The following is a 72,089-nucleotide window of genomic DNA, read 5'->3' on the forward strand; positions in this document are numbered from 1 at the left end:
AGGTGTTTTTGTTATGTTATTCTACTTATTCTTCAGGATTATCTACACTGCGAGGAAGATTATTTTTACCTTCATTGTATAGATGAGGAAAATGAGGCTGACAAAACTTTCCTGAGGTCCCACAACTGCAGAGCAACAGGGTTAAGATACAAATTTGTCTGCCTGACCCCAGAGTTTATGGTTCATTTACCTAGGCATGTTTTGCTCACTATTATGTTGTTCCTTTAAACACTCCCCCAAACACTGATGGCTTCCCCTTTAAAGGACTTATTGCTAAGATTCCTTAGGCAGTAATGGAAAGAATAGAAAACCATTGTCTTAGATAAAGATTTTATACATTTAAAGGAAAGAATGGTCACCAAATATCTCTAGTATTTATCTACTCTTTTTATACCATAATAGTTATTTTCACTTAAACCTGGTCAGTTTAAGATTGAGCGACCTATTAGGTAGACTTTAAAATTGGTTGTGATTCCCAAAGCCTTGACAGCTAGAGTTTCTCTTAACGAAAATCTCAGCTTTGATCACTAGACCAAGACTGAGAAAACCTGTTACCCCAGAAAATGATATTTTCATTTATGTTACCTAAGAAAAAATTAAAGGGGGGAAAATGTTAAGCAACATTCACTCATTAAATGTATTCATCATAAAATGATCACATTTATACATTTGTGTATCAAATTGTTTCCTGTTTTAAACTGATAGAAAAATGTACTAACTCTGTATCTCTCCATCTTCTTTCCTATTTCATTTCCTATTTCATCCTATTTCATTTGTAACATACTCACAAAACACATTCTAGCCTAGATTTGATTTTGTTATTAGTATTTTACAAAATTAGTATAGAACTGACCAAAATTTTGGTAAATTATAAATTAGTTCCACAAAGTTCATTCCCCTTGCTCATTGGCCTACATTCTTGCCTTTAGATTCAGTCCTCCCCCAGTTCTCTGCCAAGTATGGATTTCAGGGAGGAAGTAGTATATTTTGTGATTTAATGAATAATCTTTAGCACAATCAGATTAGGTAGGATATATTCAATCCAGGTGACTGCAATATGACTAGAGAGATTCTTTCATTTCAGACATTATTAAAAACAGTCATTAAAACTGAATGAACCCATTCAAAAGAATATAAAGAAAATGATTGTTTTATTATGTAAAATTTATATTTTATAGCATTTTATTCACAAGAATGTAAATTTATTCATGAATTCACATTTCTTTGTTATTAAGGAAATGGTGATTCTCCTTAATTTACTAGGTTAAGTCATAATCCTTGCTCTGGCTGAGACTAGATTCCATTTTTCTTGTGCTGCATCCATTGAACTGACCTTTATTTTTTCTGAGTCCTATGTAATCTGATCACTCGCCAGTTTTTGTTAGGATATTGTTTCCTCATTTCATGACCTGAATTGCAATTTCACATCTTTTATGTAGACTGTCTAAATGTTCTAAGTTCATGTTGTGTACAGCCTTCAGGGTGGTTTGGCTGATTATCCTTATTCTGTGTGCAAAGCAGGTGCTTTCTCTGCTTGCTAAGTCAGGAATGTCTTTTGCCAGTCTGCTTGACTTGGCAGCTTTCACTCTATCTGGAGCACCCTGGCCTGCTCCATCAGCATCTTCATCGTGCTGCAGCAATAGCAATTATATATTCCTCCTGGCAGAAAAAAGTTACTTTTTAACTAAAAATGGATTCTACCACAAAGGCCGCCATGACGCTTTCTGACAACACGATTTTGTGGCAATATTTTTTTATTCATAAGGTACAATTTATAAACAGTAAAATATACAAATCTTAAATTCACGGCTTGACAAAAGTTGACCTCATGATATAGAATATTTTTATCATCTAATATAGGTTCCTCATGGCCCTTTTTTAATCAATCTACCACCTATCCCAGGCAATCATTCTTCTGATTTTTATCACAGTGATTAGTGTTGCCTGGGCTTGAACTTTATATAAATGGAATCATATATCATACTTTATAAATACCTCATATATACATCTTTCATCATGAATCTTTTGCGTCTGACTTCTTTTGCTCAATATAATATTTTTAATATTTATCCATATGTTTACACTCATCTATAATTTCTATTAATTTTGCTATTGATAGATATTCGGTTATTTCCATTTGGGTCTCTTGTAAATAAAATTGGTTTAAACATTCTTGAACAGGACACAATTCTCTCAGAAATATACCTAAAAATGGAATTGTTGTGTCACAGGATATTTATTTAACTTAATTAGAAATTGTAACATTAATATCTTAAGGGCATTGTTAAAATATTTTATGGGTACTACTAGACAAACAATAAAAGTTCAGACTTGTGTAATAACAGAATCAACCATCTGGCTTTTATTTATAAATTTTTAAGATTGAGTATTTTATTCATTCATTTACTTCATAAACACTTAATAGAGTAAAGAAGGCAGGATTATCATATATGTATGATTCTAGAAGCTCAAGTTGCCTCATTATAGGTGGACAAGTAAGGACATTTTTCCTTAATGAGAGGAGCTGCCTCCAAGCTTATCTAAAGATAGGTGAAACTCCCTTCCTTTCTCTAGAACTTGCATTCTCTAAGGTAGTAATATCGTTCCCAAAGGAATGGAAATTCGTTTTTGAGAGGCAGGTGGTAAAAACATTTTTTTTTCTTTTTAAGCATAAAGCATATATACATATAGTACATAAACAGAACTACAGTATATCAATGATATTATTAATAACATTATGGGTGTTACTAGGAGCAAGATGTTTATAAAAGCCTCTTTGGGGAGGGTAAATAATGAAAAAAAAAACAGGACTAAAGAACACTGGTTTAGTAATGAAAATACAATTTCTCAGGCAACTCTTGGCATTGGCATTTGTATTTAAATTCTCTAGTGCCCAGGTGTTTTCCTTCTATACATCACTTTCAAGGCTATTCACAAACTTGCACTGTAATAAAGTATGGAACAGAGGATGGCCTCCTCTGGAGCAGCACTACATGCTGTTACTTCCATCCTCATCTAGTCTTCACTTGCTTTCTCTGTGGCATGATGAGAGAATGGTGGAGTGTGTGTCTACATTTAATAATCTTGCGCTTATAGGTTCTTTAACCCATGACATGAGATAGCGTTACTAGGCTTTACTCACCTTTGTCAGACTTGTCTAAGTTCTTACTGTATTCGTCTTGTACTCCATGTAAAACAATCTGTATTGATTTGCTTGTTTCATTTTTTAAAATATTTTTTGTTAAGAGCCTATTTAGAAATCCTTATTCTTATTCTTGTCCATTTATTTTCCTAAAACTAGTAGTCTTGCCCCTGTTCTCAAGCCCAGCACTTCTGGTCATAGTTCTTTTGAGCATACCTAAAGAGATCACCTATTTGGCTGTCTAGGCAGTCCAGCTTTCCCTGCTCTGCTGACTTAGAATATTCAAAGTCTTTGATACTTCATTTCATTCCCCATTTTCAAATAGTTATCTTAATTAAAAGCAGAGATTTCTATACCTCTTACGATAGGCTGTGCCAACCCAAATTGACTTTCCTTGACACTGAGTATATAAGTCTAGCGACATTTTCCAATGTTCCTCCAGCCTAAACTATCTTGCTGCAGATACATTGCAATATCTAGTCGTCAAATCCTCAATTATGACAATGTAACTCTATAAAAATGGGAGGAAGTTGATGTAATTCTTCTTTATCTTAGTGTCTATGGCAGATAACTTGTTTGAGAAATTTGCCGTAGTAACTTCCTATGGGCTTATTAGGAAAGAATGGCAGATATTTTTTGCTTCTTTTCCTGTAGCGACTTTTTCCCCCTTACTCTCTTGGAATAGATAAGAGACTTGGGGAGGTAAAGGCTAAAGTGTCTGAGACTGATTGAATTCTGTGTTGAAAGAAGGAGCGAGGTGACTCTTAGAACATATGATTTTCTTAAGTCTTGTAGATTGGATTCTTTAAGGTTTAAGATGGACGTGCACTTCCCTCTTCCACACTGACCCAGAGGTGGTAGGCTCATTTAGGGGAGCATTTGGATTACTGGGGGCTGAAGTGTAAGTGATAAAGCCATGGAAATCACAGCAATGAGAAAGCTGGGAGCTGGTCCACAGCATCAGCACTGCATGCCTTTGGCAGGCCCATCCAGCATTAGACAATGAATGTCTTTGTGGGGACCATGACATATAGACCTGTGTGGTCTTTCTTCAAGCTTTCCAAATTTATTAAGTATGGAGTCCTGCACAACTCTAAGGAAAGAAAAGTATTTCTTGCCAGATGACTGACTGAATTTCTCATTAAACACTAAAGGTGAGGGCAGAGATAAGAAAGTACTCAAAGACAGTCGAACTCAATTTGGAACATGGGGAAAGAGTTCATGGACTCAAGTGCTGAGAATAAAATTCGTACCTGTTTTACATTTAATAGTAACTGACTTTTAGACTTTGACCATATGTTTTTAAACAGACCATCCATCTCAACTTCGTATCACCTTACATTTTTATTTTTGTTCATGGCACTAATACTATCTGATGTAATAATGTTTCTTTATTGCTTTTATCCTCTACTAATATTAACCTCCATGGAGGAAGAGGCTTTGTCTTTCTTATTCACTGCTCTATCCCCAGTGCTTGCAATACTGTCTGGAAGATAGTAAGTGTTCAATAAATATTTGTTGATTGAGTAGATAGTATTCAGAAATTCTCATGATAAAAAAATAGGAAGAAATGGTAAGGATGCCAAGATATATAATCTTGAAATAGTGATGAGATGGAGCTCTCTCTGAGATGAAAAATACTTTCTGGATATCTTTAAAATAGTGTTACATCATTATTATTTTGTGTTTTGCTTTAATACTCTTTTCAATGTATCCAATACTTTTGCTTTTCATTTATGGCTTACCTTTGTTTAGCAGATAACCCCCCTGGGGTGTATCAGCAATTGGGAATGTGAATAATTTTGTCAGCTAACTCCATTTATTTGGCCATCTTAGACTTCCAGTCAGTCTGAAGTGACCTTATTTATGTCCCTCTTTTCATATTGCTCATATACCTTGAAATTTTTAATAAATCGGTGTTTAATTTATTTTTTAAATTTTATTTCATTAGTTTCAAGTGTACAATCTTCTCCTCATTCCTGATTTTCCAAAGTAATGATAGGTCATTTTTATATGATGGATTTTTAGTATTCTTTACTTTTATGTTCTATCTGATATATTTACATTGTAACCAGCATGTCATTTTTAATACATCTTGAAATGCAGAATTCAGGTTAAAAGGATTAAGACAACTCTCCTCTAGAGTAAGCCAAAAAGTAAATGTGAGGTGGAGGAAAAATATTGTGAGAACTTAAGAAAAACAAAGTCTAACCTATCTGAAACCAAATTTCAATGCATGCAGTCTGAAGAAAAAAGAAAATTAGTGAATTATAAGACTTTGCTTTACCATGAAGTTTATCAGGTTACATATCTCTCCAATTAAATAATTCTCCTTTTTAGTTATCTAGCACTTAGTAGCAAATCTTCCAAATATCAGTGTCTTAATCTAACCACAATAATTTGATACCTTTCACAGTTTCTCTGGGTCAGGAATTTGAAAGTGACTTGGCTGAGAAGTTTTGGCTCCAGGTTTTTCCTGAGGTTGCAGTCAGATATTGGTTGGGGCTGCAGACACCTGAAAGTTTCATTACAGCTGAAAGAACCACTTTCAGATGATGCTGTTGCAAAGCTGGCATATAGGTGCTAGATATTACCAAGTGATGTCAGTTCCTTTTAATGTGGGCCTGTCTGTAAAGTTGCTTGAATGTTCTCACATCATGATGAGTACCCCTCAGATCGAGTAATCCAAAACACTAAAGCAGAAATTGCCAATGCCTTTTATGGTCTAGCCTTAGAAATCACACTTCTATCATACCTACTGGTCACATAGACCAGTCCTGATTCAGTCTGGAAAGAAACTAGACACAAATATAAATACAAGGAGGTAATAATTATTGGAGTCCATCTTATGAGTGGACTTCCACAACTATCATATACTTAAAACTGTCTCTAGGCAGTCTATAGAGAGAGAAAGCAGAAATCTAATTCCCTAGTTTTGACTGCCTACATTATTAGCTCCTTTAGTAGTTTTTTTTTCTGCTATCTGAACTGAGAATCAACATATACAACATCCAGCCCTACAGTACCTTAGGGAGAATTCAAATGATGTTCAGATAGACATGAAAGAGACTTAAGCAGAATACACTGAAAGTATTTTTCCTTTTCTTCCTTTGTTTTTTAAATTTTCTTTTTCAAATATCAAGCTTGGTAAAGTTGACCTGTTCTCATTTAAATATTAGAAAGGAAGAAAACAAAACAAATCACAGAATAGAAAAATAGCATCACATTTCCTTAGTCCATTTTTTCTTCTACTCTCAAACTATCATTTCCTGTCTTCACTTATCAAATTCCTAAGCCTCTACTCTGTTAAATGAATGACCTTGCCTTAGTTCTTTAGCAATTAGACTCACTTCTATAAAATAGTTAATTTTCCTACATCTGTATCATATACTGTTCCTCACTTATTAGTGAAAAATTGTCTGTGCTTTTAGCTACTATCAACCTTTCCTCTCTTGTACTAGAATGTATCGTCTGTTACTCATGGATACTTCTCCAGCGGCTGTTTCCTTTCCTTGATTTTCAAGTTTGCCTTTTTTTGGGGGGTCATTTCCATTAGCCTAAGAATATGCCATTATTTTTCCATCTATTTGTTTTTCTCTTGACCTCATACTCATCTTTAAATATTGTCCATTTCTCTTTAGTCCTTTAAGAAAGGCCCTCAAAAGAATTATGTATACTTGTAGTTTCCAATTCCTCTCCTCCCATATTCCCTAGAACAGACTTATTTGAACTTTTATTCTCTGGTTCCACTGATGGAGCTCTTCTAAAGACCAGTAATAACCATCATATTGCTTTATCCAAAAGTTAGTTCTAAGTTCTCTTATTACATGACTTATCAGTAGCATTTGACACAACCAATCAAACCCTCCTCAAAATATTTTCTCCATTTGGCTTCCAGTCAAAATATACTTCCCCATTTTCTACCTTTCGTAATGGCTGCTTGTCTTCAGTTCATATTGTTCCTTCTTTCTCATCTAACTTTTCTCTTGAAAGTGTTTCCTTTATGATCGAGAACAAGACAAGGATGCCCGCTTTCATTACTTGTTGAATAAAGTATTGAAGTCCTAGCTAGAGTAATCAAGAAAGAGAAAATAATAAAAGGCATCCAAGTTGGGGTTGAAAAATTCAAATTGTCACTTTCTGAAGATGACATAATTCTTTATATAAAAAATCCTAAGGACTCCACCGAAAACTATTACAATGACATATAATAGAAATAATTATAGAATCACAAGAGTTTATAGAATTGAAGGCTGTATTAAAAAAAACCCTGCAAAATTAGTATTAATTGATAGAATCATTTTAATTGAAAAATTTAACCTGCTCTCATTTCATAACACAAAGAAAAATAGGAAATATAAAATATATGGCTAACACAATTATAAGGCTCACATATTACAGATATGTTATAAAGTGGCTAATTGTTACTCAAGAGGAACTCTCAACCTTATATACCAAGCTCTAAAACATCCATCCTTTTAACCTGTATGTGATTGTTCACATAACTTGCATGCAGTCTTACTTCTAGACTCAATATCTTGTTGATTTGTTTATATTCTTTTGTCATTATGTTTTTTTGTTAGTAGAAAATTAATAATAATAATAATAAACAATATTCCATTAGCTCTAAGGAGAGGAGCAGCCATTTCAACAGCCACTAATCTGTGAAGATTTCCCCATCTTCTTCCAACACTAGATATGTACTGTGGATGCAGAAAACTAATGGAGAAAGAAATTAACACCATATCATGATGAAGTAGGAATTTAAGTGAAAATCTAGCATTTTAAGTGGAATTACTGGACAGCTCTAGGTCAGAACAGAAAAATAAAACTTACTACCAAAGTTTCTGGTGCCAATGATTTTGGTTTTAGGTAAGACTTGTGGAAATTGAACTTTGAGGTTTTCCAGAAATTCTGATTGTCAATAAATGGTATATACACTTTAAGTAATGTTTGGAATATATTTACTTACTAATGTTAATTCTTTTAATATAATTTGGACAATGCCAGTTGCAAAGAATTGAGAAAGACTGGAAAGAATAAGAATCTCTCATGATTTTTCTATGTAAGAAATGAGAGTATAAATGTAGAACACTTGATCAAATTAAAATACAAGAGTTTTACAATGGGTAGACTACCTTAGCAAGAGTCATGTGACTGTGAGGTAGTCATACGTTTTATAGCCCTCAGTTAGGTTTCATTGTTATTTCAAAAATGAATAAGTACAAGTTTTATATTATTAGATGAAAAAGCAGAACAGTTCTATTGAAAACACTTTAGTATCTTGAATGTAGAATGTCCCTTATCTTTAGCAACACAAATCCTGACATTCACATTAACATTTGTATTATGATGTCTCTCTTGTCCCTCATTTATAATAATTCTGACCACTTTATTTAAAGTAAGATTAGGATTATTATTATTAGGGAAATGTTCTTTCCTATTTAGAGTCAGTTAATTCACTGGAGATTTTTGTCTGCATGATGATTACTTCATTAGGTACACCTGGAAAATCATAAAAGGGGAAAATACAAACATGACTCTTTTTATTTTTGCTGTTCAGACATGTATAATAAACACTGAGGATAATGGGGACACTCAAGCTATAGAAATTTATATATTTAAAGCTATGTATTTAAAATGTGGATTTATGATTGACATTTGTATTCCCACAGCAAAGACCAGAATTCTATGGCTTTTAAACTGGGCAGAAGCTGGGGCTAAAGGAATACATAAATAGTTTTACATAATAATTTAAATTGCTAATTTTGGTAATAACAAAATGTTCATATTTTCTTACCCAGTGAATGAAGAATGGTATGGGAAATTTGATATTTTTATTGTAATACTCATTGAGAATTTTCTTTGTAGTACATACAGGGAACATAATCAATTGAAATATTGTTGACATGAGGAATGGCTAGTATGTATATCTACTAATATTAGTGATTAATTAAGAGTCTAGAAAGATAGGAACTAAAAAAAATGTTTTCAAAAAGCAAATGGCTAAAATAAGGCTACTTAGCACGTTTTCATTTAATTAAACTGTGTAAATAATTTATTATGTCTCTGTGAAAGATATTTTCTAAGACATATTAAAGCATAGTGTTATGAAAAAAATGATATAGACCCTGTATCATTTTTTTGTTTAATCTTATTCTTTAATTGGTGCATTCTGTGCTTTGTTGTGCACTTTTGGTAGTTAAAGATATAATCTCTATAGGGATATTTTTTAAATGTAAATTTCATTATTAATGTTATAGTAATTTATTAGATCACCTATTGAAGATTAGTTGGGAGTACAACATTATATTACAAGTAAATTTAATGAGTTTATGGTGTGAAATGTAAATGAGTACTACTAAAAGTGGAAAAAATCCTAGAAATACATAGAATGAAAGGTAGAATCATCTATTTATTCTTTTGGTCTCATATTCTTATCAAATAACAATAATAAGTACTGGAATTAATATCACTTTAAATAATATAGAGAACAGAATAAATTTCGTCTTAGTGTATGTTTGATAAAAATGATTTGATCTAAAATAAATATTGAAATGTAGAATTTCGGTATTTCAGGCATTTTAGATATGTGAAAACTGCTAGCACTTAGTGTTATGGCACGAACGATTCTGAGACCCACGGAGCCAATTGAGATTAATTATGAGCCTTTATTAGCCGGCCGGCGACTGACTCTTTACCAAGCAAGGCTAGAGGAGATCAGCCCCGAGCTTTCAGAGGAGGCAGCTGATAAAGCTTAAGGCCATATTCTGGTGGTCTCCTGAACAAGCAAGCAGATTACAGAAGTGGAAGTTGGCTGTTGGCATATCTTTGCCCAGAACAACACCCTTAATTAACAAGTAAATGGATTACAGAAGTAGACATTGGCCATCTTCATATTTTATACAATACACCTCCTAAACCACACACAAGCAAGTAGGACAAGTTCTGGTATCTAAAGATATTTCTTCCCTGTAGCTGACTTAGCTAGTTGGCTCACTTGAAAATTTTCTACCCTTAACACTAGTATTAGTGGTGATAATCAGCTTGTACCTACTGGTAAGAGTGTCAATAGTAAGTTGAAAAACAGTTAAAAAAATAAATTTCTTTCTTTCTTTATACAGTAAATCTATTAAATAATGAGGTTTTAGGAGAGAGTTAATTCAGTTTTTATTTGTTTTGAAGCACCATATTTAAGAGAGGAAAGTAATTTTTAAAGTTGACATGTTTTGAGAATTTTGATGTACAAAAACAGACATACCCACCCTTCTTAGAAGAAATGTTTATGTTTACAGTAGTTTTCTGAAGTGAAAATATAAAACATAGTGCTTGATGGTAACATTTAGTTTTAATAAAGCATTATAATAGATAAAAAATATTCCCACTAAATATTGTCATGAGGTTATTTTATGAGATAAATTAAAACACTTTGAAGGGATATTATAAACACCAGTGAGAGTTTTATATTAACAAAAGAATTAGAGAATTATGTCATAATCCATAATCTAAGGTGTCAAAATTATTTGTCTTGCTGTTAAACTATTTAATTTTACTCTTGTGAGTCTTTTGAAAATTCATTTGTAGGCTAAGTCTGTGACTCATGGTAGTAAGAATAGCTTTGATTTAATTTTATCTATTTACTATTATTTTATTTCATTTCTATACTTTATATGTTGACATCCTGAGAAGTACAGAGTAGTGTTAGTAAGAATAAAATTTTGAGGTTAAACGTAACAATTTGATTAATACTAAGAAGTATTTTATTGTCAATTGTAGACAGTTCTAAATTTTCAAATGAAATTCATATGGACTTGATTATCCTGTATATAAGCAGTAATTGTAGTAATCAGAATGTGAAATTACTAATATAGACGCTAATAATGTTAAATAGTCTTGATACTAATAGATTAATCACTCTTCATTGGGGTTAAAGCAAAACTAACAGATTAAGAGTTATTAATTTGTATAAAAAGAATAAGACCAGTGTTAGTACATTGTTATATAAAGAAATAGATAAGAATTAAAAGGTTTAATGTTGGGGTCAGTTTTAAAATTGAAGTGCTCAGATGTGAAGCAAAATTTTATTTGGCATGTAAAACATAATAGGGGGATGCCTTATCAGTAATTACTGGTAAATTACTGTAATTCCACAAAATCTATTTTTATAAGTAATATTGAGTCATAGATGCTGTGAGAATTAGTATATGATGTTTCATAATAATTATAAATATTGAGGAAAATGTTGATAAATACTATTTGTGATATTGTGGCTTTTAAAAAAATTATTCCTTTAGAGTAGAGGCTCAGCAGATCGATGTTCCAACAGCTAGAAAGATAAAAATATTAAGAAATTATACTACTAATGAGTTTAGCAGTTTAGTAGTTTAATTCATGCTTATGATAGTCTCTGTCAAATTCTGGCATATAGGATACACTTGAGTGATTAAAAGCTCAAAAATGTCCTGTAATAAAAATATTTTTAATACACTGAAGAGGATTATTTCATATAAAAGGTTTTTTTGTACACCTGATATATGGGGACCTTTGAAAGTGCTCTCTTAGACACTAGTCCTTCATTATTAGCATACCGTTAGTGTCTTGTTTAATAGTCTAATTATGAATAGGGTTGATGATTTAAAATAGAATCTTTAATGGTACAGATAAGGCTCCCGTTAGTGGGTAGGAGCTTAACTTTATTATATGGTAAGAAAGTGTGCAGCAAGTCATTAAATATTATCCGTAAATACAGGGTTCATAAAGGGGTGAAGATATATGATTGATTTAAGACAACTGAGAGCTCTAAAACTGTAAGAAGTACTAGATTAGTAAACATGATTGAAGCTACTGATGATGCAGCTCCTCCAACTAGGTGAATCATCAAGTGACAAGCTATAATATTTGCTGTAAATCACATCACTAAGACTATTGGTTAAATGAATAATGTAGGAATTATAAGTAGGCAAAATATATAGGTGTTCCTTGAGATAGAAAATATATTAATGAGGCTTCAATTTTATGGTGAAATCAGTATTTATTCCTCCACTTAGTGAGATGGCTGTTCCTCGGTTTATTGTGAATTGAGTGGTTGAAGTAAATGTGTTGAGGTTTACAATAAGTAATGCTCCTTTTGCTGGGTGATAAAAGAGTTGAATAAAAATGATCCTGTATTTTGTTACTTAATTTTGACATTTTAATTGTTTTGGGTGAAGGTAATACTTCAAAACTATAACAGAAAATTTTCATTAAAAATATTAGTGTTAGGATTATTTATAAGATAGTAATGGTGCTATATCTGATTGTGGCATGCCATTGACGAGAGTTTTAAGTACTCAAACTTCAACGTAAAATGTTAATGATAATTTGATTATTCAATGAATTTAAGTATTGATGTAGGTCAAATTTCAAAATATGTACTGTCCTAAGCACAATGTCTATGAAATTATGATCTCAGGCATAAAATTTCAGAGCACTGTTTACCATATCTAGTAGATGTTAACATTTCTCATTTTACTTATCCTAGAATAGTAATTGTTTTTAAACCTAAAGAAAGAACAGCTCATGTATACATCACATTTTCTATGAGACTAATTTTTAGATATGCAGTTTTATCGGGATTACTACATGACTATCAATTTCTAGAAGATAAAATTCTGTTATAAGTCTGAATCAAAGTTAAGACCTTCATTGTCTATATAATCATAAATGTAATTCATCAGCACCTTATTATTTCTATAGTTAGGAATGGGCTATTGCTTTTTCCCAATAATTAAATAACACACAATAATGGAAGAACAATAAGAATTAAGTTAATTAAAGATAAGATGGCTCATACTTTTGTAATTTTTAAGCATATGTTGTGCTTTTCTGAGTTAATTGTAAAGTTATCAGATGTATAATACAGGTTTAAAGATAAACTGATGCATATTAAAAGTTTGAGTGAAAATCGATTTGAATTGGGTAGCACCAAATTGGAAATGGTTAGGAATGCTCCACTGACAGGAGCTTGGGGAGAGGCTTTTATATGGAAAAGGTGAAAGCAAAATCTTGATTGGCTGTAGCTTAAAGCCTAGTTGGCTATTTGTTATTTGTTGTCCTTAGTGTTTTGAAATTGTAACCTTGAGGCATTACAGGCTTAGATTTTGATTTGCTTACATAGGCTGTCACAACCTTAGAGCCATATTAGTATAATGGTCTCCTTGTTTAATTAATTTAACATATATAATATTAAAGAGCTAATTATAAATGCTATAATAAGACATGGAAATGGAAGCATTATTCTATAATGGAAAATATATACCTTAAAACCCTAGTCGGACAGTTAATTTTAATTTATAAATTAACTTTGATAAAGTTAGGTAAAATTTTTAGCAATATCTTATTTGCCAACACAAGCTCTTAAAGGCTATGATGTTGGCTTGAAACCAATTTCTGTAGATGGGTTTGATTCCTTCATTTCTTTGTATTTATGGTTTTAAGTTGTGGATTATCTGAAAGAATGATGTGCTGGAAAGCATCTGTAAAGTTACTTAATATTCGTAGTAAGTTTTAGTGCTGTTTTTGTTTTGAGATAAAATCCTGTCAGATTATTCATATTTTGTTATCACTGCTATTATAATAATGATTCTATAGATAATGATTCTATAGATAAAAATTTCATGTTGTGTTAGCATTTGTATAAGCTGAACTAATGATTCTATAGATAAAAATTTCATGTTGTGTTAGCATTTGTATAAGCTGAATATCATAACCGCATACTAGAAAGGCCAAGAAAATGTCAGGAAAGTTAAATTAATGCCTATAAATAATTGTTGGGCTTTGACTCATACACAGTGTAGCTTACCTTGAAAATAATGGTAATAAGTAAAAAAAGCTATTTATGATAGTGAATATTGTGTCTGTGGATAGATGTGATAGAAATGAGCAACATAAAATGTATCTTGTAGAATAATATAATCAATTACATAATTCTGTTAACCTGTCCACAGTAAGTATGAAAATAAAGCCTATTGGCTCAGAGGATAGCTGGTGATCATTTATTACTTCATTCTTGTAATATAGTCAGTCAAAGACTTTTACTTCTCTTAGGGTAGTAATAATTATAGTAATAATTAAAGTTGCAGAAATGAGATATGTTTGCACATCTACTTGAATACTTAGGGTATAATTATGATACAGTATATAATAAATCTTAAAATTCCAATTGATAGAGCTGCTCAGACTATTTTAATGCAACGAAAACATTTTTTCCTAAACAATATGTTACAATCGTAAAATTATTCCAAAGTATCTGTACTTCAGGATATCCAATTAATAAGAATGTTGATATTAGGTTTATGTCTCCACCTCCTGCTGTATCAGAAAGGTGATACTTATATTCTATTTTGTTAAATTGTCTCTTCTGCAATAATAATGTTAATAATAAAACTATAATAATATAAATCATTATGTATGTATTTTGTTATGTGTTTTGAGTGATTAGTCTAGATTTGATCATTTGATGGCTTTTCAACATTCTGAGATTACCTCAACCAAAACAATTCAGGTTATGCATACTTAGATAAGTGGTTTCCATATTCAATTAACAAATTTAACAAATTTAACAAATTTAAGTTTTATGGGTTCTTTTAGTAAATAGAAGGAAGGTTGAGTGTTTATTAGTTACTTTAACTTCTTTTAACCCTCTCATTATTTTGTCAGAGTAAAATTTTTCCATATTAACTGTTTACGAGGAGCTCATATGTTTTCTGTTTTAAGTTAAAGTTCTTGTTTATGTTCTAGTTAATTCATTATAGCAGATTTAATTTTTCCTTTTTGAACCTGTAATAAAAATATATATCGAGCTTAAGAACACTATGTAGTGTGTTATTAAGTCAATAGTTGGGGACACACAACAGAACTAGCAAACAGTATATACATTAATAAAAAAACACACGATTGGAGAATAAAAAAACTAGTGCTTGGTATGGTTATATCTCCATTTCCTCATCCCACTACAGCATGCTGGGGATCCTGCGGCTGATAGGGAATGGATGTTCAGACTCTGGGCGTTGTGGTGTGCTCTCCAACACATCCACCTCCAGCAATATGTACTGCTTCTTCCTCAGAAATTTCTCATGATGCTCATATCTATTAATGGACCCTTTGGTCACCTTGACTAGATGCAGGGTCAGCTGCCTCCAGAAACGTTACTCATTGTACCTTGGGTACCATAAGCCACACAAAGTCAGGACTGAACTGTGCAGGGTTGATGTGGACCTCCGTGGCCTGGAGTCGCAGGGGTAAGTCAAGCTGCTCTGCTACCGACAGGTGCCAGCTCAGCTGGTTGTGGGTGAGCAATTTTACCGGGTGGAACAGGAAGAAGGCCAGCATTCTGCTGTGTCACTTCTGGAGCCCTCGTCTCACTATCCCTCCGAACTGCTGGGAGGAGCTAAAGCAGTGAATTTGCTGGAACTCTTAATTCATTTTAATAGTAATTAAATTAAATTAAATTAAATTAAGTTAAATTTTAATTTTTTTGTTTGTGATACCGTTTCTTTAACTTTTAAATTAGGTTACTCTCCTCTATACTATACTTTTTAATGTCGGTTTATTTATTAGTTGTATTTGCTTTATTAACAATAATTTTTTGTTTTTAATTTTGAGCTAGGATTGGTTCAGAATAGTATCAAGTTTAGTTTACATTACTCAGCAGCATCCTTGTTCTTGGTGCTTTAAATTTAAATCGTATTTTACTTTGATATACCTAAGTGACTGTCTAGTAGACTTACCATGTTATTGTTTTACATTTTTTGGATTAATATTATTTTATGTTATTCATAGTTTAGATTTTTATTTGAGGTATGTGTGTCATATGAACACTTCAAGGCCTGATTCAATTGGGCTTTTTATTTTTAATTTTCTTTTAACCTCTTCATTTCCTAAAGGTTTTGTTAATGGACTCAGAATAGTTTTCTATACCTCATCTTTTATAACTTGATCAAACATTATGATAATTCTTGTTTTATATCATCTCTCTTTTTAAACTATGCTGAAATGGTATTATACAGGTTAAATAAGCAAGTAGTAATGAAGATTTATTGTTTATATAATGGTTCTAGAGGAATTTAAAGCATTGTAAACTAATTTTAATTTTAAGTTACTGCTATTAGTACTTTGGTGATTTTTTTTTTTTTTAAATTTACAAATAACACTGTGTCCTAATGCACTTAACCCAGCAGTTATGATTTATGGAGATGCTCTCTATATGTAGTTCTAAAATATTTTGTTTTGACATCTTTAGAGAATTTTATTTCAAAGTCAAGATTAGTTCTTTTAAAATCTTATCTATAGAGTAGCTGAATTGGGAAAATCATTTTCTTTTAAAACATGTCTCCAGAAAGACACAAGAATAAACAGAATATTGTTAAGTATATTATAAAAACTTCTGAAATCCAGATATATAACTTTTAGGTCTAATGGTTCCATATCCATCCCTAGTAAACTGAGAAAGATTTCCTATGCTCTTGGCATATTATTTTTTCAAGGTGTTAACCTTGGATAGACAACTTTATTTTCATTTTGAAACTGGGAAGAAGAATGAGGCTTGTGAATTGATTAGTGAGAGGACATTTTATTTTACTTAATTTTACATGTTTTTTGTTTTTTAAAATCAATATTAATACATTAATTTATCCTACTGTTAACACACTTCTGCATGCACAAAAGAGGAGAGAAAGAATTCTAAAGAATGAGTTGGAAGAAGTCCTGTGAAGAGTGCAGTTGAGATTTTTCAAGCTCTGAGAATCACTTCTGTCAAGACGCAAATTAGGAAGAGCACATGTCTTTCAGGGGGCTGCATCTTGTTTGATAAACCAGTAGAATTTGACAAGGGTAGTGAGAAAGTGAAAAATGACTCTAGCAGCTCACTGCTGGAAGCTGACAGCATGGCCATAGAGTTCCTAACTAAACATAAACAACTTTTTCAGAATATAATCAATACTCAGACAAGGCCACTGTGTAACCACAATAGAATGAGACAGAGAAAAAGACACTTGGCAACCACCAAAGTAACCAAAGATCCCTTTCTTCAGGAAGGCATGAGTGACAACTATTTCTTTACCAGTGACAGTTCTAGCTCTACTTTGAACCCCCTGCTCCTTAGATAAATAATATGAAAATAACCAGTGACTTGTCTCTGCTGTCTGACAAGCATCCTATCCTGAATTATCGACAGGTCTGTAAATCCTCTTTAGAATCTCTCAACATGTGCCCAAATATTATAATAAGCTTACCCTAACTCTGTTTTACACACACTTTAGTGTTCCCCTGATGTGTATTCTCCCTTACTGCAATAAACTAAATAAACTTAAATTTGTTTGATTACAGGCATGTGGTGGTTGTTGGTTTGTAGGCTTTGTAGTGGCAGCAGTTGATTCTATATAGTTAGGCTGGAATGAGATCATGGAGGCATACTATAATGTATAATGCCAAGACAATGGCCCTTTATCTTTTCTACTGTGGATGATCATTGAAAGACATAACACGGGGTGGTAGCATTTCAGAAATGTTTTGGTGTTAGTTTGGAAGATAAATTGGTATAGGGGCAAGAACAAAAGAGAATTATTTGGGAGACAGTTTTAGCAGTTTTGATGAGGTGATGAGAACTACAATTAAAGATTGCCAGTGTGAATATAAAGAAGTAGAGAGGAAAAGTACAGGGCTTGGTAACCTACTAGAAGGGCAACGTGGAAGGAACAGCTTTGGGGGAGGGTTGAATGATTAGTTGAGTAAGCATTGCTTGTGAGATTATAGTTGGATAATAATCCAGGAGGCAACTTAATTCATTGATCTGACATTTAGAAGAGATGTTCAGGTTGGAAATACAGATTTGGTTGCTACCAGCAGAAAAATGACAGTTATAGCCATTTAATTTTTATATGACATTTAGTATATCCTACACTGAATGAACCCAGAAAGCTCTGCTATTCTAGTTTTTGCTGTCTAGTTAGTTCTAGCAACTAACTGATGCATTTAAATTGTAAAATACCAAATGAAATTGAATAGGATAATTTGTACCTGCTTTAAGAAAGCAAGTAAACTAGATTCAGGCAGTTCATAAATACAGCTCAGCTGTGAGGTAAGATAATAGGCATTCTCACTTGTTCATGAATCTGGGTTGTAAAGCAGGAAGGACCTTAAGGATAGAGTTGCTCAGCTCAGGTCCAGCCAAACCCATGACAGTGGTGGGGATCAGATAAATAGATGTGTAAAAGGTGGATTTTCTTTGGAAGGGGTCTAATCTTTTCTCCTTTTCCAGGGGAGGTTTCGTATATGAATGAGTGACAGTTGATGATTCCTAAAATATAGCTATAGGAAAGAGAACTTTGGTAGTCTATTGTCAGAGGATTTTAAGTAATTATTTATTTCCATATTCATTCTACTCCAAAGAATTTTTCAAGACAGCCAAAATCTTGAAGGGAACCTGAATCCTTCCAAAATATAAAATTCTTAGGCCATGATTAGGCAATGCCTTTGTATAGCAGGTATTTGTTGTTGTTGTTTGTTTGTTTGTCCCTAGTAGTTGTATATCATGAGAACTTATTGTTTGATTTTACCCTTATTTGATTGTCACAGCTTTGGATGATATAAAAGAGTATGTCGTAAGCACAATATTGGACATTCTTACAGTAGTCACTGTTACATACTTTACACATATTGTTATTTTTAATCATCATAATCTCATGAATTAACAATTTCATCTTAATTATAGAGTTGACACAATTGAGGCATAGCACAATTGTTTGTTATAATATAGCTAATAGGTATTAGAATTGTCTCCAGAGATGGAGCTCTTAAATACTACACTTTTATTTATACAGTATAAAAATTAGTGTATAGTCTTCTGATGAGGAAAAAAAAGCCACCGACCTAATCATTATATTGTTCTTATTGATAGCAATATTTATCATAATTTGCTTCCTTATTTTTGTTTACTTACAAAATATAATTATTCTCTGACACATTTGATATTGGATATAAATTAATGTCTTACATTTTACATAGTATTGTGGTTTTCATTTCTTTCTGAATGCAAAGTCATAATCATTTCCTTTATACCTCCTCTTAAAATTGGGGAGTTCTGTTGTTTATACTTTTTCTTTTATGTCTATTCTCTGGACAACAGAAAGTTCGAATATGGATATATTGACCTTTTTATTTTCTGCTGTTTATTTGGTTTTAACCCCTATAGCGTGAGAAACATTCTTAATCTATCATCACATACTCTGCTTCCCTTAGGCCACATTTGGCATCCTGCCTGTGAATTTTGGCGTGATGATTTAAAAGGCAGTTGCCTGGACTCCACATTACATATACTAAATCAAAGGCTCTGGGGATGAGCCCTGTAAAAATGCAAATTTTACCAAAGATTCTAAGTAAGTCTTACATACACTATAGTTTGACAACCACAGCTCTAGGGAGAGATGATTAGACATAGCTTTCTAATTTTTTTTTTTTTACCCAGCTGCTAATCTTTATATGATGAAAATAATATAAAATTTGTTTTTATTTCCTCTCAAATTGCAAGTAATACATTATCATTCTACACTCCTTATAATTTTTGCAAGATATTTTTAGTATCACATAATTAGTATAGTAGCATAATCATATATATAAAACTCAAGTGTGAAAAGATGAATTTTATTTAACATATGATTCAGTGTTATAATTTGCAAAATGAATTAACAGTTAAAGAAGAAGACTCATAGCCATGAACATAGAGAATAAAAATTTTTTTTCTGAAAAGATGAAGACACTAGGCAGTTTTTACTATATCAGAAAAGTTAGAGTTTTTTTTTTTTTTTTTTTTCATAGCTAGGGCAACTGAAAGGGGGAATAAAGGTAGCACAATTACATTAACAAAAGACATCCCGATTAAATTTATCAATTTCCTTAGAAAAAGAAAAGTAAATAATTAGCCTTGCTACTTTAAAAACTAATGTAAACATAAAATTACTTAGAGTGAATAAAATGAATGTAACAGTTATATTTGTATTATATTCTGGTTAGGTAAAGAAATGGAAAGGACATGAAGGTAACAAGGCAGGAAAGGGAAGCCGTAAAGCAGAGAAGAGGTCAAAATTAGGAAGGTTTATGTATCGGAAATCATAGCAATCAAATTGGCAAGTTTTGTGTGTTTTTTAACAGTTGAAGGTGGGGAAAATGAGTACCTTTTGAAACTTCTGATTGCTGCACAATATCCATTTCTTTCTCCTTTAGTAGCAGATCCTGAACATTACTTTAGGTACTCAATATTCTCAGCTAAATTATAACACTTCTCATTCTTCTTTTTATCTAGACATAATATTGAGACACAGTTTGAGCCAATATGATATAAAGAAACCTTAAAAGGTAGCTAATGGAGTTAACCTAGTTGGGAGAAACACTCATCATCCTTTCACTCTTTTGCTATTCAGTTGTCTGGATTTGGATGTGTTGGGCAAAGCTCCAGAAACTCTCTTGTGCCATGAAGTATACTTGAACACAAGACACCAAGCTAGGGTATGACAGTAGAATGATAGATAGATCTCCATCTCCTTGATGATGTTCACACCCTGGACTGCCTACACTTGGGATTTTTATATGTGGGAGAAATTCTGTCTTGGTGAGGCCTCTGCAGCTTTTTTTATTATCTGCAGCTGAAACTAATTTGAACTGAATAAAAAATAGATACCAAGGAAGATAAATACACAACTTTCACTTATTTTTTTCCTATCTTTTCTGCAACTCACTTTAATGGAACCAAAAATCCTAGTACCAATTTAGGCTTTAAAGAGAATTGTCTGGGAATTCCTTTATTGCTAGCTATCATACAGATTCATATCCAGGGAAAACTATCCTACATTGGAGTCTAGGCAGAGATTTGAAGAAGGGTGGAACTTTAGAGTTTCTGCTTGCTAATTAGTTTTTCTATTTAATATAATTAATGATGCTGTTGGTTAATATCTTTATTTTGGCTATTGCTGATTCATATCTAGTATGACATGGCCTGAGAAAGCCTATCTAAATTCCACTGCTCCTAGATCCTGCTCTTCCTCATTACACTTTTCAAGCATCTGCTTTATAATGTACTCCATCAGTCTGACCTTTATTTCTTATGTTTGAAAGTGTTATTTCAGAAAAAAAAAGTAATGAGAAAAGACTCTCAGCTTTAATAGCTTTGATAATTACATTTGAAAATGAATTATGTGAATTTTTTATTGATAATGATGATAGATCAAGATCCATATTTGACATAAGAGAAATTGACTAAGGGTCAAAATCTTAGATGTCTCTCAGACTGTGTGGAAAGGCTACAGAATCAATTATTCATTCTTTTCTTCTGGTCTTTTCCATAATTGCGGTGTTTATTTATTTATTTATTATTTTTTTAAATAATATTGTATAGACATAAATAATTCACAGTTATATAATTATATTTTGCTTCTTATATATCTAGTATTTTTCCCAACTCTGCTAATATGATTACTAGAAGATGTAATTACAGGCAGTGATGGGCAAATATTAAAATAAGAGGTAGTCCTGTACAAAATTTACATAAATCCATGATAGCCACACTACAAATATAATATTCAAATGGAAATCAAGTACATATAGTGGCTTTCTTCATAATTAACACAAGAAAATAGGTATCCATGTGTTTACTGTAATTTTAAGAAATACAAAATAGTTTCATTACCAGTGAAATTATGTTTGAAATTTAAAAAATAGGGACTTGAATACCAGAGCATTCCATTGAGCACAAAAGATTCTATTAATGTTTTTATCTTTGCTCTCTCCAATGCTCACTAAAATTACTACAGTAAATGAATAGAAGTACAAGGGTCAGGAAAATGAGAGAAGGTATGACTATATTTATGGAAGTGAGAAAACAAATAGATGAGTATTTAGTGATTTAAAGAAACAAAAGTAGGGAAATTTGAAACAGGTAGTCAGAGAAATGCAAAGGACAGGTGATTCACATCACCTAACCATGGAAAAGCTCAGAGAGGCAACAGTGCTATAAAAGGGGATCCAGGTGGAGAGGATTTTTTTTTTAAATTTGTATAAGATATTGTTTGTTACTTGATACCTTTTTATATCCCATACAGCCAGTAGCTAACTTTGTTCAGTGCCAGCAGAAGAAAGTTCACTTTGTCAACAAACTAGAAGGAATCTAAACTCTGGGATATCAGTCACAGATGATGAAAGGGGTATTAGTGAAATTCAGTACTTTGAACTATGATATTCACTAGCTCATTTCCACAATAACCAATTACTATCAGACTTAAAATCCCTAATTAGGAGAGTGAGGGATTCATTTCTGGATAAAAGCCTGTATAAAATAATATTCTTAAAGATACTGTCATTAGGAGTTCCCCATCAGAATACGTAGGCCAGAGCTGGATCACCTCCAGTTTCCAAGCTGTACCCAAGCATTCAGAGCTTCTGATGTGCTTCCCAGGACTTCCTACTAAATAGGAATTTATAGCAAAGAATGACAAGAAATTTAGGCAAACAATTTAATATGAAAGACAGAATGAAGAGGTATAAAGAAAATTATAGAAATACATATATGTTGCAGAAAGCAGGAATAAGCATATCTGTCTATCTAAATAATATTCTCAGAGAAAATGAGAATATTCCATGACATAAGAAATAAAATGATAGAGAAAAGTTTAGATGATAAGAAAAAAAACTCTTACTGGATTTTTAAAATATAGCAGAAATTAAAAATGAAAGAATGAAATAAAATTGAGATACTCAAAGAGTTAAGAAAAAAGGCCATGTTATGGAAAGTAGAAGTGAAAAGAAATAATAATTTTAAGGAATAAATAGGTAGTCAAGGATCTAAATGATAGAAATTCTAGAGAAAGAAAACTGAAAACTAGAGGGGAGGAAATTATCAAAGAAATAATTTTTTAAACTTTTAGAAAAACTAAAAAAATGCAATTCCAGATTGAATGGGTCCATTGGTGTCTGGAAAATATATTAAAAGGCCATATCAAATGAATCTGATTAATGAGAAAATTCTAAAAAGGAAGAGGTAGACAGGGTAAAGGGAGTCAAATGTAGGGGAGTTGGGGGAGGGTAAAGTGGGTAAAGGGGATTAAATATATGGTAGCTGAAGGAAACGACTCTGGGTGGTAATCACATAATAGAATTTATAGATGTCAAAGTATAATGTACACCTGAAAATTATATAATTGTATTAACCAATGTTACCCCAATATACTTAAAAATGTATATATAAAATAAAATTTAAAAAATAAAAGTCAAATGGATAGAGATTAAGAGAGAATAGGTCATATTACAAATATTTGGAATCAAAATGATATTGTCTCCAAAAGCCATACTAGAATCTAGAAGACAATGTGTAAATTACTTTAAATAATGAAGAAAAATTGTTTTGAACCAAAAATTCTCTACTTGACCAATAAAGTAAATAGTTATAGGAATAGATTGAAGATATTTTTCAGACATGCAAGATATCTAAAATTTTCCTTGTTGTTCTCTTTCCAGGGTCTCTGCTGAAAGGGGCACTCCACAAAAAACTGAGGTAATGGATTAAAAGAGTGAAAAACATTTTAAGAAACAGAGGATTAGAACTATAACTAGGCAAGAATCTCCCTAAAACATGGAAACTGAGGAGCCAAAGATAACAGCTTTGCACTAAGTTTGGAGAACCAGCAGCTCAAATTTGAGCAGAAAGATTGAGGACACCAGAAGAATATTTTTAAAAAGGAAATACATCAAAGAGGATATTTGATGTTTTTAATATTTTAAGAGGAAATTTATAATTCTGTAGGGTAGTTTGGGAGTCAGTTACTGATCCACTGATATACAAATACCAAAGCAAACAAAATAAAAATAACTTACTTCAAGGAAAATAAATTGTTTTATATAAAAGAAAATGAAACCATAATATCCTTCAACATCTTATGTACAATATAATAATGACATCAACATCAAACATTGACTTTAGCAAACATTATCATAACTATAGGGAAGATGGAGGAATGGAAAGTGTGCTTTGGAGCTCACCTTGTCAGAGTCCAGATAAATCTACACTGGATATTTTTAAAAACTGAAAATTAAGAAACAATAGTTTAAATATGTAATTTAGAAAAATAATTTAAATATCAAATCAGCTGAAAGAGTTGAAAGAGGCGACCTCTGAGAAAGAGAAGTAGTAAATAGAAAGGATGAATGTTTTTCATAAAAATGTCTTGCAGTTTTACTTGACATATTGAACTATAATGTTTTCATTTATACTAAATAAAAATATTAAATAAAGACAAAGTCTTCTTGCATGATAACATTTTAAGGCTCATATGCCTTTGTAATTTAGAGTGCTCAGTGTTACCAGCTACTTCCTAACATAGCTTTGTACAGAGATGTAGGAGCAAAGAAACAGGAACACTGTCTCTGGAGAAAGATGAAGACACAGCATCTTCATCTTTGTACATTCTAGCTTACCCTGGTCCTATTTAGGATACTTACTCATTTATTATTTAATGACAAAGGGCCAGACATAATCCTACTAAATTAAAACAAACAAAAAAAATTTCTTTTTCCTCAGGAAAAAATTTTAAATGCCAGAAAATATAGAAACCTCTTTAAAAATTTAAATCTATGTATATATAATAATTATATTATTATGCAGTATGTTTTTCTTTCCTTTAACTATTGCATACTATACATAGTGACCCAAAGCAGAACTCTAGCTTTTCCATGACTTCAAATTATTTTGTGCTGTGTCAGAATGATTTACTTAATATAATCAAAGCTTTATTTTTAATTACGCCTGTTATTTTGGTACCATTTTTATGCCACATTTTCTTTGGTAATCAATATTAATGCAATTTAAAGCATGATAGGAAAATCAAGTCAAGAGCTATTCTTTCCAAGTGTTGCCTCCAAGGACCTGTTTACAGAGTTAAAAGTATTCTTATGGACTCTTTTTCTGATGTGATTGGAGAGATTAATGAAGTCAAAAAAAGTTGCAAAACTCTTTTAAGAAAAAATGCTGTTAAAGTCCAATTTTATGTAACAGAAAAAAACTTGATCTTTAGATAATACATGCATTTTCCTTCTCTCTCTCTCTTGTTCCTCTCCTCCCCTCTCTCTTTCCTTCTCCCCTCCCTCTCCCAACACATACACATCAATATAAATAAATGAATCTATTTATCTATTGCTCATCACTCTATATACATACATGTGCAATGGTGTATCGAATTGACATAGCAGTAGGTACTGTAAAAGATCAGATTACAGTGCTATTACCCTGCCGCTATTTTTCACATAATTCTGAGTTAAGTGTTAATGATATATGGAGTCTGCTTCCTAATGATCTTAAATTAATCACCCAAAGCAAACTAAACATTCTCTAATCCAGTGTTTCTCAAAGAAATGTTACATAAAGATCCCTTGGATATTCATTACAATTATAAATTACTGAGTCAATATTTCAGTCTGGAAATGGAGCCCAGAATATGTACTTTTAAAATGCTTGCTTCTCTATGAAAAAGTTAGGGGATCACTACCCAGTGAGTTCTTCCTTATATTTACTATACATTTCTCAGGATGAAATAGGACCCTATGGCTATTAATATAACAACCAGTATCTAAAATCTTGGCTCAAACACTTCACTGCACTGTGAAAGAATATGAAAATGTGGAAAGAAATATAAAGAAAGTCTAGTTAGATTAAATCATTGGTTTCTCAGAGTTGTTCTATGTACTTAGCTGCATTAGGATTTCCTAGAGGTTCTTATTTAAAAGAGATTAAGACTTTTTTCAAAACTATAAGATTATAACTTTTTTAGAGTATGTTCTGGTAGTGAAGAGGTAACAGTTGAGATTTTTTAAAACTACCTAATTAGGCTGAGATTATTTTTGCCTTTAACACAACTTTTACTTCTATTTAATTATAAGAAACACTGAATAATAATTGGGTGTTAGTTTCTGTTACAATGTTAAAGATGTTATTGCATAAGCCACAGATAATGGCTGAAGTAGAGCTTCCTTAGAGATAATAAATTTAAAGGATAAGAAACCACAGAAAACACAGGAAGGAAAAAATCATTGCTTATTTTTCACTGAGCTTTGAGCTCTGGACTCTTTTGTAGAAATACGAATACATTCTTTAGGCTTGCAGGTTATTTTTCTAAACCAAAATTCACTTTCAGAACCATAAATGAATATCTGAGGGAACACGTAGTTTAGAGCTTTTTCTGAAGATATTAAGTCACACATATTATGAGGGAAACAATGGAACTTCAGATACAAAGGCCTGAATTTAATTGCCAAAGAATTCCAGAATTAAAAAATTCCTATCACCAAGGATAGATTTTAAAAAAAGAAAAAAAAGACTAGAAAGACCGCAAATGTTAATAGTGATTATCTATGAGATAAAAGGACAATTTAATTATTTCTTTTTTATAGAATTCTTTAATATTTTCAGTAAAGACCATTGTATTCAGGAAAGAAAAATTAAACATAATTTTAACATGCTTTCTTTAATGAAAAGACAATTAAAATTTTCTAAAGTTTGCAAAGCTGGAAAGTGAGGTGTCAGTTATTCAAACTTGGTTAGTCTCCTCCATGTTCTGAATCTGTTTGTAAAAAAATTCCTCTATACATTAGGAAGTCCTCCTAGTTAATGATGATTTAAGTCCTCCTGGTTTTAGATATTTGGGTTTGGGTTTTGGTGTTCATTCTGTCTCTAGGAGTAAAGGGAGGTCTGGGAAATAGCTACAATATGAGAGAATATGTTTAAACTTACTTATAGTGTTACTTTAGGAGATAATGGGACTTTATTGATAGAGGCTATTAATGTAGTTAATAGAGGAGATATCAAGTAAATTTAAGATATTCCTCTTCTCTCTCCTGTGAGATTCCCAGAAAGACAAAGGATTTTCGCTAAAGTTTAATATATACTTTACCTATAGATTTAGGTGGGTATAAGCATGAGTTTAACAATCCCACATGGCAATCTGCTTGTTAGAAATTGGTGCCGCTATTAAGTCTATGTTTAGAATTATTATAAAATACTTAGTACAAATTTTAAGTGATTTTAACAGAGTGGATGTAAATATAGAAGATGAGCAACAAAATGTTTTTTATAAGGGAGCGGGATTATCATATAGTGACTAATATTTCTGGACAGGAATATTGATGAATGACTTTCTGTTTTGACAACTTGGAAGCTGTCCTATACAAAAGGACATTCGTTTAGAGTGGGTTTGCAGGCCCTTTTCTGAGAATTGTATTTCATTAAGAAGTCCGGCTCTCTTTAATTCCCCATCTGAATCACACAGGTGTGCCTAAAGTTTTTAATTTATATGTTCTGAAATTTTATGTCTCTTCTTATTCTGAGAAAAGAAACTGGAAAGCCCTTGAGGGACATGGGAGTATGAACAGATATCAGTTGCCTGGATAGCTCCAAGTCTGTGCCCTGATTGATCACTGTATCTCATGAGAGTCAATTAAAATAGCATGATCCCATATCTCAGTGGTTATAGAAACTAAGCAGACCATTCATACATCACTTCTTCATGATTTCCTAACTCTACCTCTTCTTATGCTACTTAATGTCTTATGATAAAATTCACTCAAAAGTTAAATGAGCATGACCTGCTCCCACCTCTTAATTACTGCTGTCTGGGTTATGAGTATAATGCCTGGAGCACCAGCAGTCACCCTCGTATTTGTATTATTGCAATAACTTTCTACTGGCTTTCTGCTTCTACTCTTGTACCATTACAGTCTATACTTAGTAAAGCAGCCAGATAAATTCTTTTAAAAGGTAGGGAAATCATTTCATCCTTTTGAAAACACTTCAGTAACTCCCTTGCTCAAAGTAAAATCTAAAGTCCTTTTGAATGTTCACAGGTCACCACAGTTTGGATTCCTTTAAAATTTGGGTCTCATCTTCAGTTATTGTCCTACTTTTCATTTTATTCATTCTCTTTGAACACACTAGCCTCTTTTTCTCAAAGGATTTGTACATGCTTCAGCTCTGGATTTCTTTCCTCTATCTGGAATATCTTTAAGATATCCAAAGTCTCTCCTTCCTTGTAGCTTTCAAGTTTTGCACAATTATCAACTGCTCAATAAGACCTCCTTGACCAACCTTTTTGAAATTGCTATACCCATCACCCCATATCTTTCCTTCCTTGGTTAATTTTTCTTAATGGAACTTTATATCCTCTAACATTATAAAATGTATTGGTTCTGTTTAAGGTCTTCATACCAGAAAATTAACTTTGTGTTGGTGAGGTTTTTTTTTGTCTTCTTTTTCTTTATCAATACTATATCCCCTATGCATAGAACAATGAGCAGCACCAGCACTTCATGTCAATGTGTCCCTTTCAGTTGCACAGGGCCCCAAATTCAGAAGGTCTCCCACACTTGAGATTTATGCTCCGTAATCACCATCTTGAAATGCAATTCTTGAATGTAATTCCTAATGATTTTTCTCTTTAAATTTTATTAAGTGAAGTCCATTTAGACAATGAAGTCTGTGCCTGGGGCTTAGAGCATGTGCACCAAGGGCCCACCTCTTGCCACCCTCTATCTCCTTTAGTGGTTCTCAGATACTTGCCCCCTAACCCTGAGGATCCAAGATTCTTCCTGGTTGCCCTCTATTGCCCTCAGCTCCTGGCATCTTAGGTAGGTCATGACAGTGGCACTACCTGCCTTGGACTCTCATCATCACAGTGCATTTGGTGGGTGACTCAGTGGAGTTGAACCTCTTATTCCACCCATTAGGTACTGACGGTGACTAAATATTGTAGGCTCAATTTCTAAACATCTTCATTTTATAACCATCAACATCTCCTTCCTATTTGTACTGAATTTTATTAATATATAGTAATTTTTCCCCTGGATTCTACAGTGACCTAGCTGGTTTCTGGCCAGTTCGCTTTCTTTTTTCCAATCATTCCAGGCTTTATAGTTAGGTTTTCTCCCAGCAAGCCATGTGGTGCTCTCTTTTCCTTTCAGTGTTCTTATATATCTTTGTTTTGTAGCAGCGTGTGTTATATGCTCCATTTTTTTTTAATGAAATCCATAATTTACACATTGAATTTTTAGGAAAAGTAGTTATGAATTGGAAATAAACAATGGATAGCATCTCTATTATATGCTTTCAAAGGAATGCCAGTTTTCAAAAATATATTTATACTTTTAAGAAAGTTTTTTTATTTAAATAGTATATAAATTGTAATGGCACAATAGACTTTTCTGTCATTATTGAAGAAAACATAACTTTTAAAGTTGATATATAAGTATCAGAATTTTTTAATCAAAATCCTAGTATGCTTTATTAGTTTTGTAGGACATGGAAACATTCTCCTCAGAAGTTTCATTTTAGTGGAAAAGTGTGTGCTCACAAATTGTTCGGCTAGCTTCCTCCTCCCCTACTCAACATCGCTGAATCTAAATATCTTGGAAGCAGGCCATTTTATGACACAATAAACAGATTTTACTTTCAGAATTCAAAGGCAAATTATTATGCTATTTTATTTTGATCACTTTTCTCTAGAGGTCTTTTCTGCACAGCATAGATTGTTGGTATTTTACATCTGACTTGATGTGAGGAAGTAAGTAGGCATAAAGCAAGCATAGTGAAGTAGGAAACCGAAGGGAATAAAAAGGGAAAATTGAAAAAAAGAAAAGCATTTTCATGGGAATAGTGAGAGAAAAAGGCTATAAATGACCATCAACACATCCTGTTAGTTATCAAGTTACTTAATTTTTCTTTTTTTAAAAAAAACAATTTTATTAAGTTTATCGGGGTAATTTTGGTTAATACAATTGTATAATTTTCAGATGTACATTATAATTCGACATCTGTATATTCTATTGTGTGTTTACCACCCAAAGTCCAGTTTCCTTCAGCTGCCATCTATTTGATCTCCTTTTCCGACTTCACCCTTCCCCTACGCTCCTATATTTGACCTCCTTTAACAATCTAGCTACCCCCTCCTCTCTCACCCTCTGGTAACCACTAGTCTATAGTCCATGTCTCTCTGTTTGTCCTGTTCATTCGTTGCTTTTAGGTTTATATCCCACATATAAATGATATCATGTGATTTTCAACTTTTCTGTCAGGCTTATTTCGCTTAGCATGATTATCTCAAGGTCCATCCATGTTGTCGCAAATAGCAGTATTTCATCTCTTCTTATGGCTGAATACTACTCCATTGTATATATGTACCACAGCTTCTTTAGCCAAACATCTTTCATAGGACACTTCAGTTGCTTCCATGTCCTGGCCACTGTGAATAATGCTGCTATGAACATTGGTGTGAAATTATCTTTTCGGATATGGGTTTTCAAGTCTTTGGGGTAAATATCCAGTAGAGGGAATGCTGGATCATATGGTAGATCAATTCTTAGTTTTTTGAGGAGCCTTCATACTGTTTTCTATAGTGGTTGTACCAATTTACAGTCCCACCAGCAGTATATGAGGATTCCTTTTTCTCCGCATCCTCTCCAACATTTGTTATTACTTGTCTTGTTGATGATAGTTATTCGAACAGGTGTGAGATGGTATCTCATTGTGGTTTTGATTTGCATTTCCCTAATAGCTAGCGATGTTGAGCATCTTTTCATATATTTGACTGCCATTTGTATGTCCTCTATGGAGAAGTGTCTGTTCAGGTCTTCTGCCCATTTTTTGATTGGATCGTTTGTTTTTTTGTTGTTATTGAGTCGCATGATATTGGATATTAGGCCCTTATCAGAGGTGTTGCCTCTGATAAGGGCCTAATATATTTTCCCATTCGGATGGTTGTCTCTTTACCAAATTTCTTAACCTCATCTGTGTATAGGCAAAGGTCAAATTTGGATCAAATCACAAAACTAAATTCTTTATAGAATTTCTGACGCTTATATTTTTCTTTAAATAATTACCCATTACTCAGAACCTTATATCTTAGATAACTTATTGACATAATTTACATTTTTATTTGAGCACTAACAATACATTTCTTTCAGCATTTTGATGTATGGAATGGCTCCTAGGAAATTAATCATTTGAAAAGTAAAATTACAAAATTATAAAAAATCAAATAAGATTTTTTCAGATACTCCTAGGCATTATTAAAAATGAATACTCATTTGCTAACTAGTTAGTTATACAAATTTATTTGCCATTTTTTTGTTGATTTCTTTAGAGATGGCAGAGAATTAACAAACTTTAAAGATATACCAAAGCTTAAGAAAGTTATTAACCAAAATACTAAACTATTAGCAGCTGACATATGTAAGCAGAGGTACTCAAAAGTGCCAAATAGGATAATGGAACAATTATGATTAATATGTGGTTATTGCCCACTGTGTGAACTTTTGTACCAGACACTGGAGATATAAAAGTGAATGACAAGTAGTAGCTTCTGTATTTTGGACTAAGTGAAAAGATTGGAATGAAATTAAATTAACATAGGAAACTGTATTGTGACTAATGTCTTCTATATATTCTGGGATAAATGAGAGAAAAGTGGAGAATTAAATTAATATCATTTTATTGTGCATAAAACCTTATAATTATAATAGCTAATGTTTATAGATTGTTCAACAGGTGCCTGGAGCTTAGTTAAGAGCATTCAATAAATTGCTTAGTCCACAGAAAATCACATGAAATAAAGACTATCCTTATCCTTCATTTCTCGATTTTTGTCCTGAAACTCAAAGAGTTTAACTCTCTAAATTTAAACAGCTGTTAGTGGCAGACTAATCCCAGAAGCTGTGCCCTTAGAAGAGTTTAACTCTCTAAATTTAAACAGCTGTTAGTGGCAGAATAATCCCAGAAGCTGTGTAACTACACTGTGCAATCTATGAGTTAGGTATGAGAAAATAGTGAGGGAACTCAAGCTTGTAGTAAGTAACATTCTCAGGTTCTCAAAACTTGTATGAAGAAGAAATGCTATTAAAAGTAACATCTACATGATTTCAAATTACCTGTTTTTTTCTACTAAACCAAAGCTACACCCTGATATGATTAAAATGTAAGTTTGGGGTGAAGAGCAAAAGCTAGAACTGAGCAGGAATAAAGTTGACTGGACAGTAGGGTGAGAAATCAGTTGGAGGCTGTATAATTTCTAGTTATGCAAGCTGTGTATTTTTATATTATTGTTTGACACTTTTTCCTCATTTCGATTTGCAGGAATTTTGGAAAAATTAAATTAATGAAAATCATGTAATCTTTCAGAAGAAGAAAACAATTTTTATTTTTATTTCTCCATCTTAATATCACAGACTTTACTATGGCTATAATATAGATGGATACTCTGAAATAAATAGCACTGTAAATCTTTTAAGAAATATGAATTCTTTAGATATTTAAGGCAAATAATGTGTTTTCCAGAATTGATGATGAGCAGTTACATTGCACTTGGAGAGAAGTAACTCTTTTCCTTCAAAATGCTGGATGAACTTACACTTTATGCATTTATATTTCTGATGCTGCTTTGACACATTCACTGGAGATATTTGTTATCTGTAGTGGCTATCAGAACGTGTGTGTGTTGCTGTTCTATTTAATTATATTTTGTAACCATTCTAGGTTAAGTTTTCTGAGTTATAATGCTAAATATTTTAATTATATTATTAATGGTGATAATACTATTATAATTGCTTTTTTAGTTTTATGTTTAGAAAGACATCTGAACTAAAAATCAAAGTTTAAATATTATCTTCTAATATTTAATGATAATATAAATCTCTCTATATAATAAATTTGTGGTGTTTACTGTCCACTAACAGAAAATGTTTTAAATGTCCATACAATTTCATACCCCCATACTCTAACAGGCAAGTCAGGTGGCTATTTAATATACCACTGGGCCAGAATTATTTAAAGATATATTCGGTAACATGTTATATATATATCACATATATTATATATATATATATATAATATATTATATGATATATAATATAATATAATATATAATATATATTCATTTTCATTTCATAATATATAACATGTTACTGAATATATATACACATATATATGTATATACATAATACATATATATACATATATATATACATATATATATCTTATATAGTTTTGCATTTCAGTGTTTCATTTTAGGAGAAAGCTAAATTCTTTATAGACAGGAAAAATTATGCCCTGGAATTAACTGAGTTTGCAATGTGATTTTGATCTTCTTTCTCCTCCTATTTTCCTCACCTATTACATCTCGATTTTCTTTTCTTGTGTTTTTAAGCCTTGGCAGTTTACTTCATTTTTCAACATCAGATTTATCTCTAGTCTTTTATGCAGTAAAGTCTTTTTTATATTTTTCTTTTGTTTTAGTAGCCTCATTTTACAGTAAGGCTGCTGGTTGTCTACAGCAATATTTTCATGTCTCCTAGTTTTCTTATATAGCCATTGTTTAAGCTCAGATATTTTCCTTTCACTTAGAGTTGATACTAAGAACAAAATGAGAAAATGCTTGGAGAATGCTTGTTAGGTGCACTGGGGTCCTTGTAGTTCCCTTTTGTTTACATTTTAGGAGGAACACAGACTTTCACTTCTCTTTTTGTGATAGTCCTTAGCCACTTTTAAGTACTCAGTTTGTTTTTCTTTAGTGGACCTGGCTTTCCAGCATGCCTATTATGACCTTTGTGTCTTGGTTACTTAATATCTTTTTGATCACTTTTATCTCTCCCTTCTTCTCCCCTCTCCAACATTATAGAGAATAACTCTGTAAACAGCCTAATTCTATTCCTCTTTGTAGATAACCTTAATTATTATTATTTTTTTCTTTATTGTTTATAAGATTCTTAGGTATGAAATACCAAGGAAACAACAAATTTCAAGAAAATAACAACAAACTAAAAGAAAGAAAAAATTTTTCCACATGTCATCTTATCTTCTATAAGAATTTCAAGTCTGTAATGTCTAGATTGCAGCCTTTCTTCAGCTTAAGAAAGGGTTTTATTACTACATCTTCCAATCTGCTTCCTATTTACTTTCTTTTCACACACTTTTTATCCAAATTTTGAACATGCAATGTTGAAATGTTATAACTATTCTTTAAATAAATTTACCTCTCTGTCCTTTGTTTAAAATTTTTCAAGATTTGCTTCATTACTACTTTTTACATTTTCTTTAGTATCCTCTTATAACGTTAGTGTTATTAATTACTTTATTATTTTCTTACATTCTTTCCTTAATTCTTCAGATAAATAGAAAGAGGAAGGTAGGTATAGGTATAGATATAGATGGATATGGATATGTATATGGATATGGATATAGATGTGGATAAAGGTATATCATTCTCACTTGATCTTGAATGGAGTTAAGTTTTTATTTAAAATTCATAATTGTTGGAAAGAAAACTTAAAGACTTATATCTTTCTTATAATAAATATATTTTTCAGTAATCTTTCTTTTCTCTTGCCTAAGTTTATTACTTTTCTAGTTTAATTCTGTATGTGAATATTTTCACTTAGTCCTATGTTTGGATTTTCTTATTTGAGAAGTTGATCTTTGTCCAGTGTATTCTCTAAAATATTTTGTAAGATTTTCTTAGGATAACTTGCTTTTAACAAGGAAAATTTTAGATTTTCCTCTAAGAACTTAATTTCGAGAGGTTAATGATGGAAGTTTATGTTATTTCAGCAATTGTGTCATGAGGTAGGTGGGAGGAGGCTAAGGGTGAATTCAGCAGTTAATTGCCTATTCATTTATATTCTTTTTGCTTGTTACTAATCTCTATTCCAAGGACTTACTTTAATTATCAGGGTTTTTCTGGCTTTTTAAATTTTGCCTTAGAAACACTGTTGTTGTTGTTGTTGTTGTTGTTGTTGTTGTTGTTGTTTGCAGTTGAAATCTCTTTTAGTATTGCTTAGTTGTAAATCATTTTAAAATGATTTGAACTATTTCCTGTGAATTTTCTATATTCCACAAATGAAAACTTTTAAATTGCTTAAACTAGCCTGCACCTGGGCATGTGCGAAGCTACTCGTCAATGAAGTTCCTGTCCTTACTCCATTACTCATATATATGTGTGATAAATGATATGTGTATGTAGGGAGGGGAAAGTTTTACAGAGACTGTAATACTGCCACTCTTATATTTTTTAGCAACATCATACTGCTACTATTGGAAAAGTAATGAATTAATTCAAGAAATACCTTTCAATTTGTTATTTGCACTACATATATCACAAACACTTCAAAAATATTGAATTATAAGATTAAGAAAATTTGAGCATCTCAGAAAATAAAAGCTGATTAAAATTCTTTCATTTTGAAGTCATACAAAATATATGCTCCTTTTTGTAAGTGCTCAGAAATATACTAGCTTTATATTTTTCAGGGGGAAAAACCTTGAAGACATGCTCTAGGAGAAAGAGGCATAATTGAAGGAAGGCAGGATGTAAGAGACTGTATTTGCTTGGGAATTAAATATCAGGAATCTTTTTGAATTATAAAATAAGGCTTTCACAATCTAACTCCTCACTCCACTCCTAAGTAAAAAAAAAAATAAATAAATAAATAAATAAATAAATAAATAAATAAATAGATAGATAAATAAATAAAAATCTATGTGGATATAATGTAATTGAACGGATATGAAGGGTTCGAGTGAGCAATAAAGATTTGTAGACTATTGGTATATAATTAGAATTTCCAAATAAATGTGTGGCTGATATTGACCAGGACGAGAAGAATGAAAAGAGCAAAGAACTCAGGGCTGAGCTTTGAGAAACTCCAACATTAAAAGTGGATAGGCAAATGAGTCAGCAGAGAAGCCTGAGAAGGGGTGGTCAGAAAGAAAATAATAGGAGCACATGATTCTGCAGAGGCCAAAGCAGAAAAGTGTTTCAGGGAGGATCTGGTCTGCCTATTGAAGATCACTGATAATTAATGAAGAAGGATGTGGTCAGCAGTGGTTAAGGACACTGAATGTTAATATAAGGTTATACAGAAAAATACCCATTATCTTTGTCAACATGAAACTGGTGACTTTTATGAGTGTAGTTCTGTTCTCTTAGGAAATTGGAAATAACAATGGGTTGAGGAAGAATAGGGGTAGAAGAAAATGTAAGACTTCCAGAAATGCGGTTATAAAGGGGAGAAGCAAGATAAGCTAGGACTTATTTTTTTAAAGAGGCAAGATAATTACAAATATTTAAATATGTGTAACAGCATCAAAAAAATCCAGAGGACAGAAATTTTAGACTGCTAGTAAATGAGGTATTGTAATTATGAGATTTATATTAGATAAGGAGAAAATATATAAGAAGGAATAGTGCTATTAATATAAAATATATACAAGGGCTGATATATGTGTGTGTGTGTGTGTATATATATATATATATATATATATATATATATATGAAAAATGTATGCTAAGAATACTTAATTTTAGGGTATTTCCAAATTTTCTATTGTGCACCTTTCTGCTTTTATAATTCCAATATAGTTACTGTATTTATAAATATTTGTGTGTGTATATATGTATACTATATAAAATTTGTGAATAAAAACATTTGAAAAAACTGTCAAATATAGTTGGGAAGTGGACTGTTGGTGTTTTTTTTTTTAGAGATTTTCTACAATAAATGTATACTACTTTTATACTAAAAAATACATTACTTTTAAAAGGGCACGCTGTCTTTAACAGGAATTATGGCATCTAAATTTGTGTTTTATTATGTTCCTTTACATTATGTGGTTTGTGAAACCTTTGTTCGGGGATTTCCTCCGGCATGTCAGTGTAAGAAATTCATGTATAAATTTATGAGGTCTCATAGTGGAAAAAGCTAAAAGTAGTTATATGGCATTTGATTAGTAGTTCCTGACTGAGATTCTCTCAATTACAAAATGCCTGTAAAATACAGGAAAAAAAGAAATAAAGTTTAAAATATTTTCAGAATCTGCGAGTAGGTTCCACTAACTCTAATACTGATGATTTGGAATAAGTAAAACAGCTGCTGCCCTGCCTATGATTTACCTAATAACAGATGAGCACTTGAAGACCTGAATAATAATGTTGAAGTTTGTGCTTTCCCACTTCAGCCCTTGAAATCAGACAGGCAGATTCTGTGTTCTACATCACAGTAGAATTCAGACCATAGTGAATTGAATTTTAAAAATGAGAACGTGTAGTTACAATATATGGACTTCATCCCTTCTTTTTTCTTTTATTCCTTTTTACTTGGCATTTCTGGATTAGACAAGTTTTTTTTAAGTATGGATGAAAATGAGAAAAAATAACCAGAATAAGAAAATTAAATTAAATATTGCTAAATTCAAGTAAACAAAACATATCTTTATGTCAAAAATAAATCATGAAGTCACGTTTATACACATTTGTATATATACATATATGAAATAAGCTTGTAGAATAAGTGAATGGGAACATCAGAGTGAATTCTGAAAGAGAAGATTAAGCCATTGAAAATCAATATTAGAAGAAAAATTTAGAATACTCTTGAATCTACTAATAGAATTGAATGAAGCAATGAATTTAATATCATATGATTAGGCCTCCTAGGAATAATAAAGACTCAGAAAACAGACAAATTTAACATATGAAAAGAAAAATTCTGATTAAAGGAGATATGGGTGATATGTAGGGGAAGTTTAAGGAGCTTAAATCTAATTTAAAAAAAGATATGATGTACATTTAGGTGAGTCAGAGCCTAACATTTCGAATTTGATCAACATTTGGCGACGTAGTAATATAAATCAAGAGAAATGTTTACGAGCCTCTAAAACACTTAAGAAGTGTGTTAAAAATAGTATTTTTAAAACTAGATAACCAGATAATTCAAAATTTCAAAAATACATTTTCAAGAAATAATAAAATATGAAAATTTGTGCACATTCATGACTGATTATAATATTAAATATTGGAAATACTCAAAATTTCAGAATTAAAGAAAATGCTACATAATTATGAAATAGTATTGGGAGTTTTAAACCATGTTTTCAAATAATTTTATGAGAAAATATTTATTACAACATAATATTAAAGTGAAAAAATAAATCCCTAAACTACATATTCAGATACTTCTAATTTTGCAGATGTATATAAATATGTGGTAATTGATTGAAATTTTTATATTTAGAAAATAGTTACCTGTGTGGCTAAGAGTAACCAGGGTCCTTCTTATGTAATATCTGCAAACATTATATTGAGTCAGAAATACAAAAATTCAACATCTCTTGAATAATATCGTGAGACTATTGGATGAAGATAAGGAAAATTAGGCTAACAATGGCCTGTTATAAAATTTAGGATATAATGACTATGTAGATTTTTATTATGTCTGTTTAGGTAAAATGCAAATACATTTACCAGAATTCTCTTCCTTGATAATCTGGATGAGGGTTGGTAAATTTACCCAAAATTTATAATGTGAAACTGATGCAGCAATCATGTGCTCTTACACAGGTCAATGTAAGGTTAGATGATTTTGCAGCTCACATATGTGGTCCCTAATGTACTAGCAAACATTGTTGGTGAGGGGCAGCAGCTGAATCTGCAGCTCTTATAGTTTCTGTAGATCTTTTTCTTCATTTTGTAGAATTCCAAGATAGGTTCCTGTACAGTTGATAATGGAGTGCACTAGTTTTTCTTCATGCCACTTGCAAGTTGAAGACCTATAGGCAACAAGAGACTAATTTGTGTTCCAGAAAAAGACATGTAGTTTAAGTTTATTCTCATAGGTTCATTTATCCTTATGGGTTCTATTTTGTCCTTGCTTTCTCTCACAACTGCCATTGCTGCTGATCTCAGGCATTATACCAGATTCAGATGCAACAGACACCAGCTGCTTAATGTGCTTCTACAATCATGAAAGGTTTATTCTTACAACCTGTTGGATCAGTCTTAGTAGTTCTGCCTCTCTGAATGAATCCTAGTACAGCTACCAATGTGTTATTCATGCTTGATATTTTAATTTTTAATATTAAGTACTTATGCTGGCTATATTCTTCAATTTTCATGAATGAAATAATGTATGTGTTCATTTAGCATAGATAAGTATGATTGCACTGTAGTATTAAGTCAGTGAAGAAGCCATGGTGTGGACAAGCCACTGTTACATAGGATAATAAAAATCATATTTCTAAAAAGTAATGGTGAAAGGATTAAAAAATTCTACTTCTGTTGCTTCCTCCCTACCAGTCATTTCTCTCACTTGTTTACAATCATCTGTGTACATAGGGAGAGTTTCCTGGCTTTTCTGACATACCCTAAGCGTTAGGAGTACTTATCCACAGTATTCTTTAAAAAAAAAAAAAGAAGATACCTGACATCAACTCTGTTATTTTTCCCCACTTTTTTGTTTGAGAAACTATCCCTGGAAATCATTGATGTTTTATTTTAAGACTGACCTAGATCTATTTATCTTAAATTCTAACTTTACCAATTCTTGGGGAGTAGGAAGTCTCTGCTTTTATGACTTTGGTTTTTTTTTCCCCCCCAAACAAATGCTGCCATGGAGGAAAGTAATCTCAAACATGCCTGTTTCTTCTGATGTTCAGGAGTTTCCTGAAAAATCTGAATTGCTGGAGGGCAGTTTTATTTTTCTAGCTACACATTTCTCTTTATTTTTCTCTCAGTTTGGACAATTCTTTGATTCTCTGGAAGTATGAGGAAGAAGGAAAAGGGATCTTCGTATGTATGAGATTCTTTTCTGGAGAAATCTCATGATTAATTTTTCTGGAAGACAGTATATTTAGATAAATAGCTTTAATTTAGACAGGGATTCATAAATCCTAAGAATTAGAAAATCTTGAATACAAAATGAAAAATTAATGATCAAGTGAAGGAATCGATAACAGCCAGCCCTACACAATTATTCATTTAAAAAAATCAAAATAAGCATATAAAATTATGATTGACCATCAATTTTTATAGAACTGAAACATCTAGTGTTACCTTTTAGAATATCTGAGCTATGGCAGAATTTGCCTTTCTATTCACAATTCACAAAGCCTTGCATCTTCTTTGCTTTGTTTCCAATTTTTTTGGCAGACCTTATCACAGTGCTGCATCAATCTAATTGAAAATGTTTAAGTTGTAGTAAATATCTGTGATAGTATAGTACATGTAAAGTCAGAAAAAATGCTCTGTTATTGTCAAGATCGATACCAGAAATATCTTGTTACAATACAAATGGTTTAGCTCTGAAGAATTATGCAGTTATTTATTTATTTTTTGGACAGAAGAGAATTCAATAGTAAATGTATCCCTTTATGTATAAAACATGCTTCAATTAGGATAATCCAATAGATTTAATCATGAGGAAAAATCAAGCCTTTGATTAAAGAACAGAGATCATTATATTGTAAAGTATTGCACAGATTTAGCCACAACCAAAATATGTACAGTCGATTCTTGTTATTTTTCAGGAGTTATGTTCTACAAAATCACCATGCACAATGAATTCGTGAATACCAAACTATTGCTCCAAGAGGAAATAAAAATACAGAGTTTTAAGTTCCTGCAAACCTCTGGTCACAGAATTCTTTCAACTGAAACTCCATTTGTGTTATCTTGGTTTGGTTTCCAACATGCTTGTGAAACAAGTTGGTCTGCCCTTCCACATCTCTTTTACTGTATAACATTTCACAGATATTATTAAAAAATTTCTGCAGCCTTTTGATCTGCAGAACCTTCCTCAGGTTCTGCAAGTTTAACATTTTTCATGCCATATTGCCTTTTGAAACTTGTGAGCCAGTCAGCCCTATTAGGGAGGGGTTTACTCTAACATTTTCCTAAACCCAGGGATATGACTGGGAATTTCTTTGGCTTTCAGCTTCAACAATGCTGTCCAAATATACCTTTAAAAAATCCAGTCATTATTTCACGAGTACGCAAATTTAGCCATCTTTCCATAGCTTCATCGTACGCTATAGATGTTACTTTAGCACTTTTCAGTGCTGCTTCACATACAGATTGGTGAATTTTCTCTTCCTTTTCTTGGATGTACCTTATTATTGATCTTTAGCATTGAACTTAACAGTATTAAGTTCAATGCTGTGCCTGAACAAAGCTTATCTAACACATGTTTTCTCCGTAAGGCACATCACAGCCTTCTTGCACTTAGGAACACTAGATAGCACTTCAGCTCTATGCTTGGGGGTCATTGTAAACAACAGAATCACCAACATGAGGCACAAAAAATGGCATTAAAGAGATCCCACAAGGACAGTTTCCAAAGTAAGAACTGAAACAAGAATGCAGAGAGTGTTACTTTGTCAACCTCAGCTGGTAATATCTATGTAGGATGACTCAATTTTTTAACCCCTCTGCATATACCCACAAATGACTGATAGTTCTTCAAGTACTGTTTTTGGGGCTACAGCACTAATAAATTTTAATGATTCGAAAACTTTACCGATATGGAATCTGAAGATAATGAGGATTTACTATTAATGGTAAGGATCCAATTGATGAAATATTTTTGGTGAGGATGCTTAACTGAAACAAAGTTAGGTTTTTACTGACAATCTACTTTCCTAATGGAAGGTAGAATTTTATTTTTTTGCTTAGTGCTCGTTATGAAAGGTAGTAGTTTTGTCAGTGTAGAAATGAACTAGGACATTTTATCTTGCAAAACTGAAATTTGGACCCATTGGACAACAACTCATTTCCTCCTCTCTATAACCTCTGGCAAACACCATTCCATGTTCTAATTTCAAGATTTATTTATTTATTATTATGGTGACATTGGTTAACTTCAAAGATATTGATTACTTTAGATAACTCATATAAGTACAGTCATACAGTATCGCCCTTTCTTCTGTAACTGGTTTATATGCTCTCTAGATTTTTCCATGTTTTTGCAAATGGTAGGATATTTTTAAAGGAATATTTCATTGCATATATATCCATTCATCTGTAGGTGGAAATTTGGGTTGTTTCTATATCTTGACAATTGTGAATAATGTTGCAATGACCATGGGAGTGCAGTTATCTTTTTAAGAGCCTAATTTCAATTCCTTTGGACATATCCTCAGAAGTGGAATTGTTAAATCATATGGTATTTCTATTTTTTAAAAAATTCTATTCTTCAATTAGAGTTGCCATTCAGCACTATATTAGTTTTAGGTGTACAGCATAGTGGTCAGACATTTATATAATTTATGAAGTGGTCCCCTTGATTAGTATCCACCTAGCACTACACATAGTTATTGCAGTATTATTAACTATATTCCCTATACTGTACTTCACATCCCCATGACTATTTTGTAACTACCAGTTTGTACTTAATCTTGTCACCTTTCCATTCAGTCCCTCAACCTCTCTCAATCTGGCAATCATCAATTTGTTCTCTGTATCTATGAGTCTGTTTTCATTTTCTTGTTCATTTATTTTGTTCCTTAGATTCCACATTTAAGTGAAATCATATGATATTTGTCTTTTTCTGACTTATTTCACTTAGCATAATGTTTTTAAGGTCTATCCATGTTGTTGAAATAATAAGATTTTAATCTTTTTATGGCTGAGTAATACTCCTTTGTGTATATATACCACATCTTCTTTATCCAATTGTCTATTGATGGACATATAGGTTGCTTCCATATCTTGGCTATTGTGAAAAATGCTGCAGTGTGTGAATGTAGGGGTGCATATATTCTTTCAAATTAGTGTTTCCATTTTCTCTGGATAAATACCCAGAAGTGGAATTACTGGATCATAAAGTAATTCTATTTTAAATATTTTGAGGAACCACCAAACTGTTTTCCATAGTGGCTGTCCCAAATTGCAAACCCACCAACAGTGTACTAGGGTTTCCTTTTCTCCACATCCTCTCCAACACTTGTTGTTTATTTATTGGTGATACCATTCTGTCAGATATGAGGTGATACCCTATTATGGTTTTAATTTGCATTTCTCTGATGATTAGTGACCTTGAGCATCTTTTTACATGTCTATTGGCCATCTATATGTCTTCTCTAGAGAAATGACTCCAGAGCCTCTGCTCATTTTTCAATTGGATTGTTTTTTTGGTTTGAGTTTTGGTTTTGGTTTGAGTTTTTATTTTATTTTTCAACAAATTTTGTATATTAACTCCTTATTAGATATATCATTGGATTTTTTCTTCCTTCCTTCCTTCCTTCCTTCCTTCCTTCCTTCCTTCCTTCCTTCCTTCCTTTCTTATGCTTATAGCACGTGGTATTCCTAGGTGGTCTCCCATCCGAGTACTAACCAGGCCTGATCCTGCTTAGCTTCCGAGATCAGATGAGATCAGGCACGTTCAGGGTGGCATGGCTGTAGACCATTGTGGTAGTTTTGATATGTGTTTCTCTGATGATTAATGATGCTGAGCGCCTTTTTATATATTTGGCTTTTTGTTTTGGTTTGTTTTATTTTTTTGCTATTGAGTTATAGGAATTTCTTATGTGTTTTGGATATTAACTCCCTATCAGATAAGCGGTCTGCAAATATTTTCTCCCTTTTTTTGCTTGCCTTTTCACTCTTGATTGTTTCTTTTGCTGTGCAAACATTTTTTAGTTTGATGTAGTCCCACTTGTATATTTTTGCTTTTGTTATGTTTTCAGTATCATATCCAAAAATTGATAAAACCAATGTCAAGAAACTTTTTCCATTTGTTTTCTTCTATGAGTTTTACATTTAAGTCTTTAATGAATTTTGAATTGATTTTTGTTAATGATAAAAGGCGGGTCCAATTTCATTATTTTGCATGGGAATATTCAGTTTTCCCGATACCATTTGTTGAAGGTTCTATCCTTTCCCCATCTGTATTTTTGGCTCTCTTGTTGACAACTGTGCCTGGGCAGAAGGAAGCCAGGGGAAACTCTGGTAAAGGTCCTTAATGGTCCTGATGTGCAAATTGGTCATCTGAGTTGGGTAAAGACTAATTGAACCATGTAATAGTTTTTTCTCTTTGAAGTTTCCCTTAGGATAACTGGAGCTCTGGCACATGAACCCATGCAGTTTTATCTAGTGAAGTGGATGATTAGATCTTGGGGCTAAAATGATCTCAACCTATTCTCAAACTTTAAATGAGTAAGAAGCCCAACTCTGTAGCATAATATCTCTTGGGGGAAAAATAATACAGCAGCTATAAACAATCTAACAAAGATTTAAAATAAAGGAAAAAATAAAAGACAAATGAAATATACACCTATAAGAAAGTAAACAAAACATATGCAGAAACAAACACACGGAATAGTTGTAAATTAATAGTAGGAATTTTACCTGAAATGCTCTGTTAGGCTACCTTTAGTTAATAAATTAAGACATTTTGGGAACTAAAACTGATTTTTGGTTTAATAGTGTATTTCACCATTTAATTGAAAGTCTGGATCCCTAACCTTTTCCACAATTCTGAACACACTACCTCCTCATGCATAACCTTGAAAGTTGCTTGTGTGATTTCCTAGAGCACATTAATTTTTTTGTAATAACTTCATGGTGCAGAACACTACGCATTATTAGAAATAGGTTATTTTTAATAAATCTTGGAAAATTATACTTTCTGAAAGACAAGTATCCCAAATTAGTGGAATTCAACCATGTCAACAACTTTTGATAAACATCTTTCATTTTTTTTGAAAGTTTTGTTTCTTCTTTTCTACTTGACAACACTGCATTATGTATAAACCCATAGGCCTGTAACATTTGCAAGCAGCACCTCATTTGCAAGTGTCCCAGAAATACAGCTGAACATATGGGTAAATACAGAAATTTTCCCAAGGCACAACTAATATATAGCACACAGCACAGAATGTGGAGCATGGCGAGAGCCAGAAGTCCCTGATATGACGATGCACCTTTCCCCAGTAGAGTAGTTTGATATCAGGCCCTACAGAAGTGGCAAATAAAAGATATTGTTGAAAGTGAATAGCTTTGTTTATTATACTGTAATTCTCCCTAAACATGGCTAATGATTTAATAAAAGGAAAGAGCTGATCAAATGTTATAAGACAAATGCCTATTATTCAAAAGTGGGCCAAATATATTCTTGAAAATCCAATAATCTTCATAGCAAATTTTCCTGTAGCTTTTTTTTCTTCAGTGAAATTTGAAAGATAAAATAGAATGAAATCTCATTATTAAATTATTGACTAGTTCACAGGAGAAATATTAAATTAGGCCACAATAAACTTCTTCCACTAAGAGAGTTCATGGGAATTTCTAGAAATCTGTGCATTTTTAATGTAGATAGTAGTGAGAAGGAGGGTCCTATTGTCTTTGGTATACAACATGAATTTTCCTTATGGGCAGATTTTTTTTAGAAAATATTATATTTCCTAGTTTTATTACAATCACAGTACTGTGTACTTCAACGAACAAGTAGAAGTAATTCAAATATCTTATTTTAGAGATTAGTAAATCCAAGCACAAAAAATTTGTGTGGTTAATTTGTTAATACAAAGGCCAGAAAAAAGATAGAAATGCTTTGACTTTAGTGGTTTTTACACTTTACCAGAAGGTCTCTTTGGTAAGTCTCAAGACTAAATAAATCACAAAGGTGACTTCTTTGCCTTCTGGTATTGCCAGGTTAATTATATTTTTGAGACTTTTTTAGATTTTCCTAGAAGTTTTCATCAAAATTCTCCATATGTTATTCTTTGGAAATCTGAATATTGAGCATATGCTCTAGTATTAGATTTTTTGATGATTTTATATAATTAATATGAATTATTTTTTCACCTATAAAATGTTATAAATTATTGTTAAAGTCCTCAAAGTGATACTCCAGTTAATAATGTGTGATTATGTATTTGACCCCTCCTCATCTCCTGATCTCTTAAGAATTAAAGCAGTTCAGTAATACAAGGACAGTTATCAACAGATCACAATAGTAGAATGAATATCTTTTGTTTGCTTCATTATACAGTAAACCCCTCATCATTCATCACTTTTTTCATGCATTTTAACAAAACTCAAATGAATATTTCATCCTTCTATATATGTTCTACTTTTACAAACAAAATACAGTGATATCTATCATCATGAAATAATTTAAATTCTTTTAAATTGCTTTTTTGGGCCCATTTCTGAATTTAACCTGGAAGTCATAACTTTCTTATCAATAGGTGTCATCATTTGGCTAACCCTGGAAAAAGCTTTATTTACTTGAAGCTTATTAGAAGTAATGAGATATTACTAAAGTCTTCTTTTAAGTGTGTCGATATGGTCCAAAGGAAGGCTAAATTCAAATAAATTAAATTTCTCTTGTATGTGACATCTTTCATCACTGTCAAAGTGATCAAGACATCATTGTTTTGTGATTCCTTAAAAAAAGATAGCCCTCAGTATATATGTGTATAAATCAATATTTATAATAGAGTGTTGTCTAAATGTCCATTATAAAGGTTGCTTTAGAATTACATGTTTTTATATTATAGTGACCCATTACTCTTAGAGTATGCAACAAATTCAACTTTGCAATCAATTCAGCTATCTGAGGCTGGCAGTTAAATATTGCAGAAATATATTTAAAAGATATGCAAAATGGAAGTAGGTGTAAAACAAAAGCAATGCAGAGGTGTCCCGACCTGCAGGACCTAGTTATTGCGTAGAACCCGAGGAGGACCGTACCTTGAAGAAAACATGGGCGGGAGAAAAGAATGGAGGCAAGACAGTGTTCTGATCAAGCCTCAAAATTTTATTGTCGAGCGGTTATATTTATACACTCAAGTGGAGAGGGCAGGGGCGGGACTGATCAGGGAAGAGAGTATTTGTTACAAGCTCATTGGCGTCCACCAGATGAGGTGACTTCTACTTGGCTAGTCAGAAACAGGTGGGCTGTGCCAGCAGTTGCAGGCTTAAGGCTCCCGACATCTCCTCCCTTTCTTTTTTAGAAAGGTGGGCTTTGACCGAGAGAGGGAACAGAGGCCCGACTCCTCCCGTGAGCTTTTAATGAGCCCACCAGCTATGGCTCTTGGTATCTTTTGGGGAGGAGAGGCAGAGCCGGTTTGTGTAATATTAATATGATACCAACCTCTATGCAAGTCAGGCATGCTCTCAGGAAGGACTAGAGAAGGCACAGAAGGGCCCTTCCTTGCGGTGCTTTGCCCGTCACTCTGCTCGGTGCCCATACCTCGAGACCCTCATCCAAGGGTGAGGTAGGCATGTCTCTAGTTTCATGCCGCCCCATGTGTGGGGGGGAGCTAGGCCTTAAAGAAGTCGATGCAGGCGCAGGGGTGTATTAGAGGGGTTAAGATTTCTAGGGTGCCGGGGATCTTGTTCCACATCGTCATCATCCTGAGTTGTCAAATGGTGGTAGTGGACGGCAACAGCTGGTTTAGTTAGTTGATTAACCTGTGCTTTAATAAAAGCAGTTAGTTTTTGCACTGCCCAGGGGCCAATCGACAGTAAAAGGAGGAACCCTGTTAGAGGTCCGAGAATAGTAGGAAGTAGGGTGGACAGCCAGGGGGTTTTTGAGGCCCAACTTTTATACCAGGCTTCGTCCTTTTCTCTTTGTTTTTGCCGGGTCTCCAGATTTTTCTTTATTTTTTCAATACTGTTTTGGACTAACCCAGTTTTATCTTTGTAAAAACAACATTCTTCTTTAAGGGCAGCGCACAGACCGCCTTCTTTAAGAAATAGAAGGTCAAGACCACGGCGATTTTGAAGAACTACCTCAGAAAGTGAAACAACAGATTCTTTAAGGTTATCAAGGCCTTCTTGCAGATTTTGAATGTCTTTATCTATGGCCAAGCTAAGGGTATGGAATTGTTGATTTGTAGTAATTATAGAGGCAATGCCGGTCCCGGCTCCGGTGGCCCCCAACCCCAAGAGGACTGCCAGAGTGATGGCAGTTACAGGTTCCATTTTGACACGCGGGGTGCTATGATAAAAGGGAATCAAATCTTCAGGAGGATGTATTGAGACCTTAGGTATTAGCACAACTAGGACACAATATTCATGATTTTCTACCAATAACTGGGGGACAATAGAAGGGGTTATTCCAAAAGAGCAAGCAAAATACATTCCTTGGGGAGCAACCAGGAAATGGTGTTGTGTTAGAGGCGTATGGGAGGTATTGCAAATAGGCAACAATTCAGGGGGAAGAAGCAATGAGGTACTATGAATGCAGAGGCCAATGCCTGACAACTGGGCCAATGTGAGCCCGGGAGAGGACTCAGAAAAAGGAGAGTCCACCCAGCGTGTCTGCCGTGAATCATTGGTATAGGTCATGTCTGGCGAGACAGTTGCAATGCCTTCATAAAAAGGGGGAACAGGGGAAAAACACATCCAGCAATCCTCATAGGTCGAGGTGTTAAGGGATTGTGCAGTGGCATTAGCTAGGGCCTTTAAGGCCTCACCTGTGGAAGGCCTAACGGGGGGCAAACGGGCTTGATAGGCAGTGCTCTGGGGAGGAAGAGGAGTATTCTCTTGGAGGGGTGTTTGGGGGCTTTGCGGCCGAGACAGGGCTCTATTTGGGCCTAAAACAATTTTTGGTTCAGTATTAGGTGTGGAACGAATTAATTTCACCTTGAATGTGAACTCTGGATCCATTCCAATTGCATCAAGTCTCAGGCCCCATTCATGTCCCCTTGTCCATGCCACAAGGGGTGCTCTTTTTCCTTTATCGGTAAAGGAAATAAGAAGGGGAATACACCACCCTTGGGTTCTATGAGTATTTTTGCATTCGGGGGTAGCGGTCACATTAGGCTGGGAATTATGCCAGCCCTTTTTAACTATTATATAATCCCAAGTAGAGACAGGGTGCCAGTAGGCATCACCCGTGGTTTCACACCCCCAGGAGGCACAATAGAAAGAATCTCTAAATCCACATTGGTGATTAAGGGTCCGGCTTCTGTGCCCACCTGGGCAAACATAGAAATCAGGCTCTCTGAGGGTGGATCTCCCTCGGGCCGATCCACACCCTCCCCTCCAGCGACCAGCTTGGCTACCCTCGGGGAGCCGGGAGAGGGGGAGCTAAGATCTGCCCGGTATGGGGAAGTAAGCATAGTCGGGCAACATGTCCAGGTTGTCCGCAGCGGAAGCAACACCGAGCGGCAACGGGGGTATTTTGGGGAACAGGAGTGTTACTATTAGCATGTTGCATTACAGCCCCGATGGCCAACTTTATTTGATGGGCAGTGGAATCGACATCATTGCACAAGCGAATCATCCCATGAATATCGAGATTTCGGAGGTGCCCCTTTAAAGCCGCTTTACAGGCAGCATTAGCATTTTCATAAGCAAGCTGTTTTACAAGTTTCCCTTCCCCGTCCTCTGGCCCTAGGACGCGCTCCGCAGTTTCCTGTAAACGTGCAACGAACTGGGAGAAAGGTTCATGGGGCCCCTGAACTATTTTGCTTAAGGGCGTGGTGACCGAACCTTTTAGAGGAATGGCTCTCCAGGCCCCGATAGCAGCGGCCGCTGTTTGACTAAGGATCCCAGCGGACAAACTGCGTTGTTTACGCTCAGAGGCAAAGTCTCCCCTCCCACATATCTTATCAGCAGTCCAGGTGGCCATGGGACACCGGGGATTTTTCTGTTTGCACATTGCCTGAGTTTCCCCCCTGTCAAAAAATTCTGCTTTCCAAGTTAAAAACTCTCCCCTACTCAGCATAGATTGGGCCACTCTTGTCCATTCTCCTGGCAACAGAAAGCCATCGCCAGGCAAACTTTCAAGTATGGACAAGGTAAAGGGAGCTGTGAGGCCATAGCTCTTTATAGCACTGTGTAAATCTTTGACAGTTTTAAATTTTATCCGTTTTACAGTAGGCAAAAGGTTCTGATAGTCTCCCTCATTTTCAGAATCGTTATGTGGGTCTTTCCCTTCTTCCTCAGATTGTGCCACATCGTCATAAGCTGGGTCATCAGGTGTGCTGGCTCTAGGGGCCTCTTGGGCGTCAGTAGACGCCTCCTGAGTTGTATCCGGGTCCTGTGAGGGTTTGGTACCGGATCGAGTCATGATGGGGAAAACAAAGGGTTTGGCCCGGGGTCCCTTAGGGGGCTTAGATTGAGGCCCCGAAAAAATAGAATTTTGTAGAGCGGAGACTTCTAATTGTAAATTAGCCAATTCACTCTGTAAAGTAAAGATGCTTTTGAGGCTTTGAATTTGTTGTTGCAGTTGTTTCTTTGTCTCCAAAAAGGGGTCAAGAACCGCCTGAGGGATATGGAGGGGGTTGTAAGGAGGGGGGCACGTGGCAGGCCTCCCTGCAGCAAAAAAGGTATGAGATGAAGGCCAAACAGGCTCATGATATTTGGCGGCCTCGTCCTCCAGAACAGTTGCATCTCCGGGATCAAGGGGTTCAGGGCCGGGTTTTGGGATTATGGGGTATATTTGGGGAAGAGGGTCTCCGAACGGAGGCGAGGGCTCTACGTCCACGACTACAGAAGGACAGGGGGAAGAGGTAGCTCCACCTTTAACGGATGGGGGGCGAGAGAGCTGTTTGAGCGTTTCAGTGGCTACCGATAGCAGCTGTCTCTTATTACTATCAGTTTCGGCCCCTTCAATGAAATCTCGAATGAGTCCCCAATAACTGAGACAACTAACGGGGACAGCATTTGGTCCCTCTTTTTCTAGTAATCTATTTAAATCTTTTCCTACTTTTTGCCAACTCAAGGGATGAATATCTGGACCACTAAGAATGAACCATGGACATTTTTCATCGACAAAACAAAAGAAACTAACTAAATCCTTTTTCTTAACCCGAATTCCTCTCTCCCTTAACGACTTCTTTATCTCTTTGATAAAGGTCTCCTCTCTGGAGATTGAATGGCCCATGTTAAGAATGGGACAGCAATGACTTACCCGCCGTTCCGACGTCTGGGGGTCGCAGTCGCCGGGAAGGCACTCCTAGGTGCGTGCACGCCTTTCACGAATTACGCTGTCCGGTAAAGGTCCGTGCCTCGAGCCCCACGTTGGGCGCCACTTGTCCCGACCTGCAGGACCTAGTTATTGCGTAGAACCCGAGGAGGACCGTACCTTGAAGAAAACATGGGCGGGAGAAAAGAATGGAGGCAAGACAGTGTTCTGATCAAGCCTCAAAATTTTATTGTCGAGCGGTTATATTTATACACTCAAGTGGAGAGGGCAGGGGCGGGACTGATCAGGGAAGAGAGTATTTGTTACAAGCTCATTGGCGTCCACCAGATGAGGTGACTTCTACTTGGCTAGTCAGAAACAAGTGGGCTGTGCCAGCAGTTGCAGGCTTAAGGCTCCCGACACAGAGGTAATTTAAAAACTGATTTGGGCTCTTAAAGATTTTGAGACTGAGACCAATTAAAAGAAAATCAACACCTATTACTTTTTAGATTTGTTTGAGAACTAGTTAAATGTTTGTGAAATGGCTAATGCTAAACCCTTGTCAGAGCAAATTTATTTAAATTAAAAATATTGATTAAATTTATCACCTGTAGCATTAATGGAAGTGAACTTTTACTGTAAAGAGAACTGCTTGTTGCTTTGCTTTCTGTGCAAATCTGACATCAGTGACTATTAGATTACCCTAATAGATCTGATCATAGTAGAACTGTACTGAAAATTGCAATTTCACCCTTAAAAGAAAGTAATGTATAGTATTTTAACCTTAAAAGTAACAACAATAAGTAACTGGAATGAACTTTGTATAGCTTATTACACTTTCAATTTGGGTGGCTACTTTTAACCCTGATGCCTTAGTAATAATTCACACTTCTTTTCTATTTTATTTTTTTAAATTTTATCACTATTACATCAAAGTTAGGAATTAGAACCATTGATAATTTGGTAACAATATCTCTGAGAAAGCATATAATGCAGACAATATTTTCACACATTAAAAAATTTACAGAGGTAAGATAAATTTCAGTTATTAAAGCAACTGGAGGTTTACAATATAGTATAGGTATGAATAGCTAAGATTCCAACAGCTAAGACTAGAAGCTTTGTTTCTCATGGGTTAACTATGTAGGTTGTATTTTACTTTTGGATCAACTGTCGGAAACCAGCCGACCCAGTCAAACCAGGTCCCTGAATGGGAGAACGGGGACTGAGAAAAAAGAGAAGACAGACAGGGTGCAGGAGAGAGAACAGATCTCACAACTGTCTCTCCGAGTTTATTTCTTAGGCTCCTTTTTATATGTATTCTGTTCCTTTGTGTATCCCAAGATAACATAGTTAAAGTAACATCTTGAAGATCAAGGTACGATCGAAACTCCCTTCGTACTTCTTGTTTCTAATCTTAATCTTCTTCCTCCTGGAATTCCTCAGAACCAGCTTTTCCCCTTTTATATGCAAGCAGGCCTCCTGAGATAATCCATGCACTTCTTTGAATTTTGGGAGCTTTAGCTCCCTACAATCAACTTTACTGGTTTGAATAGATATATTTTGCATATTTACTACTTGTAAATGTACAGAGTTTCTACCATGAATCTCTCACATGACTTAGTACTGGGCATAGTGCTAAAAAAAACCTAGACAGTACCTTGAAGGGAGATTATCCACAAAAGATAAAAAAGATATAAATGGTTTTATTTTGTTTATCTTAATAAAGACTTTACTTTTGCTACCTTACCAATCATTCTCTTTTCCAAGATAGAACATAGAAAAGAGATCCTTGCATTACAAATAAATAGATATAAGAAATCAACAATTTTTGTCAATCTGACCAAACAGTTGATAGAGTACCTATATAACATCTTTAAGTTTAACACATGCTTAGCACATACTGTATCTTAAAGCTAAATTATTATAAATTAGTTGCATATCACACACTTCTATGCAAAATTGAGCAAGGAAATAAAATTTAGAAAGTTGCAGCTGTTTCCACAAATAGTTTATATTTTAGTAGCTAAGATGAAGGAAAAAGACAAGTCTTATGTAAGATGGAATAAAATAATTATCAGGAGACAGATATGTGGTGTATAGACATTCAAAGAAGGAAGAAAATATAGAAATTTATAAGTTGGAAAATAAAAATCAAAAGTTTAAACAAAATTATAAGGGAAAAATATGAGCTGTAAAAATGGTGAGTCATAATATCCATAGTAAATATAGCCGAAATGAAGAAATATGAAGGTTTACATATATCGAGACTCAGTAATGAAAGAATGATTAGATGGCTAATTAATTCAATAAACATATGTTGAGCTGCTGGGTTTAAGATAAATAAGATTAACACAGCCACTAGTTTCTAATTACTCATACTTAAGGGAGAAACAAATAAGTAAACAGCTGCTTATAATAAGTTGGATAAATTTAAAGAGGAATCCCATAAATACAGATATATCTAATTTAGATTTTGTGGATTATGGAACATTTTCTGGAAAACAAACAGACAAACAAAAAAATGTAGATTTTATATTGGGTCCTGAAAATGAGTAGGAATTATCCAGTTGAAGTGAGGGCTGATAAAGTGTCAATGTATTCCTATGAAAATATATCAATTTATCTGTAAAGGTACTGTGGAACTGTGTTGTAAATGTTTGTGTAACTATTTTCTTGCTCCTTCACATGACATTTGTAACAATATTGTGCATTTTTATCTCTCTGCTACATGCTTGGCTATCATGATGAATGCTATCACGTTTATTGTTTCTTTTTTGACACTACTTTTTACTTTGTGACTTAAAAAGTTCAGATTTCCTTACAGTTTAAGATAATGATAACACTGCGGTTTTGAATTACTCTGACCTCCAAACTGCTTATGAAAAGCAAGCAGGTTTAGAAATATAAATAAATATTACATGGATAATGTTGTTAATAAAGCTATGTGATAAATGATCTTCATGATCCACAAAACAAATGGGCAAGGTAAAACCACATGGAACATAGACCCCACGAAAAAACAACCCAGTTTTACTAGCAGTGCATAGGTGGTGGAGAGAAGAAAAAGCAGAGCTTCAACAATCCGAAGAGCACAGGAACACAAAATTATCAATGGATATTCACTTGTAAATTGAGAAGGACTCTTCTCAGGAAGTAACTCTTATAATATAACCAGTTAAATAGGGAGAGGCCTCCACAAACTTCAGCTTTTTTTTTAACAGTTTTATTCAAATATAATTTATATCTCATAAAATTTACCTGCTTGAATGTACAATTAAATTTTTAGGGTCATGCAACCATCACGACAAATGAATTTTAGATTATTTTCAGTAGTCCAAAATAATTCCTAGTATCTTTCCTAGATGCCCCATATTCCTACCCCTAGGCAATTACTAATCTACTTTCTATTTTTCTTATAGATAATTCATATAAATGGAATCATAAAATATGTGGAATTTTTTTTTGTGCCTGGATTATTTTTCATACTTTAACGTTGAGAACTATACATCTGACAGATATCAGTATTTTCCTCATTTTTATTGTTCAATAGTATTCTACTGAATGGATATACTACATTTGCTATTCACTCACTGGTTGATAGAGATTTGGTTATTCTTAGTTTTGGAGTATGATTGTGCTGCTATAAACCTGATATATAAATCTTTGTGTGGCATGTGTTTTCATTTCTCTTGGTTAGATTCCCATATTTTTCTTTTATGGATGGCACTTTTAGGATGCTAATAAAATATTTCTATTGAATTAATTGCCTTTAAACCATTGCTAAAAATTCATTGGCATAATTAAAATTTGTATATTAATGAACATTAGTTGACATAAATGTAAGAGTTATTTCTGGACTCTCAGTTCTGTTCTATTGATCGATATAGCTGTCATTTTCTCAGTACCACACGCTTTATTGCTGTAGTTTTGTAGGAAGTCCGAAATTGGGAAGTGTGAGTCTTCCAACTGTTTTTTAAGATTGTTTTTGCTGTTTTGTGGCCTTTGACTTTCCATATAAATTTTAAGATCAACTTGTAAATTTCTGAAGGGGAAAAAAGCCTGTTGGGATTTCAGTAGGGGTACATCTAATGCCTATACACTCAATTTGGGAAGAATTGCAATCTTAATGATCTTAAAGCTCCCAATCCATGAACATTAAAGTTATTTTTCTCAGCGATGTTTTTTAATTTTCATTTTATAGGCTTTATAATTAATTCTTTTCATATTTTTTTCCTTTTTTTGATGTTAATGTATTGTGAAATTGTTAATTTTATTTTTGGATTGTTCATTGTTAGTATACAGAAATAATTTGACTTTTATATTAATTTTTATTCTACATTGAGGTGCATATATCCTTGTGGATAAATGTTTCCAAGTTTTTTTGGATAAATACTCAGAAGAGGGATTGCTGAGTCGTATGGTAATTCTATTCTTAGTTTTTTGAGAAACGTCCATACTGTTTTCCATAGTGGTTGTATCAATTTACGTTCCCACCAGCAATGTATGAGAGTTTCTTTGCCCCCACAAACTCTCCAACACTTGTTATTACTTGTCCTATTGATGATAGCCATTCTGACAGGTGCGAAGTGGTATCTCATTGGGTTTTGATTTGCATTTCCCTAATAGCTAGTGAAGTAGAGCATCTTTTCATATATCCATTGGCCATTGTATGTCTTCTTGGAAGAAATGTCTGTTAAGGTCCTCTGCCTATTTTTTAATTGGATTGTTTGTTTTTAGGTTGTTGAGTTGTACGAGTTCTTTATGTATTTGGATATTAGACCCTTATAAGAGGCATCATTTACAAATATACTCTCCCATTCGGATAGTTGCCTCTTTGTCCTGTTGATGATTTCTTTTGCTGTGTAGAAGCTTTTTAGTTTGAAATAGAACCATTCATTTATTTTTGCTTTTATTTTCTTTGCCTTTGAGGTCAAATTCATAAAATACAGGTACTAAATTCAAGGTCTATGACTTTAGTACCTGTATTTTCTTCTATCCAATTTGTTGTTTCAGGTCTTATAGTCAGGTCCTTGATCCATTTTGAGTTAATTTTATTGTATGGTGACAGATAGCAGTCTAGTTTCATTTTTTGCATATGGCTTTCTAGTTTTCCCAGCATCATTTATTGAAGAGGGGTTCCTTTCTCCATTGTATTTTTCCAGTTTCTTTGTCAAAAATTACTTGCCCATATATATGGGGGTTTATTTCTGGACTCTCAATTTTGTTCCATTAGTCTGTGTGTCTATTTTTCTGCCGATACCATGATGTTTTGATTATTACTGCTTTGTAGTATAATTTGAAGTCAGGCAGAGTGACACCTCTCGCCTTATTCTTTTTTCTCAGGGTTGCTTTGACTAGTCAGGGTCTTTTGTGCTTTCATACAAATCTGATAATTTTTTGTTCTATTTCTTTAAAAAATTTTGAGATTTTGATGAAGGTCAAATCTGTATAGTGCTTTAGGTAATAAGGTCATTTTAACTATGCTTTGATTTTTCCAGTCCATGAACATAGAATGTGGACTTTTAACTTTTTACACACAAATTGAGGATACAGAATGAGCTATATTCAGTGTGTATGCTCTAGGTATGCTAGTTTCATCATACTCTAAAATTTGTCAGAGATGCAAAATAGTTAAGAAATAGTAGTTTACATAGTAGAAGACCAGTTAAGAGGCTTTTTTGCATTCACTCATTCATGAAAGAAGGACCTGAACAGCCACAGTAGATGCCAAGTTGTAAAGAAAAGAAGTGGTGCAGGATACAGTGTGAAAAATAATTCAGGCAAAGGAGTTTTGGAAAATGATCAAATTAGAGCATTTTGAGCTACATTTCACCTCTACTTCTGGATGTAAGCAGAAATAATATAAGCCTCTGCATCACAACATTTTAAATCCTACTCAAAGTCTGATAATCCATTGGATATTATACCTATATTTACATCTATCTACTTCTCTACAAATCACAGTGAAATAATATTTTTAGAACATTAATGAAATATGAGTGAAATGCACAAAAAAAAGCCTTCAGTAAATATATTGGCTCATCAAACCATTTATGTTGGATTTTTTTCCCTAGAATTTCCTAAGTGGGAAGATGATATATTGTCATAGTTCAAATTGTTATATTATTTTAAAACTTTAGATTATGAATATTATTTCCTTCACTTTAGTGCTAATGTTGTCTGCATAGCTGCCATGTATGTTTTTGATCATTGAATCATTCTTTCTGTGATTCCATATAGAAGTTCAGAATTTGAGAGCATTCTCATATCTAAATTTATGGGCCCTTTTTCTAACTTCATATATGATCGTTTTTATCAGATTGGTACTTTTCAGCAATTTTTTTTTCCTTGAAACTATAAAAACAATGGCCATCTCTACTATACATGATGCCTAAAACCATTCTTTTGGTTTCATTTTTAGATGGATGTACATTTCTATTTATGATTTACTTAACATCTAGATGAAGTTCTAGCAACTCTTTTATTTCTATAGAGTATATGTAGTCTAGCTTGCTTCTTTAGATTCTCTGTCAATAATGGTCAGGTACACCCAGTCTTGCATAAAAGTTAACACCCATTGGATTCCATATGTTTTGGAATTTACCTATTTTATTATTTTTATTAAAATTACAGATATGACATTGGTTAATAAAATCATATAGGTTTCAAGTGTACAGTTCACTTATAGGTCATATGTATGTTGCGTTGTGTGTTCACCACCCTAAGTTAAATTTCCTTCCATCACCATGTTTGACCTTTTCACATGATTTTGAATTTAGATATTGAATAATCTAATCTTAACCACTCTGTGATCTTATATTTAAATTGGCTTTACTTCCTTTGTTGTCTGTCTTGTCTTAAGTTGATTTTTTGTTATTTTTTGTGAATCTTTTTTTGGTTCTTATTAATCTGACCTTGGATCCTCTCTTAACAATGATTTGTACATTTCTTGTTTAGAGGATTTTTCTGGCAGACATCTTGCCTATTGCATATTTACTACCTAGTGGTATGAGCATCAGCATGTAGTAAATATTATAGGTAATATCACCCAGGATGAATTATAGTCAGAGAACTATTTCTAAAGAAATTATTCAGAAACCCTGAATTGTGTATATAGGTAAAGCATGATTTAGGATTTGAAAATTAAGTCATGTCTATATCAATGGAAATGTTCTATAGAGTTCTGTGGTTGATAATAGGATTTATTCTAATTTAAACAAATTAAATATTGGCTGAAACAGTTTAGATTTACTCCAAGACACTGTCACTTGAAGTTTTAAGTTTGAAGGTAGTTCCTAAGATTATATTATTCACTGCCAAAAATCTATTAAGAAGACAGAGACACTATCAATTGTGAGTGTTGGCTATTAACAGATATTAGTCTAGAGCCTTTTGCATCATTTTTTAGACCTTGCAGGTATGCAATTTTTAAAATAAACTCTAATTTTTAGAACAATGTTAGGTTTACAAAATAGTTGTAAAGATAATATAGAGATTTTCCATATACCTGTCACTCAGTTTCTTCTAATACCAGCATCTTACATTAATATGGTATGTTGTTACAATTAATTAACTGATACTGCTATATTATTAATTCATAATTTATTTGTACTTCCTTAATTTTTACCTATTCACTTTTTTCTTTTCCATGATTCTATCTATAATATCTCATTATATTTAGTTTTGTGTCTTCAATGGCTCCTCTTTGATAACTTTGACAATTTTGAGGAATCCTGATTATCAGATATATTGTAGGATGCTCCTCTATTAGTAATGATCTGATGTTTGTATCATAATTACATGGTGTTTATGGGATTGGGGGAGGCAGTTCACAGAAATAAATTATTATTTTCCTCACACCACTTCAAGGTACATAATACCAACATGATGTGAAACTGTTGATGTTGACCTTGATCATCTGGCTGAGATAATGTTTGTCTGGTTTCTCTACTGTGAAGATACTCCATATCTCTTTTCATACTTTACTCTTTGGAAAGAAATCACTCTATGAAGCATAGAGTAGCTAGATAAATTCTTCTGCATAGGAGATTTTTCTTTTCATCCCAATTTTTTATTTTAGTATGGGTTCATAGGTATTTTTTTACTTTGGGTTATAATCCATTACTGCTTTTATTTACTTGGTTGCTCAATTGTTCAAGTTTGGCTATCAGGAGTTCTTTCAGTTGGATCTTGGGTTTTTTTATTTTAGTATGGGCTCATAGGTATTTTTTTTTATTTGAGGTTATAATCCATTATTGCTTTTATTTACTTGGTTACTCAGTTGTTCAAGTTTGGCTATTAGGAGTTCTTTCAGTTGGATCTTGTGCCCCTTTGACAAATCCTAATCAAAAAATATATACACATATATTTAAATATATTTCATATATATGGCACTTCATTACCTTTCGACACTACAGGATATACCAGAGTCATTTTGTATATTTACTGCCTCACTACAGAGTTAGCCATTTCTCCATGGTTCCTTATATTGGAGAATAATACTAGAAACCATAATCTGGATGTTAATTGAGCTCATTGCTACTGGTTGTCATTTCTTCTATGCCCTCTCAGCTGACAGAGCTGAGAAATATGTTTTATACTAACCCAAATATGATGTTAGCTATAATTTTTTAGATGTTTCTTATGAAATTGAGAGTTCCCCTTATTCCTACTTTCTGAGAGACTTTATCATTAATGAGTGTTGGATTTTGCCAAATGATTTTTAATATTAGTTGACATAATCATAATGTTTCTCTTCTTTAGTCTGTTGCTATGGTAGATTAAATTTTTTGATTTTTGAATGTTAAGCCAACACTATCTATTTGGAATAAGTCTCACTGGTCATGTGTATAATGATTTGTATATGTTGTTGAATTTAATTGCAAATATAGTTTTCAGGCTTTTCCATATGTTTTCATGAGATATTGGTCTGCAGATTTTTTTTTTCTTGTAATAACTTTATCGGCTTTTGATATTAGGTAATGCTGGCCTTATAGAATTAGTTGAGAGGTATCATCTCTGCTTATATGTTCCGAATGAGATTATACCCAATTGGTATTATTTTATTCTTAAATACTTGATAGAATTCATCATTGAAATCATCTTAGTCTAGTACTTTATTTTTGGAATGTTACTAATTATTGATTCAACTTTTTAAATAGATACAAGCCTATTCAGATTGTCTATGTCACTTTGTGTGAGTATTGGTAGTGTGTGTCAAGATAATGGTCCATTTAATCGAATTGTGAAATTTGCAGGCGTATATTGTCTATAATATTCCTTTTTTAAAACATAAAAAACGCTTTTTAAAAGAGCAGTTTTAGAATCAAAGAAAAATTGAGAGTAAAGTACCTAGATTTCCCATATAACTTCTGCCCCCACACATGCATGACCTACCCCATTATCTTATCATGGAATTTAAGTTTTTGTACATTTTGGATAACAGTTTTTTATCAGATGTCTTTTGCAAATATTTTCTTTCTCAGTCTGTTTTTTGTTTTCTCATTCTCTTGACATTGTCTTTCACAGATCAGTTTTTAATTTTAATTGAGTTCAGCTTATCAATTCTTTCACGTATTTTGCCTTTGGTGTATTTAGGCATTGGCAAGGTCATCTAGGTTTTCTCCTATGTTGACTTCTAGGAGTTCTATAGTTTTGTGAAGAGTATAAGATCTGTGTTTAGATTCATATTTTTTCATGTGGATCTCCAGTTGTTCTGGTACCATTTGTTGAAAAGACTATTTTTGCTCCATTGTAATTCTTTGCTCCTTTTCCAAGGTCATTTGACTATATTTATGTGGGTGTACTTTTGGCTCTCTATTCTGTTCCATTGATCTGTTTGTCTATTCTTTCACCAACCATGCAGTCTTGATCACTAATATTCTTTTTTTGTCCATTCAATGTTCATTAAATTAGTTGTGACAACTTTTATTTCTGATATTTCTCTCTCTTTTTTTTTCTTGGTTAATCTGGCTAGAGGTAGATAAATTTTAATAACATGTTAAAAAAACAGCTTTTATTTTCATTGATTTTCTATATTGTTTTTCTATTTTCAATTTCATGGCTTTCTTCTGCTTCAGTTAGACTTTAATTGTTTTTCTTTCTTGAAATTTATTTTTTTGACCCATATGTTCTTTAGAAGTACTTTCTTTAATCTCAAGATATTTAGGGATTTTTTTTTTAACCTATATTTCTGTTATTGATTTCTAATTTAATTTCATTGTGGTCTGAGAATATACTTTGTATATTTTATTTCTTGTATACTATATTTCTTTACTTTTAATTTTTTTAAAGTGTACTATGACCCAGAATGTGTTCTATATTGGTTAATGTTCCTTGTGATCTGAAAACAATGTGTATTTTACTGTTGTGTGATGAAGTATTCTAAAAATTTTAATTAGATCGACTTGATTGATGGTGATCTTTAGGTAAAATCTGATGGAATTGAAATAAGAAATAGATCATTCCATTTTTATATTGGAAGCTTCAACATGACATTTTTATAATTTGACAATTTGTTAATCAGGCAGGCAGAAAATGAGTAAGAAATTTGTGAAAGCAAAGAGGCTAGTGTGGCTGGAGGAGAGTGAACATGTGGAGGAAATGTGTTTCATATCTGGAGGGTGGCAAGACCATGTGGGTCTTAAATGAGGTGTGTAGGAAAGGATTAATTTAGAAGAAAAATGAGTTCATTTTTGTAGATGATAAGTTTAAACCGAATATTAGAGATTCAAGTGAAGATGTCAAATAGACATCTCGGATATTAGCAACTACATTATACAGCCTCTAAGAAATACAATGCCTCTGTGAAATACTATTAGTCATCCATGACTGAAATTATAATATCCTTCCGCTAATGGGAATTACATTATGAACGCCTTACAAAATTAAGGCTTACTTAGGTTTTTTGTCATCAGTTAAAAATAGGGTAAATCAACATGATTTTGTCTTATTTTTATCTTCAGCTGTTAAAGTAGGCACAGAAGATGTGGGAGCTGTTCCTAACAAGGTTGAATATGAAAAAGGAATACTAGTGCATGAAAGTTGGTCACATAAGCAAGAGAGTAATTTTTGTTGTGTACTATAGATTTTAAACAGTTTGGGAAGGGAAGTAAAGGAATGAGGAAGGTGAGGAATGTAAACATATATTATTATCAATAGAAAATAAGTCTAAATGTTGATAAATTATTTCTGTTAGAATACTAGAGGAAGTAAGAAAGGAAGATGAGAGATGTTAGTGAAAAAATGTGATGCATGAGTGAGCCTATTGTATTTGCTAGTGAAGAAAGGTGGGTCATGACCATAGATGAAAGTGGCTAATACAGGATAGAAGACAAAGACATTAGAAAAAAAGAGTTCAAAAAATTAAATTTTGGTATATTGGGATGATAATCAAAGTGAATATTAAAATCACCAAAGATGACAATAACAGTAGTGTTGGAGAGACTGAGAGTAACCCAGGTGCTAAAATCTTAAAGGAATGAAATGGAGTGCTTTTGGAATGCCAGAACAGAGAGAAGTAGCTTTTAGTATAATCTGATGAAGTGCAAATCAAAGCTCAAGTATTTTAGAAAGATAAAGGAAAATGCTCTGGGAATAGGAATAAGCAATAAGAAGGTAACCTACCCCATCTTTAGGTCAAATTATAGAGCTATATAGGAAAAAAAGTGAATAACAACCAAATTCACAAGTGGCAGAGCTGGACTCACACTCAGATCTTCCTGTCTTGAAAACATGTACTCCTTTCACTTTTCCTTGTCAATTCCAAAAAGCAAAAACAACAAACAAATAAACCAAACCAAACACACACACACACACACACACACACACACACACACACACACACACACAATTTGACTCATTGCCCAAATCTACTGTGAACAGGCTGAGGAATTTAATGTTCAAGTGGGATCAAGAAAACAAAATAGGATTTTAAGCATCTCACCAGTCTGCCACAGATAGATATAGTCTATTTACATTCTTAAGAAAAAAATGTAGTTCTGCGATAGGAGGGCATGAAAAGGAATTTATGAATCTACATACAGATATGTTGAAAAAGAAATAGAGACATGTCTAAATATACCAGTGAGCCAGACAGGAAGCTGTCAGATGAGTTCAAAAATAAAAACATCAACTTATGTTGAGAAATTTTGAGTAACTATAGTTGTTTGAAAGATCATTAACATTACATTATTAATGCAGAAATAAGAAAACATTATGGAAAACTTAAAAAGCAATATAATATGCCATTATAGAATATGCCAACATAAAACATTTTTAATTATTATTTATTATTTTTTAATTAATTTTTAATTATTTATTGAGGTAACATTGGTTAATATAATTATATAATTTTCAGGTGTACATTGTAATTTGACATCTGTATAAATTTATTGTGTGTTTACCATCCAAAGTCCAGTTTCCTTCAGCTACCATATATTTGGTCCCCTTTACCCACTTAAACCTCCCCCTATACCCTTATATTTAATCCCCTTTAACCGTCTACCTACCCCTTTTCCCCCAACCCCTATCCTCTGGTAACCACTAGTCTATAGTCCATGTCCATGAGCCTCTATTTGTTTGTCCTGTTCGTTTGTTGCTTTTAGGTTTATATCCCACATATAAGTGATATCATGTAATTTTCAACTTTTTCTGTCTGACGTATTTTGCTTAGCATGATTATCTTGAGGTCCATCCATGTTGTTGCAAATGGCTGTTTTAAAAGGACTATAATAACTAGAACAAGGATTTAAGAGTCTCCCACATGTGAGTTCACTGTAGAATATTTTTATTCAGAAATTCAAAAACATTTAGAAGTATGTCATACTTCATGAAATACTGGGAAACCCTGAAATGTATCTGCAATAAGAAAACAAAGGGAAAACATTATAGAACAAATTACCTATTTAAGTAGACTTGGCAGGATAGTGGGAGCTAAAAAGCCTTCTGATGTGGAATGGGAAAAACAGTTGGAAAAAGTGGCATATATAGTTTCAGTTTTAGCTGTAGTTTTAATGTTTTGTGGTTCTCTTAGAAGATGGACAGTAAAGTATAAATGGTTACAGTAAATAGAATTTGTCTTCAATAAGATTTATACTGGAAGATTTAACTTTGAGTAATCAGCCTAAATGAGTCACATCCTGATGATTTTTGTATAGGCAACTAATACTGGTAATATTTGGGATATTCTCTTATAGATTTTATATATAAGACTCAATTTAGTCTAAGCAAATAATAGAAAAGTGAATAAGACATTTCTATGCAATGCAACCATTGATAGTGATTGATAGGTATTTTCTGTCCTGCAAAGATGTTAACAAATACATTCTTAAGTAAAGTTTGCAAAAAAACATAGTATTCACTACGATATTTATTGACGACTGGGTATTTATACTAAATAGAATCTCTCTATTATTACTGTTTTAAAAATAGCTATGCATTTTCATATAAAAGTTTCTAAAAGGACTAGAAACAATCTCCACAGAGCAATAAATTTTAAGATATTTTGAAGTTTCCATTTCATCTGCCTCTCTGGATATTCTAATGTTTGAAAAATTAATGTGTTTTTCGGACAATGAAAATAATATATGGAAATGGCTTATTAAAGAAATAAAGAAAAGTCACAAGGGAGACTATTCCAAAAATGATAAATAAATACACTTATTTAGAACTCGTTTTTTGCAAAGTTTTTTTTTACTATATATGAAATGAGCAGGGACGATAACACCATTTTCTTCCAGCCCATGGCCCAGAGTTACCAGGCAAATTGCCAAGTTCCCACTCCTAAAGTATGTCCCACATGCTCTGATGCTTTATTCATAGAAATCTTTCAAACCTACAAGGTTACATCAAATTAAGTCGATCAATGTCACATCTTTTCTTAGAATACTCAGGACTATAAACACCGGCATAACTCAGAAAGGGGAAACATAGCAACCTGAAGTTTAGGTATAGAGTAAAATAATTTAACTACAGAATCACAACTTTTATTTAGACATTAACATAGCATATAATAAAAAAGTTCTGGGGGATCTTAAACTTTCAGAACAAACCTGTTTGATTTATTTCTTTTATTTTATGTGTTAATTTTTCCAAATTTTGCCATGCATAATGAAGTTGCAAGAGTAGTAATGAACACCCATTCATCCTTCACATAGATTTAGCAATTGTTTCCATTTTACTATGCATGTATAATTCAATATATATTTTTGAAAATATTTTCTAACCAATTGAAAGTAAGTTGGAGGCATCATGTCTCTTTTGCAATGTGCATCTCCTAATAAGGATATTATTCTTCATAATCACATAACTGTATATCTTCCACATTGCTTTCATCTTACCTAAGAAAATATACTTTTAAAATATAATTTGCTATACCAACCATACATTTCACCTTTTAAATAAAAGTCTTTTAGAACTTTTTAATTCAAGATCCAAGCATGTTCCGTTCATTGCATTTGGATGCTTCATCTCTTCAAACTCTTCAATCTAGACCAGTCCTTACACTTTATTTTTTTAATAAAATTTTATTTTAAAACAGTTTTAGATTCACAAAAAAACTGAAGTAACCTTTTCCCCCTATTATAGACATCTATATAAGTGTTGCAGAAATGTTACAAAAATCAGACTGGTGAGAAACCAAAGAGCAGTCAGAGTTGTAGAACTGAGTTGGAGAACTCAGGTTTATTCCGCCGGTGGTCCCAGAGGAGCTAGCGCACTGAAGATCTAGGCCCCAAGTTCAGTGGCAACTTTGCTTTTATAGGGCTTAGTTGGCACGGGCCAATTGGTTAATTTGTCCTCAGATGGTTACAAAGTGCAGGAGTTGCTATAGGTTGCATGCACTTACATTTGTTCCAAAGCATGGGAATTGCTATGGGTTATAGGCAGTTACATTTGTTCCAAAGCATGGAAATTGCTATGGGTTATAGGCAGTTACAGTTGTTTAGACAGGACAAGTGGAAGGAAGAATGAATCTTTAGTTTCGAGGTCACCCTGCCCTACAGCCTAAGCAGTAAGCATATCTACAGAAGCAGAACAGAGAGCTCTATATAAAGTTAGCCTTTTGAGTGAAAAATCTTCTTCATAAGTATGCTACATTTTTTATGTATGATAAAATAGTATCAAAACATTATTACTAACGTTTATAGTCCATGTTCATTCAAATTTCCATATTTTTTTTTAAACCTAATATCCTTTTTATGTTCCAGAATCTCATTCAGGATAAATTTAGTTATTGTGTTTTCTTAGACTTCACTTAGCTGTGAAAGTTTAACAGGCTTTCCTTTTTTGATGACCTTGATAGTTTTTAGGATTATTGGTTAGATATTTTGTAGAATTTTTCTTGATTGATGCCTGATGTTTTTCTCACAGTCTTACCATTGGTATTGGGTCCATTCTATATGGTCAAGCCCAGTGATTCTTTCCTCAGCTATGTTCAGCCAAATAAGCCTATCAAAGGGTTTTCCTCAATATTTTTTATTTCTGTTTACAGTGCTTTTGATTTCTAGTATTTTTGTTTGTTCTTAGTATTTCTGTCTCTCTTCTTACATTGCCCATCAGTTCTACTTTGCCAGTTAAGGCATTTAGCATATTCATCACAGCTGTTTTAATTTCTGGCCTGATAATTCCAATACCCCTGCTGTATCTGGTTCTGATGCTTGTTCTGTGTCTTCAGATTGTATTTTTTTGCCTTTTATTATGCCTTGTAATTTCTTCTTGATAGCCAGACGTGATATATAGGGCAAAAGGAACTGCTGTAAATAGACTTTAAGTATTGTTGTTGTTGTGTTGAGGTCGAGTAGATGGGATACAGTCTATAATTCAGTCTTAGTCTTTTAGTGAGCCTATGCCTCTGGATAGTGTACTTCACAAGTGTTTCACAGTTTTTTTTTCATTTATCCCCCTTAATTAAGACAGGATGGCTGGTGTGAGTAGGAGTTGGGTATTTCCCTTCTTCTAAGTGAAAGGCTCCAGCTGACTAGAATTGGGTATTTCCCTTCTGCCAGGTCATATTATTAGGCTCTGATAATATTCCAACCAGATAGACTCTACTTAACGAGTTTCTCCTGACAGTATAGGTCTCGTTAAGAACAGTGTGCCTTGGTGTATTTTAAAGTTGTTACTTTTCTTCTCCCCCTGCCAGATGCGTTAGGGCATTTTTTCTCTGTACTGTGATAACCTAGTTGAGCTCCTGGAGGTAAATCTCATGAAGTTGTGGGGACTCACTAAAACTGGGTTCTTCTGTCCTTTTCAGCTCTCAGAGTTGTTCACACCAAGCTTCTAGCAATTCATCAATTACAGTTCAGTTTTTAGTTTTCTTACCTGGCACTGACTCCTATGGCAGTTTCCATTCATGATTCTCTGCTCTGGTAAGCCATGGTTCCTTGTGTTTTCCTGTATATCTCTAATATTGGGGTCAGTGACTTGCCCTGTATTCTCTTCTCCCTTACAGCTCCAAAGAACATTGATTGTTTTAGTCCATTCAGCTTTTTACATGTTAGGATGGAATGGTAACTTCAAGCTCCTTACATGTGGATGGGGAGGCACATTAGTTAATTTTTAAGAGTTTTCTGTTGAGCATGTTTTTCATATGTGAACAGGAAGATTAGTAAGCACAATAGTTCTTATGTCTTACTCATTCCACTTCTTTTGTCTTGGTATATATGCAGCTCAGCTGAGCTTCCCTCCCCTACTTTGACAGTCGATAGCAATTCTCAAGCTAGAAGTAGACTTTCTCTTAACACTATTTTTTTCACATCTCTTCTGTCTTCTTACCTGAGATCAAATGTCTCTTCACCAAATATATGGTGATCTTTTTTCTCCATTTATAGATATGTACTTTTATTTTTCTGTATTGTATACATGAAGATTTTATATATTAAAATACTCAAAAACTATTTGGAGATTTTGTTATTATTTAAATTGATTTTCCTGAGTAAAGAGGTTTGTTAGTAAAAAAAAAAACAAAAAAAAACCCAAAAAACTAGAGTTCTTTTAAAATTTTAATTTTCCAAGCCTTAGGATGATCAAGGATTTTATAACAGATTTGAGATTTCTAAAATAGATTGTTTGAGGAAGTACTGAGTACACTTACTGTGGAGGTAGTCAAGCAGGTATTTGACATCCAGCTGGTGAAGATTTTGTAGAAGAAACTGGAAAGACAGATGAGAATTAGAATACTTGTGTTCTAAGGTCTCTTCCTGATCTATTGCCTGTAAATTTATACATTGATTTTTACTGGTGATAGTCATGAATTTCACTTGAATCAACCCTCATATTCACCTAATTTTCTTGTTACCCAAATAACTAGACGTATGGTCAGGCGAACTAGACGTTGGCCCTTCCTGCTAAATGACCAACAATAGCACATAAATTAAATAGATAAACTCATTTTTAATATTTTAACTAATATTTACTTGCAAATATGATTTCCAGCTTTAAATTTGTAGTATTCTTTGTTGCTACAGTTATAGCTATTGAGTTGGAAAATTGGTGGAAATTTATTTGAACAGGCACTGAACATAATTTGGAAGAGAGCAGAATTGAGAGATGAAAGGATGAGTGAGCTGATTTATAAAGGGTTGACCTTGATTTGTGAGGATAAGAATGAAATATTGTAGAGTATGGAACATAAGAGCGATACAAATAGAAACAGAGTGTAAGATTTGTGACTGATGTTAGATAATCCATAATTTTTGTGATATAAAATTGATGTAAAAGGGGTGAGCTATCTGAAAGGATTGAAGCTCCAAAGTAGCAGAATTGGAAAGAACTTCAAGGAGCCAGGAAAGGGCTTTGAAAAGAAGTTGCTTTGAACTAAGTGAACTTCTTAGAATGATGCAATTCAATTCCAAATTTTCTGTGATTTTAGGGGCAGCCAGTAAATGAGATCAATATTAATGGCAAATTGAATTTTCAAAAAATTCAATTTTTCTCAAGAGGAATTCATTTTACTAAATAAAACAGATTCATTTTTTATGAAATAAAAGCACTTTAAAAAGGCATCATATTAGCTTTAATAATACCCGAGTTGGTGGCTATTCATACTAGTTTGTTCATTTTATGCCTCTGTGTTCTTATTCTGTCAGGTCATTTTCAATTCATTGTGTTTGAAATGAAGTTTATAAAACATGGTGATGCTTTTTTAAGTCTCTTCCAGTTGTTCATGATTGGAATATGCATTAGTAGATAAATCTTTGTTATAAAACTTATCGCTGGTTCTTTGGAAATAAAGAATACATTGTTAATCTCTGCAGTGGATTCCATGACCATGATTGAGATGGTCACCTTTGTTGCTACCATGAACTTTACTAATAGAATACATTTAAGGCTTAGAAAAATAGACTCGACTTTCCTTGACATAAAATGGATTAGTTGCCCAAGAATATCACAACATTCATTTTTAAAGTATAAAAATGACAGTTTAGTTAGGATAATATTCAGTAGTCTCTTTTTTCCCCCAATTTTGGTCTGCAGTAAACAAAAAGATCATGTAAAAACGTGTAGTAGTTAATCTGAACTAACAATTATGCAGTTAAATAATAAACACCAATATCAATACTTTTCCCAATTTAATAGAGCTCTTGGAATCCTTACACGGGAAGGAGAGGACGTTTTTACAAAGTAGATGCATGGGTTAATAGACACATAGCACCCATGTAAATGATTAATCCTATTTCAATTAAACCTATTACACAGAATTAAAAATTGAAAGAATGGATATGGATATAGATTTTTAGCAGCATATCTAGGTTGTGAGTAAACAAAAACTGGCTATAGAATAAACCAGGGATCCCAAGCAGGATTTCAGAAATAGCTCCTTACTAAGTAAAAATTCTTTAAAATGCAGGGTTGTAAAGATATTTCTTTAAAATTAATATGTCTTAGTCAAATTTAAATCTTTAACATCCTTTGTATGCATTGATAAAAATATTTCAATTAAAAAATTCCCAGTGATAGTGTTGATTATTTCAAGTGCAATGCTTTAAAGGAGATTTTCTATAGATGAGCATTACAATAGGCATTTGATTTATTTCAAGTAAAAATATAATCAGTTCTAAAAAAAATTTGGCATTTTACTTGGTTATTTTCAAGATTTTAGAAAATGTGCATCATTCAATTTTGTATTTTATACTATAAAGTTTAAAAATGGTAAGTATGTAAAATATAATTGGTGATTCTTCAGTAGATTACTCTTGTTCTTAGATTTCTCCTACTGATTTGCTCATTTAATATGCATAGGAATGTCTTTATTTTACTAATTATATTTGAATACTTTATATTTGAAACTGGGCGCTAAACTGGATTTTCCTTTATAAAATACCAAACACTTGTTTTTATACCTAATTTTCAGTTCATGAAGATATATATGTAAACATAATTTTAAGCTTAGACAATTCTTCTAGTTCACTATAAGCAAGGAAAATGAGATGTAGCTGTGAAAATTAATAAACAGAAACCATATTTAAAATGGAGTTAGGAGGCTAGAAAAGAGAACTTTCATGCATGTGTCACTCAACACACACTGCTGACCCCAGCAGGTAAAGACTCCAATAGGAAGTGATATCACTTCACTACCTCAGCAGGAGGAAGGAAAGATTTCTTCCTGCCCAGTAACAGCTCAGCTACTGGGAGACTGCTATAACCCAACCAATGAAAAATCACTATACTTTGAACTTTTATGTTCTTTCAATGGACTCTGTATACAACAGCCCCTCCCAAGTCCTTTGTTTTGTGGACTTGGGCATGTTTTTCCATTAGACCACATGTCCCAAAATTAATTCTTTGTTCACAATAAACCCATTTTGTTGGAGAAATATCTGGCTATTTGTTTAAGATCAACATAGTGTTGGCCATGAGACAGACTTAAAATACATTTTTTGTTTGGAAGCGGTCCTAGAACTACCTACATTAAAATTAGATTTTAATAAATGTCGGTATGTCAAAGATGGAAGCATTATATTTAAGATGTACTATGCATGCATAAATGTTATACTATGATCAGGAGTGTGTGTGTGTGTGTGTGTGTGTGTGTGTGTGTGTATGTAAGAATGCATTAGGGCATATTATTGAACGTATTTTGTATCTCAGCATACAACGTATGTGAGCTACATATCGAAAAAATTGTAGTGGCTGTATTAAGAAGAAAAAAACAAGTACAATTAACATCAATATGCATTAATTTTACTAGTCTATCAAAATATTATTATTTCAGTTTTAAGCAAGGAAAAAATAGTGATGCTATTTTTTTTTTTTTCAATACTAAGCCTTCAGAATTTGTGTGTGTTTTACAATTACCACACATTTCAATTCAGACTAGCCACATTTTAAGTGTTCAATAGCCCTTTATGGCTAGTGGTTCTTATTGGCCAGCATGATTCTATACAGAGAAGGTTATTTCTCAATATTAACTGTAGAAATGGGAGAAACAGACATTTTCCCTCTGAGTAAATATTTAACCATCTTACTTGTACTTAGTTGGAAATAGAGACTGAATTTATAATAAACAAAACTCTTGTAAATATATAATCTTTTAGAAATGTTCATATGTAAAATTACTTCAAATTGTTATTTAAAGTTATTAAAATTTATAACTATGGTGACTACGATAATATTCCACTTAATATACATGGATATAGCTAAAATATATCTGTAATTTGTATATGAAAAATACTGGAGTAATGAACTAAAAAAATCAGAAAGCTATACCAGTTTGATGGCGTTAAGCTTTAAACAGGAATATTTTGCCTAAAAGGTTGATTACCATGTTAGCAACTGTTTAAGAGGAACAAACTACTAAAAATGACTGTCAGTAGAATAGTTTACATGTTGGTAAAATTACTTATTAGAAAGAACTTATACTAGTAAGTCTCATAGAAATAGATTCTAATATTACCTTCCCCATGTATTTGCTGAGTGGCCTGGTGAAAGTTATTAATCTCTCTGAACCTGAGTTTTCATACCCCTAAAATGATTATACCTTCTTCTCACAATTGTAACAAAGAAATCAAAGATCATTTATTGAAGAAGCTTTTCTTTCTGCACTGTATGTTTTTGGTTTGTTTTGTTGAAAATTATTTGCCCATACAAACATGGGTTTACTTCTGGACTCTAGATTCTGTTCCACAGGTCTGTGTGTCTCTTTTATGCCAATACCATACTATTTAGATTATTGTCACTTTGTAGCATAACTTGAAGTCGGG

General features: G+C 33.0%; 1 pseudogene; it reads right to left on the reverse strand.

Moving 5' to 3' along the window:
- Window positions 1-43,307: 43,307 nt before the first annotated feature.
- Window positions 43,308-43,426, reverse strand: LOC120617177 (uncharacterized; annotated as a pseudogene).
- Window positions 43,427-72,089: the final 28,663 nt, after the last annotated feature.

Source organism: Pteropus medius, unplaced genomic scaffold (genome assembly GCF_902729225.1).
Source record: "Pteropus medius unplaced genomic scaffold, Ma_sr-lr_union100, whole genome shotgun sequence".
NCBI classification, from domain to species: domain Eukaryota; kingdom Metazoa; phylum Chordata; class Mammalia; order Chiroptera; family Pteropodidae; genus Pteropus; species Pteropus medius.